We start from the raw sequence: 71969 nt of genomic DNA, 5'->3' as shown, positions 1-71969 counted from the left end.
CAGGAGCCATGCACATGGTCAGCTGGGCCCAGTACTGAGGCTTATTCTTGGCCAGAGGTGTAGCATCAATTCCTCTCAACGGAATAGGACACCGCAAAGGCTCCAAGAAAAATCCACAACGTTTAGCATAATCCAAATCCATCAGATTCAGGGCAGCGCCTGAATCCACAAACGCCATGACAGAATATGATGACAAAGAGCACATTAAGGTAATGGACAAAAGGAATTTGGACTGTACAGTACCAATAACGGCAGAGCTATCGAACCGCCTAGTGCGTTTAGGACAATTAGAAATAGCATGAGTAGAATCACCACAATAGAAACACAGTCTGTTCAGACGTCTGTGTTCGTGCCGTTCTACTTTAGTCATAGTCCTGTCGCACTGCATAGGCTCAGGCTTACTCTCAGACAATACCGCCAGATGGTGCACAGATTTACGCTCGCGCAAGCGACGACCGATCTGAATGGCCAAGGACATAGACTCATTCAAACCAGCAGGCATAGGAAATCCCACCATTACATCCTTAAGAGCTTCAGAGAGACCCTTTCTGAACAAAGCCGCTAGTGCAGATTCATTCCACAGAGTGAGTACTGACCATTTTCTAAATTTCTGACAATATACTTCTACATCATCCTGACCCTGGCATAAAGCCAGCAGATTTTTCTCAGCTTGATCCACTGAATTAGGCTCATCGTAAAGCAATCCCAGCGCCTGGAAAAATGCATCAACATTACTCAATGCAGAATCTCCTGGTGCAAGAGAAAACGCCCAGTCCTGTGGGTCGCCGCGCAAAAAAGAAATAATAATCAAAACCTGTTGAATAGGATTACCAGAAGAATGAGGTTTCAAGGCCAAAAATAGCTTACAATTATTTCTGAAGCTCAGGAACTTAGTTCTGTCACCAAAAAACAAATCAGGAATCGGAATTCTTGGTTCTAGCATCGATTTCTGATCAATAGTATCTTGAATCTTTTGTACATTTACAACGAGATTATCCATTGAGGAGCACAGAGCCTGAATATCCATGTCCACAGCTGTGTCCTGAAGCACTCTAATGTCTAGGGGAAAAAAAAGACTGAAGACAGAGCTAAGAAAAAAAAATGATGTCAGGATTTCTTTTTTCCCTCTATTGGAAATCATTGAAAGGCTCCTTGTACTGTTATGGCTGGCAATCAGGCAACACAGCGTGCAGTAATCAGCGCACATACAGAGATCTGGCAATAACCCAAAACAATAGGACGAGCTCTGAGACGTGGAATCTCTGTAGACTGCAGTACCTGATCTATCCTCACACAACTGGAAGCAGCAGTGGATTGCGCCTATCAACTACCTATGCAACTCGGCACTGCCTGAGGAGCTGACTAGCCTGAAGATAGAAATACAAGCCTGACTTACCTCAGAGAAATACCCCAAAGGAATAGGCAGCCCCCACATATAATGACTGTTAGCAAGATGAAAAGACAAACGTAGGAATGAAATAGATTCAGCAAAGTGAGGCCCGATATTCTAGACAGAGCGAGGATAGCAAAGAGAACTATGCAGTCTACAAAAAACCCTAAAACGAAAACCACGCAAAGGGGCAAAAAGACCCACCGTGCCGAACTAACAGCACGGCGGTGCACCCCTTTGCTTCTCAGAGCTTCCAGCAAAAGATAATAACAAGCTGGACAGAAAAAACAGAAAACAAACTAGAAGCACTTATCTAGCAGAGCAGCAGGCCCAAGGAAAGATGCAGTAGCTCAGATCCAACACTGGAACATTGACAAGGAGCAAGGAAGACAGACTCAGGTGGAGCTAAATAGCAAGGCAGCCAACGAGCTCACCAAAACACCTGAGGGAGGAAGCCCAGAGACTGCAATACCACTTGTGACCACAGAAGTGAACTCAGCCACAGAATTCACAACACTACTCCACCTAGGCCAGGTAAGAGAGGCCTTCCTAGGTGATTCAAATTCCTCTCTACCCCTAACTATTTCAGCTTTGATTTCTGTAGGTCTTGAGCGTAGGTCTGTGGAGGCGTATGTGGACTCGGGTGCCGCTGGTAATTTCATTCGGCAGGAGGAGGTGAACAAATTTCGGATACCTGTGGTTACTCTTGAGACTCCGCGTTTTATTTCTGCAGTGGATGGCAGACCCCTACCTGTTTCCATCAAGATGGTCACTCTCGAGTTGGACATGCAGATTGGAGCTCTACACCAGGAGAAGATAGCATTTTATGTTCTGCCTAATCTTTCTCACGCTCTGCTCTTGGGTCTACCCTGGCTCAGGTCGCATGAGCCAGTTCTTGATTGGCGCTCTGGAGAGATACTCCGCTGGGGTCATGGTTGTCATGAACGTTGTCTGCTGTCCGTCTCCCGTCCAGGTCTTCCCCAAGCACCCGTCAATCTTCCTAGTCTTCCCTCTGCCTATCTCTCGTTTGCCGATGTCTTTGATAAAAAGGAGGCAGAGTCTCTTCCTCCACACCGAGCCTACGACTGCCCTATCAAGTTAATTCCTGGATCTACCCTTCCCAAGGGAAGAACCTATCCGTTATCTCCGGCAGAGACCTTAGCCATGTCAGAATACATGCGAGAGAATTTAGCCAAGGGTTTCATCCGGAAGTCCTCTTCTCCAGCTGGAGCCGGTTTTTTCTTCGTTAGGAAGAAAGATGGATCCCTTCGGCCATGTATAGACTACCGAGGTCTGAATGCCATCACAGTCAAGAATAGGTATCCCCTACCGCTGATTCCTGAACTCTTCGACCGACTGAGAGGAGCCCGAATTTTCTCCAAACTAGATTTACGTGGAGCCTATAATTTGATCCGAATTCGCGCTGGAGACGAGTGGAAGACTGCCTTTAACACCCGGGATGGCCACTATGAATACCTGGTCATGCCCTTTGGTCTTTGTAACGCTCCAGCGGTCTTCCAGGAATTTGTCAATGAGATCTTCCGTGATCTATTGTATTCTTGTGTGGTGGTGTATCTTGACGACATCCTTATTTTTTCACCCGACTTGTCCTCTCACAGAAGAAGTGTTCCTCTGGTTCTACAGCGTCTTCGGGAGAATCGCCTCTACACAAAGATCGAGAAGTGTTTGTTTGAACAGACTTCTTTGCCTTTCTTGGGATATATTATTTCTGACATGGGGTTGAAGATGGATCCTGAGAAACTATCTGCTGTACTTAAGTGGCCTCGTCCTATTGGAGTGAAGGCCATCCAACGATTTTTGGGCTTCGCTAACTACTATAGACAATTCATTCCGCATTTCTCTTCTGTGACCAAGCCTCTCGCCGCTCTTACCCGGAAAGGAGCGGTTCACAATGTTTGGCCTCCGGAGGCAGAAGACGCCTTTCTCTCCCTAAAAAGGGCCTTCACATCTGCTCCTGTTCTTCATCGGCCTGTGGCCAGCAGGCCTTTCATCCTTGAAGTGGATGCCTCCTCTTCGGGTGCTGGGGCAACTCTCTCCCAAAGATCTCTCTCCGGTCGTCTGGTTCCTTGTGGGTTCTTCTCGAAGTCATTTTCGCCCGCGGAATGCAATTATTCAATTGGAGATCGAGAATTACTAGCTATAAAGATGGCTCTACAGGAGTGGCGTTATCTCTTGGAAGGGGCCATTCATCCCTTTAAAATTTTCACAGACCACAAAAACTTGGCTTACATTCAATCCGCCCAAAGACTTAATTCCAGACAGGCCAGATGGTCTTTGTTCTTTTCTCGTTTTGATTTTAAGCTTCATTTTCGACCCGGAGATAAGAATTCTAAAGCGGATGCACTTTCCCGATCCTTGCAATCTCCCGAGACAGAAGAAGGTCCTTCACATATTATTGATCCTGCCAAAATCATCATGGTGGCTCCCTCTAACCTCCTCTCTGTTCCCCCTGGCAGAACTTTTGTCCCGTGTGACAAGAGAACAGAGGTATTGCATTGGGGACATTCTTCCAAAGTTGCTGGACATGTCGGCACCAAGAAGACTCTCGCTCTTCTCTCCCGGTACTATTGGTGGCCGTCTCTCCGACAAGATACTTCGGATTTTGTGGCCTCCTGCACGACTTGTGCTAAAAACAAAGTACATAGAGAGCTACCTTCTGGTCTCCTGCATCCGTTACCTGTTCCCGAGGCCCCTTGGCAACAAATAGCTATGGATTTCGTTACAGATTTGCCTCGTTCCTCTGGATGCACAACCATCCTGGTGGTGGTGGATCGGTTCTCCAAGATGGCCCATTTCGTTCCATTGCCTGGATTACCCTCGGCTCCAGAATTGGCAAGAATTTTCATCCATCAGATCTTCAGATTACATGGACTTCCTCAGCGAATTGTGTCGGATCGAGGGGTCCAATTTACCTCCAAGTTCTGGAGAGCACTTTGTAAGCTCTTGGGCATTTCGCTGGATTTCTCCTCCGCCTATCATCCTCAGACCAATGGGCAAGTGGAACGGATAAATCAAATCTTGACCTCCTACCTCCGCAATTTTACCAACGCTCATCATGATGACTGGGTCACTCTTCTTCCTTGGGCTGAGTTTGCCCATAATAATCATCCTAGTGGGGCAACTTCTAAATCTCCATTCTTTGTGGTTTCTGGTCTGAACCCGGGAATACCTCCTCCTATGTCTTCCCCTTCTGGAGTGCCTGCAGCAGACGCTTTTTCTTCTGAATTTTCCCAAATTTGGAGAGAGACCAAGGAGGCTCTCGTTCGGACTGCAGCCCAGATGAAGAGACACGCCGACAAAAGGAGGAGGGATCTTCCACCGTATCATCCTGGTGACAAGGTCTGGCTTTCGACTAAACACATTCGCTTGAAGATCCCTTCCTACAAGTTGGGTCCTCGATACATCGGTCCCTTCGAGATTTTGGGACGTATTAACAACGTGGCCTATAGATTGAGATTGCCGGCTTCTCTCCGAGTCCCTAACGTCTTCCATGTCTCGCTCTTGAAACCTCTCATTCTTAATCGATTCTCTCCTACACCCATGGACTCCCCTCAGCCCTTTAGCATTGACAATGATTTTGAAGTAAAGGATATTCTGGCCATGAAGAGGGTTAGAGGAAGGGTCTTCTATCTTATTGATTGGAAGGGGTTTGGTCCTGAGGAGAGGTCGTGGGAGCCTCGGGAGAACGTTAATGCTCCACGGATTCTGGGAAGATTCACAGCCAGTCTCGGAGGGGGGAGTCTTAGGAGGGGGAGTACTGTCATACCGGCCTCCTCTGACGCTGCGGCCGCTTCTCCTATCAGTCCCACTCTCTCCATTTCTCCTCGCCGCTCTCAGTGTCGCGCCGGTTCCCCGCGTCCTCTTCCTGCTGCTCAGGGATTTCGGCGTGGGGTGCGCGCTCCTCTTCCCTTCCGTCCTGTACCTGCTACACACATGCGCCTTAGGACGCGGGCGTGCACTTCTTCCTCCAGTTAACCATTTCGGACCCTCCCTGCTCCTGTCTCCTCCAATCAGGTACTTATTTGGGCTATATCAGGCCTCGCCTCCATAATGGAGGTGCCTGATTGTTGTGTGCAGTTTGTACCTTCGTTTGGCCCTGTCTGGTTCAGATCCTTTTCTGCTCCGGTCTGGTCCGTTTTCTCAGGCTCATTCTCCTCCTGTCTTCCCTCCGTTTTCCCAGCCTGTCTCCCTTGGTTCGTCCCTTCCTCCCCTCTCCCTTTTACTTTCATTCCAAGGATTTCTCCTCCACTTCCGTCCTTCCCTTCTGTCCTTTCCAGAGCCATCCCTCTTGGTGCCAGCTGTTGCGGTATTGTTCCCCTCGGGCCTGCTCCCCAACTATCCCTGTATAGGGGTTGTCATCTCGGGTTCGCTCGCCCTTGGGTGTATCAGTACCGTGACCCAGAGGGTCCACTCTCTGTCCGGTTCTTCCGTCCTCACGGTCACTATTGGACTGCGCTCAGATTTCTTCAGAGTGCAGTCAGATTGTCACAAACGGTTTGCGACGGCCCCGTACCGACGGAAGTGTGAAAGTAGCCTTAGATCATATAGACATCGTGGACAGAAGTGAGAGCAGCCTCTTCTTACCTCAACCTCAACACCCTGGTATGTACAGAACTAGATCCAAAAGAGAAGAAGGAGGGCCCATTGATTGTACCCTGGCTGATCTGACCCTCACTTATCACAGCAAAATCCACACACCATGTTTGTAATGTGGCCTAAATATATGAACACAGTCTTATCGTATATATATTAAATATGCTAAATGGAAAATGTCTTTTTAAATAGTAAGAACACTTATATTTTATTATTTATAAAACAACAATTCAAGTGAAGATAAGGAATTTTTTATCTTATTAGAGAAATCTGCTTCTATCCCCACTTCTCAGTCGTCTATTGTCTTTTTCACTGATCATTCACTAAAATTGCTCAATTCTGTCTACAGATCTGTCTTCACTGAGGGATCAAATTACTGCTGCCTCTGGAAGCATATGGAGCATGGATAATGGATAAATAGGCAGAGCATACAAGAAGACACTACTGAAGCTTCTGGTGACTATGACCTGTGGAAGGAACACTGTTACATAATGTAGAGCACAAAATATATAAGGCATGAAATAGTGATGCACGCGCTAATTCTGAAAAGTGAACTGAAAGGACCATAACAAAACAATTGTTTTTTTTTTTCAAATATATAAATGTCTATCCTTAAAATGTCATTTTGCTTCTTATTATAACTAAGCTGAAAAGTTTTCAGTAGTCTACCAACAATCACTGATTGATCAGTACAAGGCAGAAAACAGTGACACCTGCAGGTAGAAATGTAAACTGCTCCGCACACAAAAAGCCTAATTAATATAGTAAAAGTGCCAGTTATGTAGTAATGTTTCTGCCAATACAATTTGCAGTATGTACTTAGAAGACCCTACATTGGTGCCAAAGGAAGCTTTCAAAATTCACGCATGGATTTGCACACTTGGTTGTGCTGGGTGTATTTCCTACATTATAGGAAATCTGTCAACACTTGTTTTTTGGATATATACCCTCAAATCTCCCAATGAAAATGATATTTTTTTTTGCTGATACTTCATGTACCACTCATAATAAATCCAGCATATGATCCATGTGCAAGCCAGGAAAACAGTGCATTGGAAGAGGATCAATGCCTTTTTGACTGTATCTTCCCAATGTGTTGACATGCCCCACCAAAAACTCTGTGGACAGAATTTGCCTGTAAATTAAAAGGAAAATATTAAATGCACTATATCTAGTGCTCATAGTGGCATTCTTGCTCCATTCATGTTATATGTTTTGGGGGTCATTAGTGTTTTGTTTTGTTTTTTTTTCAAATTTAGCATGCAATTTTTTAAAATAAAATTTCCCAAATGCTCCTCCATAGAATGAAAAAAACTTTCCAGTATTAATAGCAATGTCAGTGGGAAGGAAGGGGGAGCGGAAAGGTTGGAGCTTGACATGCTGGTGATTTCAGCCGAAGTGAGGAAGAAGGAGGGGTGTTTCCAGCACATCCATCCAGTTTAAATAAAATTTCTTTTTATTAGAACAATTAAAAAAACAATGGTAAAATTGAGAGAGAGACTCTCAGCCTGACGAGTTTTTGGTGCACCTCGGCGCCCTTAGTCATGTAGGTGTGCCAGAAAGGCATCAGGCTGATCATACCATGTGTTATGTATGCTAATGACAGGTGTTATGAAGGCAATCCAGAAACACAGTGTGCTTAGCGATCAGAGCGCACACAGTGATCTGACAAATACCCAAAAATACAAGAACGAGCTCTGAGACGTGGAAACTCTGTAGACTGCACACCTGATCCTATCCTAAACACAACTAAAAGCGGCTGTGGATTGCGCCTAACAACTACCTAGGCAACTCGGCACAGCCTAAGAAACTAGCTAGCCTGAAGATAGAAAAATAGGCCTGACTTGCCCCAGAGAAATTCCCCAAAGGAAAAGGCAGCCCCCCACATATAATGACTGTGAGTAAGATGAAAAGACAAAACGTAGGGATGAAATAGATTCAGCAAAGTGGGGCCCGATATTCTAGGACAGAGCGAGGATAGTAAAGCGAACTTTGCAGTCTACAAAAAACCCTAAAGCAAAACCACGCAAAGGGGGCAAAAAAAAAACCCACCGTGCCGAACTAACGGCACGGCGGTACACCCTTTGCGTCTCAGAGCTTCCAGCAAAACAAAAGACAAGCTGGACAGAAAAAAAGCAACAAAAAAACAAAAAGCACTTAGCTATACAGAGCAGCAGGTCACAGGAACAATCAGGAGAAGCTCAGATCCAACACTGAAACATTGACAAGGAGCAAGGATAGCAGCATCAGGCGGAGTTAAGTAATGAAGCAGTTAACGAGCTCACCAGAACACCTGAGGGAGGAAGCTCAGAAGCTGCAGTACCACTTGTGACCACAGGAGTGAATTCAGCCACAGAATTCACAACAACCATGCCCATCATTCTTCCTCAGCCGGTGTAAAGAGACCGGGAAACAAGAATTAAATGACTTCAATATTGTCGATCACGCTCGTTTAACGTCCTGAACTCAGCGCATTTAAATACAACTGAAATGTTTCTGTGTGATGGTGCAAAATGTTAGCATTTGGGACCCCACTTTATACTTTTGCCCAGGGCCCAACTTCGTCTAAAGCTAGCCAAAATATGATGTTTCTACCACCATGCTTCACAGATGGGACGGTGTTCTTGTGGTTGTACTCATCCTTCTTCTTCCCCCAAACACAATGAGTGGAGTTGATGCCAAAATGTACTATTTTGGTCTCATTTGAACACATGACCTTCTCCCATGCCTCATGTGGAAAATCCAGATGGTCACTGGCGAACTTCAAATGGATCTGGGCATGTGATGGCGTGAGCAGGGGGACCTTGCGTGTCCTTCAGGATTTTAATCCATGACAGTGTAGTGTGTCTTGCGTCTCCGCAAGATAAACAGATATGCTGCAATCTGGAAAGACGCGCCACATGTCCATCTCCGCAGGGAAGCCGAAGGCGTCGTTGAATAGTGGAGATAGGATGTAGGCAGCGTCCAACCCGCAGTGTTTACTGACCGTGGGAATGTACCCCAAGATCTCTGGAGATGGACTTATAACCTTGAGATTGTTGATATTGCTAAACAATTTTGGTTCTCAAGTTCTCAGACAGTTATCTTCTCTCTCTATCTGTTCTCCCCATAGTCCTCCATACAGTATAATTCACACCCCATAGTCCTCTATAAAGTATATTGTGCCCCATAGTACTACATACAGTATAATACACATCCAGTAGTCCTCTATATAGTAAAATGCACCCCATAGTTCTCCATACGGTATATTACCCTTCTGATAATCATCCACATAGTATAATGCAATCCCCATAGCCCTTCTAATATTATAATAGCCTCCACATAGACCTCCAAATATTATAATTGCCTTCCAAATATTATAATGGCCTCCACATAGCCATCTAAATACTATAATAGTCCCAACATTGCCTTCCATACAGTACAACGGTCCTCACAGTCCTCCATATATAGTATAATGCCCTCACCATAGTCCTCCATATGGTATAATTCATTCCCCATAGTCCTCCATATAGTATAATGCATCCCCTATATAGTAGAATGTACACCCATAGTACTCCATATAGTATAATGCACCTTAGATTCCTCCATATAGTATGATGTGCTCCATAGTCTTACATAGTATAATGCTATAGTTCTCCACGTAGTATAATTGACCTCATAGTCATCCATACAGAATACAGTAGTATAATGCACCCCTTAGTCCTCAATGTAGTATAATGCATCCCAAATGCCTCCATATAGTATCATTCATTCCCCATAGTCCTCCATATAGTATAATGTACTACGCATAGTCCTGCATATACCATAATATAATGCACCCCTTAGTCCTCAATGTAGTATAATGCATCCCAAATGCCTTCATATAGTATAATGCGCTCCATAGTCATCCATATAGTATAGTGCATGCCCCATTGTCCTCCATACAGTATAATGCGCACCCAATAGTCCTCCATATAGTATAATGCACCCTATCATTCTTCATATAGTATAATGCAACCCAAAGTCCTTCTTATAGTATAGTGCACTTCATACTCTTCCTTGTAGTATAATTCACCCCTTAGTCCTTCATACAGTATAATGCACAGCCCATAGTCCTCCATACAGTATGTTGCACACCCTATAGTTCTCCAAACAGTATAATCTGCTCCCCATAGTCATCCATAGAGAAAAATGCACATGCAGTACATACTCCATAGGCCTCCATACAGTATTATGGTCAACACATTATACTCAATGATTTAAAAAAATAAATACAAAACTCACTTCTCCCCATTTCCCAGCTGCTCCGGTCTCCACTGTGCGACTCTTCAGCAGCTCCACTGCCCAGCACAGCGTGGCACGATGAAGTGACATCCTCGCACCCGCTGGCTGAGACATCAGATGCCGAGGGAGAATGATGGGGGGAGGGAGTGGACGGTATGCCTCCTCCTTCATTGCTTTAAACTGTGTCTGAATCCTGAATGTGCGATTCTGGGCTGAGGGTGCCCAGAGGCGGCGCTGAATCCTGGCGTCCCCCAAATCAAGGGCCCCATAGTAGCCACATGGTCTGCCACTAATAGTGGCACATCACAGGATTGGGGCCCCTGGGGTAGTGGGGGCCCTTGGCAACTGCCCAGTTTTCACATTCCCTATAATACCGACCCTGTTCCCCCCTCCTTCCCATGGATAATAGTTGTGTGAGTTGTTCTATATCAGTATGATGAACCAATGCCCTTTAATGTGTTGTTTTCTAGATGTAATATCCTTTTCAGTGAATTGTTCTTTAGTTGCCCAATACTCTATACATATTTATATTTTATATTTTATCCAAATTTACTGTACATTGTAGACTTCATACAACCGATTATTGTGACCTGGATACATTCCTATATAAACCATAACTTATTCCACCTGATATTGCACAGCTCCTAATCTTGCCAACAAATAAATGTTATTTTGTGAAAACACATTATAGAACTGACACCACAAAGGTCTATTGGTATATTATACCTCTATATCTAATAATTTTTACTATATTTGCAGGTGATGTGGAGAATGACATTTCACAGATTAGTAGATTCAGCGGGATTATACTCATCAATAACTATAATGGGGTCCATTGAGGTTGCAACCAGGATTCCACTATTTTGCACTATCCTTCCTATTTTGACCTCTTCTTTGACCGTTGCTGTTGGGTGACGCCTATTGATGGTCTGCAGTTGTGCTGAAATCAGGAATTAGGTGACTTGCATATAATAAATATGGGAACTTTTAAACATTGCAGTTCACCTGTGTGAAACTTTAAATTCATAATTCTGAGATTAGTTTCGCAATTTTTACAGGTGGAGAGTGAAATATAATTAAGGTGTGTCATTAATTCATATGGATAAAGTCAGCAATTATATACAAACTCCACCTTTAACGGATAATTATTGGTGATGAATAGTGTATTCATTACTAGAATTTGTATCACTGTTACACCCAGTAAATATTTACGTACTAGTATAATATTTGCTCTTCACCCTATAGACATAATTCCTATATAAGTACCCCATCCATCCCTGTATTACATTCTGCCTACAACAAGCTGCCGGGACGAACAGAAAAGATAATATCACATCCAAACATGTCTGAGCTGGCGACTGCAATAGATACGTTAACTAATGTCTACAACAAATACTCCAATACTGAGGACAAAAAGAACACGTTAACCAAAGGGGGAATGAAGACTATGCTGGAGAAGGACGTGCCTGTGCTCATGGCGGTAAGATTTTAATCCACATACACATACAAAATACTTAGGTATCAGCTGTGTAGCTTTTTTGTGGTTGTGTCACAAAAATATATGGAAAATTAAGTACGGTAAATAGCAATTTACTAAAATTAGAACATCTCCCTAAAACTGCTAGAAAACAACTAGATAGTAATTCCTGATTTACTCTAAATAAGGAACACTTCAGCAGGGCATTGATAGATAAATGGGTGCTAGGTTGTCTATATACTGTGATTGACATACAGCTGGTGAATAGAGAACATATGGAGCTTGAACACCTGGCTGTAAAATATATGGATTTGGACAGGGAAAATTCACATGTCTGATTTATCATAAAATACAAAATTTTACTAAAGTCACATAAACAAAACAGGTTACAGTACAAACTTATACAGGTAGAAATAACTTATAAAAACAGGAGACAACCATACAACCATGGGGCGAGAGTACAGGCAGTAATGTGATAAATGAGGGGGAGATGCTAGTAGACGAATGTCACAAAAATGTAAATTGGAATCAAAATAGCTCAAACCCCTTATGAAGAAAAAGGAGAAGAGGAGAGTAAATGTGCCATCAATCAAACAGACATGGAGCGCAAGTACGTAAAAAAAAATGCAGAAATAGAGGGATGCATTGTGAATGAGATGCACTATGAATATAAATCGCAGACCCTCTACAATTCATGTAAACGTGATCCCGGACTACCCCGGTAGGCTCTGTTACTGCCTAATGATATAACCATGAGAGGCAGGGGCAATGGATGCAAGCATAAAAGACACTATGGCCAGTATGGATGGTTGCAAGTCAAATAGACACTAACAAATCCTCTTACCCATCTGTAATAAAGTGCCTGTGTGCCATGCCAAGGCCCCGACGCGCGTTTCGCTTTAGCTTTCTCGGGGAGGGGGGGAAGCAGTGTGTTACATGCATCTTGTGAAGTTTATAACCCCCTGGGTCCTCTCGCAACCAATGAGAGGAACGGAACACGCCCAACTGCATTCATCGAGCATATGGAGGCCAGACATCTGCTGACAGATCCGTCCCTTCCAGTGTCGTGCCGTGGTGCATGTCAGACATTAATATATTCCAATGACGTTAGAAGGCATGCACCACCCCGTGAGGACACCTTCCCGTAAAAGAGGCAGACGTCACATCCTTCCAGTGGTGGTTGGACTAAGTGAGTGTCATGTGGTGTGTTGTATATGTGTCGGCCATGTGGGCAATGCAATAACAGGTGACTATTGCAAAAACAATATCGATAAAGCAGCAATAAACAGAGTTCGTAATGCTGTATTTCAAAACACATTGTAACTAGTAATGAGTGAATATACTCGTTATTCGAGATTTCCCAAGCACTCTCGGGTGTCCTCTGAGTATTTTTTAGTGCACAGAGATTTAGTTTTTTTCGCAGCAGCTGGATGATTTACAGCTATTAGCCTGCTTGATTACATGTGGGGATTCCCTAACAACCAGGCAACCCCCACATGTACTTAGCCTGGCTAATAGCTGTAAATCAATCAGCTGAGGCAATGAAAACTAAATCTCCGAACACTAAAAAATACTCGGAGGACACCCGAGCATGCTCGGTAAATCTCGAGTAACGAGTATATTCGCTCATCACTAATTGTAATTCATTATTAATAATACAGAATGACGAGGATACAATTTAAAATGTGCTATAATTCCTTATTGCATTGAATTCCAGTAAAGCCCCACAATATAAATGGTAGAATTCTGGAACACCAATGCAGGCACCATAACAATAAAGCAATAATCAGACCACTAATCCTGCCCCTTCAGCAATAAAATGGCCAATTATTTGAAAACTCACACTAGGAAACAAAAGAGTATATGTACAGTAAAAAATTAAAGCGAACGTGTCAGCAGTTTTGGCCGATACGAGTTACGGCCACCCCCTTTCAGGGCTTATATACAGCATTCTATAATGCTGAAGATAAGCCCCCGGTCCGACCTGCAAGAGAAGAAAAATATGTTTTATTATACTCACCTGCGGGGGCGGTCTGGTCCAATTGGTGTCGCTGGTCCTGGTCCGGCACCTCCCATCTTCTTGCGATGTCGCTCTCCTGCTTGCTATGTGGATGGCACGTCCCTGCGTCATCCACAGAGGTTCCACGGCATCGCGCTCCTGCGCAGGCGTATTTATCTGCCCAATTGAGGCAGGTTAACAAGACAATATGAGAAGGACTTACATAGGTGAACTCGGAATGATGGAGGTACTCCCGCCGCCCCAGCGCACGTTTCATGTGATCAGTTCCTCAGGATAACATGGCCAATGACTAGAGATATGCAAATATATTCGAAAACCAATCGGCAAACATAAATTCGGCATAAATATGCCACATTCGGATTCGTGATCGGAAACACAAGCAAATCGGTAACATATTTGCAATGCCACTAAAGTATTTTGAACACTTTGGCTACAATAATGGTGGTGTATGATGAGTGTGGGGCACATGTTTGATGAGGATATGGGGTGGGAAGGTCTCAGAGGAGAAGTGTGCTTGTAAACTTTTTTTTTTCCTAACTGTATGTGTGCACATTGAGGCTAGCCAATCAGGACGAGGAAACATCCACAATGTCCTGACACAATGGCTTGTGTCATGGGCTGCTGACATCACATGTCCCTCTCTGTATATAGAGCGGCCATCTTGTTTTAGCACCATTTTGTCAATATAACAGCACAGAGAGGCTGCTCCTGACTCTTTGCATTGGATGCTGATAGATTTTTAGCTAGTTAGTTGGGCAATTGTTTCTAAGTCAGATAGTTTAGATAGCAAGTGTCCTGTGTGGCTGTGAAATGGAGCTTCCAGCATTTTTGTTTTTGCCATTACTGAGGTCTACAGACAAAGACAGCATTGTGCACATTTCATAGAAGTGTGTTGTGCACTGCTTCTATTATGCTTCATGCACGAGAAGACCATTCTAAATCTTAATATTTCACTTGCTAAATGTGATACAGCACACCATATCCCACCTTGTCATTTAATGATGGTGACATTGTTCTGTGATTTGAGCTGTACCATGATACAGCAGGCTAGATCCAAGTTTAAAATTGTTTAGAGCATATATTCTAGGTTATACAGGCCTCATCCACACTAAAAACAAATTTCTTCTGTTACTAACGTGATACAGTAGGGGAGATCTCAGTTTGAAATTGTTTGGAACACATCTTTTTTGTCATACAGGCCTTATCTACATTCAAGCAGTTCTTTCTTCTGTGACTAACGCGATTCCCCACGCCATAGTTCAACTTGTCATTTAGTGATGCTGAAATTGAGCTGTGTGCGGAGCTGCTGTTAAGTAAAAAATCACATTTTAGTTGCTAATACTGTGCTCCTACCACACTATCTAAGCAACATGACTGGGAAAAAGCAAGGTTGTGGTAGAAGGTGAATTAGGCTTGGTGTTCAAGGTGTATGTGAGGTAGGTGGTAATGTTTCTGAAAAAACTAGTGAACCAACAATGTCACATCCTATACAAAGACAGCTTACAACTCCTGTTACTGGACCGGCTACTCCACTACCTTTCTTTGGCAGACGCACAGCGGTACGCCTTATTGATGAGGCCTATAAAGAGCATGTGCTTGAGTGGATGTCAAGTCCAGCTTCAAGTGGCTTCTGCTCCTCTTCATCCTCCTCAACATCATGCTCAGTACAGTCCACAGAGGTGGCATCCCAATTGCCCTTGCTTTCCCCCGTGGCACAACTCTCCAACCGCCCAACTTGCTGTAGGGAACCACAGATGGGTGAGTCTGCAGAGACTCAGATATCTGAGGCTCACGCAGACTGTATTGTGCTGTCAGGGCAGGAAGAGGAGGAGGGTGACTCTCTGGGCGAGGAATGTGATAACACAGAGGATGATGATGAGGTGGTAGATCCCAGTTGGCATGAACACAGAGGCACACAGCTGAGTAGATCATCTGAGGAGATGGAGGAAGAGGAAGATGAGGAGGTTATGGTGCACTGTACTTCGCAGACATGTAGTGATGTAGCATTTGAGGGTCTGCAGTTCAGAGGGGTGGCAAGGGTTGATTAGCCTGGGCCTTTCTTGTCACCGCAAATGACGAGCAATCTTACATTATAATAGTGCAATAATTTAACTATTACATGCATGGCCCTTTTTATGGGTAATCAACATTCGTTGCTCTGGGAATCCCATTGCGCTAAAATGCAGACCAGCTGAACTCAACAACCATCAGCCGCCCCATCAATCACATCTGCTGCTTCTTCCTCCTCCTCAGTCAGGCTAACTGAGAGCCTGCCATCAACTGTAATGCAAGCTGACATGCCTGTTGTTTTTGACTGATCTCAGAGAATGAGCACACCACACCACTCAGCCCTATCTCAGCACTGCAGCTGGCCCATGGTCCTGCAGTTGTGGTCATGTAAAAGATTGTTTCCTCCTATGCATGACAAAGCTAAGAGGTTGAACTTTACCATCTCCAATGTGTTGGCTAAGGAAATTCTGCCTTTCCACCTGGTAGATATAAACGGTTTCAGGAAGCTGAATGCCAGTACCAGTTGCCCAGTCATCATTGCATCTCTAAGAAAGCTGTGCCTGCGCTTCACCAGCATGTCGCAGGCAACAACACCAGTTTCTTGACTAAATCTCTGTCTGCCAGGGTGCATTTCACTACAGACACTTGGATGACTAAGCATGGCCAAGGGTATTGGATCTCGCTGACTGGGCACTGGGTGACTCTAGTGGCTGTGGGGGCAAGCGGGGAAGGTGCTGCTCCACAAGTCTTGAAATCCCCAAAGCTTGCAGGATAAACCTCTTTATTTCATACTTCATCCACTGCTTCTGCCTCCTCCACCTCCTCTATTGCCTTCATCTGCACCCTCAACCTCTGCCTTAATGAGAAACACATTCCAAAAGTGCAGAGTGAATTCCCACCACCTCTGTACTGCGCAGCTGGCTCACCGCAATCAGGCAGTGTTTAAATTGACATTGAAGTATGTAATCACCGCGCTACAATAGAAAAAGTTACTGGTAGTGTACTCCTGTGTGGAATAATATGCCAGGTGCCCAGAGTGGATTAGTCAAGCAGATGGCAGCAAGCAATAATAAGACTTACTTCTAGTATACGGGCGTACCGCGATTGTTCCGTGCTAGCATGGCTGATGTACAGAGAGTCCGGGTTATGGGGAATATCCTCCCGTGATGGCGACTCACACAGATGCACAGAGACTCAAGTTGTGAAGGTGCACCGAGATGGAAGCTAACGGCGTGCTCTGGCTGGAAGCATTTCTGAAGCAGGGACAAGGTTGCCGGAAAGCGTGATGGCTCAAAACGACGGATGTGTGGTGAGACCAAAAAATCAACCAACACTTTACGAATAACGTGGTCCTTTTTCATCAGGGTTACCAGTTTTACCAAATTATTTGCGATTAACACGTATCCATACTTTCATGTTTTCATATTTTCATATTTTATATTCTCATATTCCTTGAATTTTGATGGTATTAATTAAACAGCGTTTTGCACTTTCACAACCTGTGTCTCCGGCAACCTGTTCGAGTCGCCATCACGGGAGGATGCTCCCCATACCCCAGCCTCTCTGCACATCAGCCATCCTAGCATGGAACCATAGCGGTACGCCCTGATATCAGAAGTAAGTCCTATTATTGGTTTCTGCAATCTGCTTGACTAATCCACTCTGGGCACCTGGCATATTGTGACCACGCATTATTTCACACAGGAGTACACTACCAGTAACTTTTTCTATTGTAGTGCGGTGATTACAAACCTCACTATTACTTTTACCCTACTTTGACAGGACTTGCACAGAGCCTGCCATTTCACCTGCAGCAACAAGTTTTGCTTTATCTCTTAGGAGCACCAGTGTGTCTTTTCTATTCCTCCTTCTCAGTGTTAAAGTTGATATGCCTTGGAGATCACAGTCATACAGCTGAAAAGTTCTGGACAGCAATGGCTGTCTCCGCTGAACCTGGATCCAGGGAAGGTCGTGTCCGATAACGGTGCGAATCTGGTGGCGGCCCTACACCGAGATAAGCTCCCACACGTGCCTTGCATGGCTTACGTCCTCAACCTAGGGGTACAGCGATATCTCTGCCACTATTGTGACACCCCACATTGTGTCACAGTGGCATTGCTTTCCTCACGGGGAGAGTTTATGTCAAGCTTGGAAGCGATGAAGGATTCCTCTTATCAGGTATTCACAAGCTTGCAACATGTTCATACTCCAGGCCAGAAGGGGGAGCTCTGACCCAGCTTGTGGGTGGCTCCCCTATATATATATTCTGGTCTGGAGGGAAAGTCAGTCTTTCTTTCAGAGGGACAGAGAAGAGAGCAGTCAGACAGTGAGAGTCAGAAGGACTGAAGGGGCCGTGCAGCCACAAGGGTGCTGCAGTTCCTGGAAAAGAGATAGATAAAGACGAACATATTGTAGAGACCGTGTAGGAGAAGTAAAGCACAGGAGAGTGAGAACTGGGGACAATAGCTGCGACTGAGCTACCTCCCTGCAGAGCGCAGGCACAGGTAGCCGGAAGACCGATGTTGTGAGGGACTCCAAGACTCACAGCAGAAACCGGCAGGACAGCTGGACTACACATCACCTGTCTGCCCTAACACCTGGAGACACAGTGGCGCATAGCACCTAGGTCTTGATAGAGACCCTGTAAAAAGGCTCGAGCCACCTCTCATATGGGTTAGTGTCCTACCTTCAAGGAGGACAGAGAGAACACATGAGACCTAAGGCAGCAAGGGACTACATCACAGCGCTAGTAGGAAGGTTTCTAACTCCACCTGGTAAAGGGGACTCCAAACTCGCTTCCAAGCCGGCCGGACCCTGCCTGTACCTGTGATCTGGTGCCCTGGACTTTGGCTGCCTGAAATCTTCAGTAAACCAGGTAAAGAGACTGCAGACCTGTGTCCTCCGTTTCTTTCTACACTACCCATCATCTCCATCTACACACCGGGAGCCCTGGGGACCCAACTTCATATGTGGGAAGTTATACCATCTTAGCTGCCATAACATCACCCCAGAGGACCCCTTTAAGCAGCGTCGGTCCCCTCTGACCGAATACTGCAGGTGGCATCACGAACAAACTTTACTCACAAAACCCCTTTAAAGACCATCCCTTTTACATGGGCTTCCAAGGCCACGGAGCGGGTTGCCACTGCCGTGACACATCCCTTTAAGTACCGGACCTGGTACTGAGTACCCCTAGGCCCTGGCGGGCGTTCCACTATCAAGTTGGATCGCCCCCATAGGGGCGTGGGATACTCGTACTGGGTCCTGCGGTTCACAGGGGATGTCACGATGGCTGACCTGGTCCGCGTAAAAGGGAAAGGTCTTTAAAGGGATAAAGTTTGTGTTCGTGACGCTACCTGTGGTATTCAGTCAGGGTGACCGACGCTGCTTTAAGGGGTCCACTGGGGTGATGTTATGGCAGCTACATGGTATACCTTCCCACAGGTGAAGTATGTCCCCAGGGCTTCCCGGTGTGTGGATGGTGAGAGGCACATAGAAGAACGAGGACACAAGGTTGCAGTCTCTTTACCTTTACTGAAGACTTCAGTATCCACAGTCCAGGGCACCAGATCACAGGGCAGGCAGAGTCCGGCCGGTTTGGAGGCAAGTCCAGAGTCCCCTTGTCCAGGTGGAAATAAAAGCCTTCCTCTAGCGCCGTGGTGTTGTAGTCCCTTACTGCTAAGCTTCTCATAAGGTCCTCACAACTGTTGTAGATGTTATGTCTCTCTCTGTCCCTCAGATAGGATAGGACAAACCCATATGATTGGTGGCTTGAGGCGGTTTATAGGGATTCTATCATGCCCCAGCCTCTAAGGGGTGCCACTGTGCCTCCTGGGTGTAGGGGCAGACAGGTAACATGAAATTAGCTGTCCTGCCGGTTTCTGAAGTAAAGCATAAAGGTCCTTACTCCCTTGGTGTTCCGGCTACCGGGATCCTGCGTCTCAGAAGGAGGCAGCCTATGCAGGGCTGGTCCCCTTCTGGTGTCCTCTCCTTTGCTTCCTCTCCTTACACGCTCGCTGCAATACAATTCTGCTTTCAATGTCTCTTTCTGGGAGCTGCAGCTCTGAGGGCATGCACAGCTCCTTCGGACCCTATTTCCACCTCAGACTACTGTCTGGAACATTCTAACTTTCCCTACAGACTACCAGTTATATATATGTGGAGTAACCTAATAAATAGGAGCAGAAACTCCCCCTGGTGGCCTGGAGTGTAAACTGTGTTGCATGTTTGTGGTACCCGGATGCAGTTATCCTTCTTTGCCTCCAAACAAAGTATCACTCTCCCCGAGAGGAAAGCAATACCACTGCAATGACCAGAACCCGCACTCTCCCCCTGTTAAATCCAGTACTCGCAGACTGGGAAAAGAAAACAACTGTTACAGGTTAGCAAAAAGACATGCAAATTTAGAATGCAATAAACAAGTTAATATAAACTGGTGCTTCCCTTTATGGGAGGTGAGGACTCTTGAACGTTGTGTAACAAAACATATTTACATAGTAGGCCTACTTTTAGAAATAAAACAATTTAACAAAACAGTACACTGACTAACTATGAAATGCGATGACCCTCACGGGTATACTATCTTAGAACTTTAAGTGCAAACAATCTTTTTCCTTATTCAGGTGCAGAACAGTCTATCAACTCCCAGAGGCTCACTGCATTTTCTTTCAATTTATTCAAAAGTGCTCCATAATATCAGCTACATACTATCGGCTATGTAAAACACAATTCTATCTATATTTAAGTCTAACTGGCAAAGTGCAATAATTCAACAGTCCCTTTAAGGGTTCAAACAATACTCAAGTCTTTCAATGAGGTAGTGCAAGTAACACTCAAGTCAATTATTAACTCTAAAACAGCAGGAACTTTCACAATTATATCAGGAACAGTCTCTTCAAAAAGCTCCTTTTGTAAAACCAGTAGGAAGCACCCTTAAAAAGGTGCAAACTATATATAGCAAAGTTTGTGAATCATTCACCGTCCATGATTCCAATGTTCTTTAAGGCAAAAAAGGCAATTGTGCAAAACACAGGATCCCTTTAACACGGGACCCCTTTAAGAAATAACCCTGGTAGGGTTTAGTGAGCTGTAGCAGCAAAAGGATGAAGAATTAACTATTAGCTTTCAAGTTGCTAGATTACTTGAACAGCTCTGGAGGTAGTACTGGTGGCGGCAGTCCCTTCGGGTATGAGCGGCTACCAGGCATCACATACAGTGCGTCTGCACTCTGAATGGGAATCTGTGTGCTTACAGTCCTCTGTTCCACTAGTGCGCGTGCGCATCTGGAGCACAGAACAACGGGTGTTCTGTTGTGGGCAGATGTGTCTCTCACCTGACCAGGTGGGGGCAGTGTTGGGCGATATGGAACCTCCGGTGGCAATGGCTCCGAATCTCTAGATGGCGATCTTCCCTCGTTCAGCTCACGCTTGTGCACGTGGAGAGCGTACCACCCTTTGTCTTCCCAATGTCTGGTGTAGGTGACGCGGTCACCTGGGTAGAGGTCACGGCCCGGGTGTCCCTCCATCAGATGGGCCTCCACGTCACGTTGGTTCACGAAGACCTCCAGATACAGGTCCGGTTCTTGATGAAACCCCATCTTGCATCAAGGCGAAACACCACAATGGTCCCGCACCTCCGCCTCCAAACGAAGTATCACTCTCCCCGAGAGGAAAGCAATATCACTGCGATGACCAGGACCCTGAGGCGCCGCACTGGCTTGGGTGAGCTGCTGCAGAAAGCACGGAAGCTATGTGCTCACTTTCACTGTTTGTACCCCTCAGGTCATCGACTTGCAGCGATACAGAGTTGTTTGCCCATGCCAGTTAACAGGTTGATATGCGAGGTGCCAACATGGTGGAATTCCACTCTGCACATGTTGCAGTGACTGTGGCAGCAGCAATGAGTCCTGATGCAGTATGTCATGTCGTATAGCCTGGGCCAATGCAGTATGGAGGTGGCACAAATTTAGGACATCTGCACCCTTTTTAACAGTTTTGAAATGGCTACTAAGATGGTTAGTGCTGACGATGCCATCATCAGCATCATTATTCCGGACATCTACATGCTGGAGCAGACTTTGAATAGCCTGCGGGAGGAGGTGGTGGAAGAGGAGAAAGCAGAGGAGGATATAGAAGTGATAAGAATGTCTCAAAGTTCCAGACTGTTATTGTCAAACAGGCAGGTGCCAAGGGAGGGTGGATTACTCTGATCGAGGGTAGCTGATGATAGGATAGATGGTGCAGGAGTATCTAGAATTCAATATCAATACCATCAGGGAGGGTTTGGACCCCTTCACATTTTGGCTTTCAAAAATAGATGAGTGGCCTGAGCTTGCCTCTCACGGCTTGGAGCTTTTATCATCTCTCAGAATATGTCTACAGCGCTGCTGCTGGTGTTATCACAGATAAGTGCAGCCAGCTGTTGAAGTTTTTAGTGTACTGCATTGATCTAGCGTAATTGCAATCTGTGATATCTTTAGTGTGGCTTCTGTACCTGCTGTTGCTGCAGATGTTAGCACCAATTTGTGGAAATGTGAACAGTCCTGGTTGTTTTCTATCTGCTTGGTTGGCTGTAGTGGAAGACGTGTTGGTCCCTATTATACTATTTCTACTCTCATGAAATTGATGCTACTTTGTTGGTGTCTGCCACTGATTGTTGGAATGTGGTTACCTGCAGTAACCACCGATTGACCAAACCGCTGCACGGCCAGCTCTACCCTCACCTACTGTATCCTCACCCATCCCTTGTAGATTGTGAGCCCTCGCGGGCAGGGTCATCTCTCCTCCTGTACCAGTTGTGACTTGTATTGTTCAAGATTATTGTACTTGTTTTATTATGTATACCCCTCCTCACATGTAAAGCGCCATGGAATAAATGGCGCTATAATAATAAATAATAATAATAATAATAATACTCCTGATTGGGTGTCCATCTACTGGGTTGGCTGTAGTCGAAGATGTATCGGTCCCTATTTCTACTGTGGTGAAACTGATGCCACTTTGGTGGTGTGTGCCACTATTTTTTGGAAATGTGTACACTCCTGGTTGGGTGTCCATCTACTGTGTTGGCTGTAGTTGAAGATGTATCGGTCCCTATTATACTATTTCTACTGTGGTGAAATTGATGCCACTTTGGTGGTGTGTGCCACTAATTTTTGGAAATGTGTACATTCCTGGTTAGCTGTCCATCTGCTTGGTTGGGTGTAGTGGAAGACCTGACAGTCCCTATTATACTATTTCTATTGTGGTGAAATTTATGTCACTTTGGTAGTATCTGCCAATAATTGCCAAAAATGAGCTGAAAGAGAGACTCAGATACACCCTTTATTAGGCATAAAAGAGGGCTTCATACACATTCTGTTCAAATTGTCATGTAGTGTTATTCTTAGCCTCATGAAGGCTATACACTAAGTGCAAAGCCTTCCAAAAATTACTAGCAGGGTCATCCATACACCCTTGAAGGCACCAACTGTAGTGCCTCATTCAAATATTGAGTAAAGTATATGTCATGGTCAGCTGCAGCCGCTGATGCGGCCATCCCACAAACGCCAACAGACCACGACGGTGCGGGGCGCGCATCCCCCAAGGACGCAATATGGACCCTTTATACCGCAGAGGGAGACCCGGGCCTACCCGAACTAGGGGAAGGCAGAGACCAGGGTTCTGTGGCAGCTGAGCATGTGGACAAGGAAAGAGACATGTAGGACTTGATTACACCGCACAACTTCAGGTACAGAGAAAGTAAAGTTTACTAAAGTAAAGTCACACAGTACATAAACCAAACATGACTATGCCAGGCTCCCAATTCCACACCTCCCAGAAGGGTACCACCCAGTGGACCCCAACGGATCACCGAGGCACACATAGGCGGGACATCAGGACTCAGGCAGGACATCAGGGTATACAAGGTCATCAGGACGCAGGCAAGACATCAGGACACAGACAAGATGTCAGGGTACATCAGGTCATCAGGATGCAGGCAGGACATCAGGACACAGGGTCACCAACAGACATCAGAAAGGAGTCGTTCGGTTCCGGACATCTGACACGACCTACAGGCACCACCACAGTCATCAGGCTCCAAACTCCAGGCAGCTGTCATCAGGTTCCAGACTGCGGTCGTCTTGCTCCAGGCATCGGACCTAGGGTGGAACTCAAGCGGGATGGTGCTAGAACCGCAGGATTGCTGGGCCTGCCAGGAGCTAGCACCGCATGGTAGCCAGAGCACAGAGTAGCAGATGCGCAGCAGAAACACCAGTTACACAAGGCTCAAAGTCACTGGGTGTGAGGCTCCGGACGCAGAGGGATTCCAGGAGCATAAAGCAGCAGACACAGTTCAGACAGGGTCAGGTACAAAACATGTACAGGATCAAGGATTCTGGCCTGGATATACCGCCTCCAGGACAGGCACCAGAACAGTACATAACAGGAATCAAGGCAAGGACTTTGGTACCAAAACATACACAGGAGAGGTGCAGGAACACAAAACACACATAGAAAAGTTAAGGAGCTTTGTGAGTAGCCCAGCCCAACGCATAGGGCAGGGGAATTTTATATAGGAGCTGCCCCTCAGCAATTGGCTGGGGACAGCATTTCAAGTACACACACTAACCCTGATAAAAGCAGGGGAGGTATGGCCACACACACCCTTAGCACAAACAGAAACTATTACAGCACAATCAGTGCAGGAACTGAGGCTCAGGGCACCTGGCAGTGACTGAACGCCCAGAACCATGTGGAAAGTCATGCACCAGCTGCAAATGACCTCGCAACCCACGAACAGCTTCCACAGCGGCAACCAGGGATCGCACATGCGGATGGTCATGCAGCAGAGCAAAGACCTAACCACCCATGTACAGCTACGCAGCAGAGCAGGGAACTGAGAAAGCTCCATACAGGTAACAGCCAACAGTATCCCAGCTCAATTAGGGGGAAAGGAGCAAAGGGTTAAAGCAAAGACATGCATTGTCATGCCGAAAACCAGATACAGACAGAACGGCGTGACAGTATAGTTGTGGTACTCACACACTCAATAAAGTTCTGCACAGTGCAAAACCTGACAAAAATTACAAGCAGTCATTAATAAAACCTTGAAGGCACCAATTGTAGCATGTCATTTAAATATTGTAAACAAAGTATAGTTGTGGTACTCCTACATGTAAACGTTCTACACAGTGCAAAGACTTCCAAAAATTATAAGCTGGGTCACCATTACAACATTGAAGACAACAAGTGGTCTGTCTCATTAAAATATTAAGAAAGTGTAGACCTACAGCAGACCAATTTTGGTTTTTATTTCAAACCAACAAAATTTCTACGGTACATATGACACAAGTCAATTTTTTGACCAAAAATGTTTTGTGAACTGTACCAGGCCAATCAGTTTTAAAAAAATTTAACCCACCGTAGTTTTAAATAAAGCATGTTAAACTGCATGTATGAATAATTGAATTCAAAACCTTCTTTGCAAGCTTTTTTTTTAAAGTTTAATATACCAGCAAAATGTAACAAGAACCACATTACAGTGTATAACATAGTAACATAGTAACATAGTTAGCAAGGCCGAAAAAAGACATTTGTCCATCCTGTTCAGCCTATATTCTGTCAGAATAAATCCCCACATCTACGTCCTTCTAAAGAACCTAATATCTGTAAAATACAATATTGTTACGCTCCAGGAAGACATGTAGGCCTCTCTTGAACCCCTCAACTGAGTTTGCTATCACCACCTCCTCAGGCAAGGAATTCCAGATTACCACTGCCCTAACAGTAAAGAATCCTTGTTACGATTGGATCGGCGCGTAAACTGGGACCAGGGGCACCTTTCCTGGACCTAGCACTAGAGGTTCGCTCTGTTCTCCATGATACCTCAGATGACGAGGATGCTGGGGCCTCCGCCCTAGCCCTGTCTTCTAACTGCAGCCCTGCATCTGTCCCCTTCCCCACCCGGGGAAGAGAGGCGCAACCATGTACTGAAGTACACCAACCCGACAAACAGGGGAACCAAGACAAGGGTAAAATAAAACTCCACTCACATAAAATATACTCTCACAAATAACAGAGGTATTCTCCAGGGTGTGAAGGACGGGGGAAGAAAATAAGGCAAGCAAGGATGAGGAATTTCCAAGCGTACCAACCAAACAACTGTCGCACAATAAACTCCTCCAGCTCTCCAGACACCAGCTCCTCACTACTCCAGGTCTATCTAGCAAGTGCTATCTCAGACAAGGATCTGGCCAGAAGGTCTAGCTTTTTTTAGGAAGGAGGAGTGGCTAACCTAACACAGCTGAAAGCAGGGATATCCACATGGCCTATTAACCCCTGTCCTGCTGAAAGAAAAATCACATTTAATACACCGGAGAAGTGCTTCTTCTCAGCGGCGAAGCAGGAGCCATCAGTCTTCTGGTACTGCACTGTCGCAGTAACTCCGTGACAATCCTCTTCTATGTTGGTGGTAAAACCTTCTTTCCTCCAGACGCAGAGAATGCCCCCATGTGACCGTCACCTTCCTTAGCATAAAGAGATCCTCGGCGAGATATTTGTATTGTCCCCTTATATACTTATAGATGGTTACTAGATTGCCCATCAGTCGTCTTTTTTCTAGACTAAATAATCCTACTTTTGCTAACCTCTCTGGGTATTGTAGTTCCCCATCCCCTTTATTAATTTTGTTGCCCTCCTTTGTACTCGCTCTAGTTCTATTATATCCTTCCTGAGCACAGGTGTCCAAAACTGTATACAGTACTCCATGTGCGGTCTAACCAGGGATTTGTACAGAGGCAGTATAGTGCTCTCATCATGTATCCAGACCTCTTTTAATGCACCCCATGATCCTGTTTGCTTTGGCAGCCGCTGCCTGGCACTGGCTGCTGCAGGTAAGTTTATCTGTAACTAGGATCCCCAAGTATAGAGGAATCATTGAATCCATAAAAAGTTTTGGAAGGTTTTTTTAAAAAAAAGTTTAATATACCAGTGAAATGTAACAAGAATCACATTACAGTGTAAGGATTAATCTTTGAATCTATGAAAAGTTTTGGAAGGTTTTTTAGATTTTAACCCCTTAATGACCACCAATACACATTAAAATGGCCACCTTTAAGGGGCCTTAGTCCCTCATTTCCAAGTGTATCTGAAAGCCTGGAAAACATGATCAGGGTTGTATTTTTCCGGTCCCCGATCACATGATCGCCGGTATTCATTGAATAACAACGATCACTTAAAAAAATGAGTGCCGCTATTAAAAACATTTCTTTCTCTTCTGATATGATATACATGTCAGAGGAGAGAGAAATAAGGTCCCCAGGCTTCACCGAGACCTTCACCATTGCACAGTCCTTCAAGTTCCATCTACGTTCCCCCACCAAATGTTCATGGAAAAAAATGATGGGCGCATGCGCAGTGTGCCAGCCGAGATCTGCCTGCCAGCATCCAACAGCAGCGGGGATTTTTCTTGTTGGTTCATTTTGATCACTATGATAGACTCTATCAAAATACAATAATTAGTATGTCAACCCCCTCTTTGTCAGATTACATTTTATTTATTGCATCACTTTTATTTCATTCTTTGCCATTAGGGTTAGTGTTGAGTTAGATTTGGGTTAGGGTTGGAGTTAAGCTAGGGTTAGGGTTGAGGCTAGGCTAGGGTTTAGGTTGGGTTGGGGTTAGGCTAGGGTTTGGGTTAGGATTTGACTAAGGTTAGGTTTGGGGTTAGCATTGGGGTTTGGGTATTTTCAAAAGTTAAAAAAACATAATGATGATATGACAACCAAAGGTACTACACATTATTTGATAACATTAGGTCATCATATTGAATATGTTGTCATTGGTGTTGAGCGTATGTGCTCACTACTTAAGTTTGCATAGGGGTCGCTCAAACACCCTCGATACTTGATGCATACCCAAGTTTCCTATGCAAACTCGAGTAATGAGCACTTGCGCTCAACACCCATGATGACATAATCAATATGACAACTAATGTTATCAAATTCTGTGTAAAACCTTTGGGTAAAATCCTCACTATACCCATGGATAAAATACTTGAGGGGTGTAGGTTCCAAAATGTCATTTCTGTTTAGGCACATCAGGGGCTCTCCAAACGTGACTTGGCGTCTGCTCTTGATTCCAGTTATTTTTGGGTTCAAGAAGTCAAACGGTGCTACTTCCTTTCTGAGCCCTGCCATTTGTCCAAACATATGGGGTATTGGCGTACTCGGGAGAAATTGCAAAACAAAGTTTGGGGTTCATTTTCCTTGTTACTGTTGTTAAAGTAAAAACTTTGAGGCTAAAAGGTTCATTTTTTTATCTTCCACAATCCATTAATTCCTGTGCAGAACCTAAAGGGTTAATAATCTTCTTGAATGTGGTTTTGAGGACTTTTAGGGGTGTAGTTTTAGAATGGTGTCACTTTGGGGTACTTTCTGTCAAATAGTTCCCTCAAAGTCATTTCAAATGTGATGTTGTCGGGGTCGTCACGACAATATCCTTCCTTCACCAGTCATTCCAAATCAGAATAAGAGCATTGGTACTGGATAAGAATGAGTCAGACAAAGGCTGGTTCAAACTCAGTGCATGCTCGTGTCTCTACAAGGTGTAGCAACGTCACAGCAACTGAACTCTTTATTTCCTATACACAACATTATATGGTCCATTGGGGGAAGGTGTGCAGAGGGCGGGGTTAGGCGGGGTTTAAGCAATATATCTAGTATTCAGTGTTTCTGGTTGGTCCTGACGTCATCTGATGGATCCTCCTGTCTCCACGTCACTTTAAGTTTCGACTTCAACAGAAATGATACTTAACTTCTGGAATATGAAACTTGCTTCTTTAGCAGAAGCAAATCTAGGGCAAAGGTGAATACTGGCAGCCATGTTAAATACAGTTACAATTGCATTAGCAAGCAAAGGGAAAAAACTTATTGTTTCACAGCATAAGAATATAAAAGTACAAAAGTGTATAAAGAAAATATATTTTCACCTTGACAATGTGGTCCCTAAAAAATGGTTTTGTAGTTTTTTTGGGAAAATTGAGAAATTCCTGATCATCTTTTAACTCTTCTAACTTCCTAACAAAAAAATTCTGTTTTAAAATTGCACTGATGTAAAGTAGACATGGGGTAAATGCCATGTATTAATTATTTTGTGCTACCACAGTGTGATACAACTGAAATCTACCCAAGAACATGTAAAACTGTATGGATTAGCAATATAATAGTGATACATTTTTGAACAATTTCTCCAAAATGCACCCAAGAAAATGTAATACTCTATGGAAGAGTAATATAATACTGATACATTTTTGATAAAAAATTTTGAGGGTTGGATACTATGAAAATGCACCCAAGAAGACATAGTACTCAATGGATGAGCAATATAATACCAATACATTTTTGAACAATTTTTTTAGCAATTTTTAAATGCTTTTTTGGAGTGTTATATATCACAAACATGGACCACATACGACAAAATACTGTATGGCTTTCAAATGTAATCCAGCAAAATTTTTGAACGCTTTTTTTGGAGTGATAGATATCACAGTAATGTACTCCACACCACGAAATACTGTATGGCTGAATAATTTAATTCAGCAAAAAAAAATTGCACTTTTTTTGAGTGTTATGCATCACAAAAATGTACCCAAGACCACGGATTACTGTATCGGTGAGAAATTTAACCCAACAAAATTTTAAATGCTTTTTTTGGGGGAGTGATATCACAGTAATGTATCCCAGACCACGGAATACTGTATGGTTGAGAAAGTAAACCCATTTAAATTTTAAATGCTTTTTTGGAGTGGTAGATATTACAGTAATGTACCACAGGTCACAGAATGCTGTATGGGTGAGTAATTTAATTCAGAAATTGCTTTTTTTGGTGTGTTATATTTCACAAAAATGAACCCTAAATCACAGAATATTGTATGGCTGACAAATTTAACCCAGCAACATTTTTAAACATTTTTTTTGGAGTGATAGATATTACAGTAATGTACTCCAGACCATGGAAAACTGTATGAGTGAGAAATTTTACTCAACAAAAAAAAATTCCGCTTTTTTTGGAGCGATAGACATAGTGAAAATGTACCCCAGATTATGGAATACTGTATGGATGAGTAATTTAATCCAGAAAAAAAATGCAACTTTTTGGGGAGTATTATATAATACCAAAATGTACCACAAAGCATGTAATACTCGATCTTTCACACAATATAATCAATTTTTTCACAGAAAAAAATTTGCAGCATCTATCATATACATTTTTCAAGAGACTCAACAGGACTAGTCCCTGTCTACAGACTGTATTCTGCCACTGTCCCTGCAACTCTCTCTCCCTCCCTAGACTAAATGCAGAATGTATGTGATACAAACAGCAAGGCAAATGATTAAACTTGACAAGTGCTATTAGTATGATGGTTCAGCTTCAGCACCGGTATCAACATTACAAGACTGATTTGTTATACTGTGAACACACAAGCTCAGACATGCACTCTCTCCCTCTAGAGCCGGCTGGCGCCAGTTTTCTTTGTATTATGATGATGTCACATGGCCAGCCAATCACAGTAATGCCACTACCAATTACAGTAAGAAAGATGGTAAACTCTGGCACTACAAATTTTATTGATGCAGAAAAATCAATAATTTCAGATGACACACCCAAAAGAATACAGACGTGTACAATTCAACGTTTCGGCGTAATATTGCCATTCTCAAGATACATCTATTCTGCAAGAATAAAACAGTATTCACACAAAATAATATAAAGATAAACAAAGTAAAGGGTCAAATGATACATAGAAAACTCTATTTGTCTCACTTAATAGATTCATAGAAACGAAAAAATTACTGTAGCTAGTTAGCCTCACCGAAATAGGGAGGTTACACCCATCCTGTCTAGGAGCTACTGAAAGACAGTGCAAACCTCAAATGCTTTGGGCAAATGCATACTTTCCTGGTATGTATATAAATAATAATATTGTTCATAATAATCATCATAGGTCACTTACAGGCATAATATTAAATAGGCATAATATTAAATGTCTTGGAAGCAGGTGACAAAAACAAAAATGCCACAAGCAGAATGCAGGAACAAAGATGCTGTAGGAGAGTGCAGGAAGAGTCGTTTACCTGTCAGGCTCAGGGTCCCCGAGTGGCGGTATGTAGTATCCACATGTGCTGCGGTGTTGTTTGGTGCTTGCTTGCATTTTTATAGTCTGCGAAAGTGATTAGCAGTGCTTCCGGTGTGTTGACCGCTGGTGTGAGGAAAATGAACTGCACATGCGCGTTCTGAGGACAGCCGTAGAAAGCCGAAACTTTGTTTGTGAAAACTCCAGTTTTTCAATGCCTTTTTTAAAATGTGGTGCTCAGAACTGGACACAGAATTCCAGCTGAGGTTTGACCAAGGAGGAGTAGAAGGAGATAATTACTTCACATGATCTAGACTCTATGCTTCTCTTCATATATCCTAGAACTGTGTTTGCCTTTTTTTACTGCTGCATCACACTGTTGACTCATGTCCAGTCTGTGATCTATTAGTATACCCAAGTATTTTTCACACATGCTGTTGCTTAGTTCTATTCTGCCCATTTCCAGCTCAGATGTAGAATCTTACTTTTCTCCCTGTTTAATACCATTCTATTAGATGCTGCCCATTACTCAAGCTTATCTAGATCCTTCTGAATGCATTCTTTGTCTTCTCTAGTGCAGAATTCTGCAGACAAAATTGACCTCGTGTTTCTATATAGCTCTTAGAATGATTCAGCTAGTTAGCTTTTAGTCACCTGAAGTCAAAGACTTAATTGAAAACAGTCTAGACAGCACTAAAGAAATGCTTTGTAGACAGTAGTAGGATACGCTTATGGTTTCTCCTCCATGAACAGCCATCATGCGATCACTATGTGGAGAGGTATAGCAGGTGCTGCTGGTTCAGAGGAGACCCAGACAGCCCTGCTATGAAGACAAGTCTTTTTCACACGTGCTGTTGCTTAAATCTGTTCCTCCCATTCTATACCTGTAATTTTCACTTTTTTTGCCCAGATGTAGAATCTTGTATTTCTCCCTGTTAAATACCATTCAATTAGTCGCTGCCCATTGTTCAAGCTTATGTAGATCCTTCTGAATCATTTCTCTGTCTTCTCTAGTGTTAGCTATCGCTCCTAGCTTTGCATCGTCTGCAAATTTGATTAGTTTACCTTCAGTTCCCTTATCTTGAGCAACACTGGGACAGGACAGAGCCTTGTGGTACCTCACTTGAAATACTTGTCCAATTGGATGTGCAACCATTTATTACCACTCTTTGAGTACGATCACTGAGACAGTTATGAATCCACCTAACCGTAGCCTTGTCAATCTCATACATGGTAATTTTTTCCAAGAAGGATAGTATGAGATACTAAGTCAAATTCTTTGCTGAAGTCAAGATATACTGTACTACATTTCTGAGATCCACCCAGTCATTGATTTCATCAAAGAAGGAAATTACAAACAGAGTGTTCTATTTCAAGTGTTTATTTCTGTTAATGTTGATGATTATGGCTTACAGCCAATGAAAGCCCAAAAGTCATTATCTCAGTAAATTAGAATAATTAACAAAAAACATCTGCAAAGGTTTTCTAAGTATTTAAATAGGTCCCTTATTCTGTTTCAGTAGCTCCACAATCATGGGGAAGATTGCTGACTTGACAGATGTTCAGAAGGCAGTCATTGACACACTCCACAAGGAGGGTAAGCCCTAAAAGGTTATTGCTGGCTGTTCACAGAGTGCTGTATCCAAGCATATTAATGGAAAGTTGAGTGGAAGTCAAAAGTGTGGTAGAAAAAGGTGCGAAAACATTGTTAAGAAAAGGCCATTCAAAAATGTGGGGGAGATTGACAAGGAGTGGAATGCTGCAGGGGTCATTGATTCAAGAGTCACCACACACAGACATATCCAGGACATGGGCTACAAGTGTCGCATTCTTTGCGTTAAGCCAGTCATGACCAATAGACAATGCCAGAAGCATCTTACCTGGGCCAATGAGAAAAAAAGAACTGGACTATTGCTCAGTACTCCCAAGGTGATGTTTTCAGATGAAAGTACATTTTGCATTTCATTTGGAAATCAGGGTCCCAGAGTCTGGAGGAAGAGTGGAGAAGCCACAATCCAAGCTGCTGGAGGTCTAGTGTAAAGTTTCCACAATCAGTGATAGTTTGTGGAGCCATGTCATCTGCTGGTGTAGGTCCACTGTGTTTTATCAAGGCCAAAGTCAGCACAGCCATCGACCATGCTTCCCTCTTCCGACAAGCTATTTGGAAATTTAATTTTCCAGCAGGACTTGGCACCTGTCCACGCTGCCAAAAGTATCAATACCTGATTTAAAAACCACCATATCACTGTGCTTGATTGGACAACAAACTCGCCTGCCCTTAACCCCATAGAGAATCTGTCAAGAAGAAGATGAGAGACACCAGACCCAACATTGCAGATGAGCTGAAGGCTGCTATCAAAGCAACTTGGGCTTCCATAACACCTCAGCAGTGCCACAGGCTGATCACCTCCATGCCACACCACATTGATGCAGTAATTGATGCAAAAGGAGCCACGACCAAGTATTGACTGCATTTACTGAACACACATTTCAGTAGGACAACATTTCAGATGTTAAAATAATTTGTTTAACCTAGTGTTATAAAGTATTCTAAATTACTGAGATAATGACTTTTGGGTTTTCATTGGCTTTAAGCCATAATCATCAAGATTAACAGAAATAAACACTTGAAATAGATCACTATGTTTGTAATAACTCTATATATTTTATGAGATTCACTTTTTGTGTTGAAGAACTGAAATGAATTAACTTTTAGATGATATTCTAATTTATTGAGAAGCCCTTGTAGATTAGTCTGGCTTGACTTGTTTGCTACAAACCCATGCTGGTTCTGGTAAATTACTGTATTATTATCCAAGTACTTACATACATGCTGTTTAATAATTTGTTAAAATATATTTCCTGGTATAGAAGTAAGGCTCCCTGTCCCGTAATTTCCTGGCTCCATCTTCTTTCCTTTTTTGAAGATAGGGACAACATTTGCCCTGCTCCAATCTTCAGGGACTTCTTCTGTTTTCCAGGATTTTGCAAAGATTCTGGCCAGTGGTTCTCTAAATTCCTCTGCTAACTCTTTCGGTACCCTACGATGTAATTCATCTGGACCAGGAGATTTAAATTCATTTAAATGGAATATCCAAATGAGAAAACAAATTTTCAGGGTTTTAAACTGAAAACTGAAAATGCACCTGGTCAGGAATCCTGGTAAATGGCCTGGTATTGAATTGGTTAAAGTACATTGGAACCATACAAATATTGCAAAGGTAGCCACATCCTTCATGAAGTAGTTAAGGCAGAGCTCCTATGTGTTTGGGTGTCTAGGGTTTTCGATGGTTACACCGAAGGGTCTTGTATAAATATTCAGAATCTTACAGATCATTGCTTGTAGCATCTAGTGTATGGAGGATTCATTTTTTATTTTTGGGGTATTTTACATTCAAATTTGGAAATTCTATTTTTCATGTTCTGTTTCTCCTTGGCTAATTCAGTTGTACATACAATGATAAATAACAGATGTGCTTCTTTGATTGTAACAATTTAAAATCATTTCTTTTTTAGAAGGCCAAAGAGAAGGACAATTCTGGCAAACTCCTAAAGGATCTGTTTAGAAATGAAGACGCTACAGTGGGTTTCAAGGAATTTGTGAACATTCTTTCTCATATCCTCATTTCATCAAGCGAATGAGAACTTGCCTGCAAATTAATTATTAATATCAATTTAGCATTGGCTAATAAACTTCTGTATTTAATATGTTCTGCTTCTTTCTTTTGTTGAAGGTAATGGACTGGTTAATATCAACATACATTATACATAGTAGAATATGAATTGAATGTGTTATAATATTCCAGGAGGTCAAGGGTAATTTATTGATTAGCACTTATTACATAATTATATATATTATATAATTTATATTGTTAAATTATACCTACAATTAAATTTTTCTAACACAGTTAGGTCCAAAATGTTTATTGTTGATAATGTGTTCCGAATACAGATCTTCAAAGGGGAAAATTATTAACTGATAATTGGCATAAGAAAAGTTGCAGATGATGTGGTGTAACATATTTGCACCAAAACTTGGAACTTTTTTTGGCAGTCATAATCTCTGTCTTTCTGACATTCCTATCAAGTTTGACCCCTTTGCGACCTATGATATATAGGTCTGATAGGAACTGATCAGCTGTCATGTGCCCCAAACAGCCGCGAGAGGAATCGCTATCCACACCCGGCTGTGAACATGTTAAATGCCGCTACCAATCTCTGACAGTGTCTTCTAAAATGCACACGTGCATCACTAACTCCATGACAGGAGACCCTCGTGCTTGTCATTGCCAATCTGCTATGAGTGCTGCTCCGTGGCTGGCGTTCACAGCAGATGATGATTTATTATTATTATTATTATTATTATACATTTATTATTATTATACATTTTTATAGCGCCATTTATTCCATGGTGCTTTCCATGTGAAAAAGGGGGCAAATATAGGCGAGTACAATAAACATGAGCAAAAAAACAAGGCACACAGGTATATAAGGAGGGAGGACCCTGCCCGCGAGGGCTCACAGTCTACAGGATATGGGTGAGGATACAATAGGAGAGGGTGGAGCTGGTTGTACGGCGGCTCAGTAGGTTGAGGATCACTGCAGGCTGTAGGCTTGTCAGAAGAGGTGAGTCTGAAGCCCTGTTATGTGTAGCACAAATTATCAAAAGATCGCAGCTTCAAGTAGACTGTAGAAGAAAGTGAAAATTAAATGAAATGTTTTTAAAAATATTTAAAAATTAAAAAAAATAAAAGTTCAAATCACCCCCCATTCGCCCCATTCAAAATAAAACAATAACAAAAATAAAAAATACATATATTTGGCATCAAAATGTTAAAAATGTCCAATCTAGCAAAACATAAAAATTATTAATCTGATTGGTAAATGGCGTAAAAAGAAAAAAAAATCAAAACTCCACTAATATGTTTATTTGGTTCACCGCAACATTGAAATAAAATGCAAAAATAGACCATATCTACCCGAAAATGGCAGGTCAGGTTTAGCATTTAGTGACCATGGTAAAAAAAAAAAAAAAACTATTGTGGAACTTTTTTTTGCAATTTTTCCACACTTGGAATTTGTTTATCATTTTCTAGTACACTACATGGTAAAACCAATGGAGTCTTTCAAATGTAAAACTCGTCCTGAAAAAAACAAGCCCTCTCTTGGCCATATTGATGAAAAATAAAAAAAAAGTTATGGCTCTGGGAAAAAAGGGAGCAAAAAGCAAAAAAAAAAAAAAAAAAGGAAAATCCCAAGTAGGTGAAGGGGTTAAGTTATTATTATTATTATTATTATTATTATTATTCAGATAGTGATACCAATCTGCATTGACTCGTTTGCAACCATAATTTTATTTTATGACTTTAAGGGCTCGTGCAGCAGTCACTACAGTTATATAATTGGGGGTAATAGTTACTGTTAGGCAAGATGATATCATTCACGTGTATTGGCAGGCTCGTATGGCCGTAAGAAATCTTGGGCCAGTAACATCCGCAAATCGCTGACATGACTGCCTCTGTGTGCAGCTGGCTCAGTTTTATGCAATGGAAGAGGCGGCATTGAAGGCATTCTAGATTATTATCTGAGGACAGCCTGGTATATTTTCAAAAATCTAATAATCACAATCAGTAGTACATGACAAGACCCCATATATTCTAGCATAAATCCATTGTTTTATTCTAGTTGGCAGTGATGGCAGGTCCTTTATGTTCAAGATTCTGGATCCATATGACTTCTATTTTGAATATGGAAATCATGTAAAATTGCTGAAAACAAATTCCCAGATCTTTAGTACCACAAGTATATTAGACTAAAGTCTGCTAAATTGGCCGATAGCATTGGCATTATACGACACTAATGTATATGGGGGCTTTCCAACCTTCCACAGACAAACCATGTCAGGAATTGTAGGGCTGGGACGTTGGATTTCCAGCAACTACTCCTTTTGTTCTCCAAGACACGACTCACTATGTTCAGTTTGTCAGTGACCTTCTCGTAGACTCTGTTAGGGTAGGATTACGAGACAAATGTCTCCACATCTGAGAAAAACGATCTGATTATTTTGATCAGTGTGACGTCAGTTTTACTCGGATGTGGAGAGAAAAAAAAAGTTTCTCCACCTTCTCCATTCTGTCAGTCCGTGAAAATCAAACCACATTCAAATGTCATCCAAGTGCAGTCTGACATTTTTCATGCAGCCATAGATTTACATGCCTGATTTTGATCTGACACTCAGATCAAAATCGAACATGTCTCCGATTTTTTCCATGGACCACTCTGTACGAGGAAAAAAATCGGACACGTGTCCCATTGAATACCATAGGTACGAGTGCTATCCGTGGAAACCACAGATAGCACTTGTCCGAGAAAATTGGTTGTGTGCTCAGGCCTATAGACAAAGAAATGGAGTTAAGGTCTTCAGGCCTGACAAATCTTGCAGGAGAACAGACTGGAACAAAATACTGTATAGGGGAGTAAGTAAGCCAGACACACGGAGTGTCTTTTGCTTACTATGCAGCAGGGAATTTTGCCATCACCTAAACCCAGAATGTCTTTTCACGTAGGATATAATATATACAAAAACTCCGGCAAGCCCCTGGAGAATGTTGGATCAGCAACATCCACTGTAGCAACGAATATCCTATTCTTTATTAATACATCACATAATACAGGGAGACAGCATCATAATGTGATGGGATAACAGAAAAGAAGATACTCTTTGCTACCATGGATGTTTTTGTTGCACTTTTCATTTTTGGAGCTTATGGACAATTGTGATCATCTTATTTTTGGCATATTTGCAACCACTACCTACTTATCAATTTACACATGCCATTTTTCTAGTCATTATTATTATTATTATTTATTGTTATAGCGCCATTTATTCCATGGCGCTTTACATGTGAGGAGGGGTATACATAATAAAAACAAGTACAATAATCTTAAACAATACAAGTCATAACTGGTACAGGAGGAGTGAGGACCCTGCCCGCGAAGGCTCACAATCTACAAGGGATGGGATAATCACAGACCTTTGACTAAATGGCCCTCCAGACTCGAATTTGCAATGGAGGTGCACTATAGATATTTATATAATGTTCCAGCATCATGTATTACAAGGATAGATGACTTCTGATTGGCTGATTCAGTTTCCAATTTGCTACCATTACAAAGTGAAACTCTCATTCAATTTGTTATTATTTTTTATTGCTTTATTTAATAAATGTGTTAAAGTCGTTTTGTGGCATTACTAATAAATAAGTATTACAAGCAACATGCAGTTCTTTCTGCACATGGCGCTCCAACTCCATTCTGAATAAATAGAGATTAACATCTCTATCCATAATTATATGACTTTACCTTCTTGGTTTCACAATTTCAATTTTGGGGAGAGCATAAAAGTATTGCAATAAAGTCATGTCCACATGATATAAGGTGACCAACCCCTTTAAATTCATTGCTAAGTCATAATGCCTCTCTCAAGAATCAGTCGTTACATTACTATTGCCACTATAGGTCAAATATTAGACCAGGCTTTATTCCATTCTTGCGTTGACTTCTATAACTCCTGGTATTCCTACTTTGGTAGCCAAACTGGTTCCAATCCAGTTCTCAGCTTGGGTCTTCTGATGGGTGTCACAGTTTCTTGTTTCTATCTGAGACCTTGGTAACACCACATTAAGGCTGGTTTCACATTGGCGTTTTTTCGGGTGCGTTTTTGCGGTAAAAAACGCAAAAAAACGCATGGTGAAAAAACGCATGTAAACGCGTGTAAACGCTGCGTTTTTTTGACGCATGCGTTTTTGCATGTGGTGAAAAAAACGCGGAGTTTTACCGCGTTTACATGCGTTTTTTCATGCGTTTGCGTTTTTTAAACGCATGCAGAAAAATGTGTGACAACTGCCAATCATCAAAATAAAGTAAAAAACCCACTATAAACAGAAATAGTTAGGGTTAGGGTTAGGGTTAGGGGTAGGGTTAGGGGTAGGGATCATAACCCTAACCCTAAAGGGATCCTACCCCTAACCCTACCCCTAACCCTAACCCTACCCCTAACCCTAACCCTAAGGTATCCTAACCCTAACCCTACCCCTAACCCTACCCCTAACCCTACCCCTAACCCTAACCATAAGGGATCCTAACCCTAACCCTACCCCTAACCCTAACCCTACCCCTAACCCTAACCATAAAGGGATTAGGGTTAGGGTTAGGATCCCTTAGGGTTAGGGGTAGGGTTAGGGTTAGGGGTAGGGTTAGGGGTAGGGTTAGGGGTAGGGTTAGGGGTAGGGTTAGGGGTAGGGTTAGGGTTAGGATCCCTTAGGGTTAGGGCTAGGGTTAGGGGTAGGGTTAGGTTCCCTTTATCACCTTTATGCTGGGGGGTGGCATATCAGTGTGTTTTCTGGTTTTTTAATAAAAAAACGCATGCGTTTTTTACCGCAAAAAACGCATGCACCAAAAAACGCATGCGTCCCCATTGACTCCAATGTATTTTTTGACCCAAAAAAAACGCATGAAAACGCATGCGTTTTTTTTTGGTCCAAAAAACGCTTCTAAAAATACTACAAGTAGCATTTCAGAAAATGAACGCATGCAGTAAAAAAACGCATGCGTCCAAAAACGCGACCAAACGCGTACACAAAAAAACGCATGCGTTTTCAATGTTAAAGATAGGGAAAAAAAACGCATGCGTTTTTTTGAAAAAAAACGCTGCAGACAAAAACGCAAGTGTGAAACCACCCTTAGAGCCACAACCTTTACATGGTCTCAGGTCACAGCAGAGATGATCACCTCCAGGTGCAGCTCTACCGACTGTCTCAGGTCACAACTAAACTTTGTATATACTATCGTGGCCTTAAGTGTTGGCACCATTTAAATTTTTCACAAAAATGAAGTATTTTTCCTAGAAAATGATTGCTGTTACACATGTTTAGTTATACATATGTTTAATACATTTGTGTGTATTGGAACAATACAAAAAAAACTGAGAAAAAAAAAGGAAAATTAGACATAATTTCACACAAAATCCCAAAAATTGAACCGACAAAATTGTTGTCACCTTTCCAAAATTGTGGGTAAACAACTTTATTTCAAACATATGATGCTCGTTCAAACTCACCTGTGGCAAGTAACAGGTGTGTGAAATATGAAAATCACACCTGAAACCAGATTAAAAGTTGGGAAGTTGACTCAGTCTTTGCATGGTTTATCTGTGTTACATTAAGCATGGTGAACAGAAAAAGAAAAAAAGAACTGACTGAGGACTTGAAAGCCAAAATTGTTGAACAATATCAACAATCTTAAGGTTACAATCCATCTCTAGAGATCTTGATGTTCCTTTATCCACGGTGTGCCAACATAATCAAGAAGTTTACAACCCATGGCACTGTAGATAATCTCCCTGGATGTGGATGGCAGAGAAAAATTGATGAAAGGTTGCAATGCAGGATAGTCCGAATGGTGGATAAGCAGTCCCAATCAAGTTCCAAAGAAATTCAAGTTGTCCTGCAGTCATAGGGTTCATCAGTTTCAGCATGAACGATCTGTCGACATTTGAATTTAATGAAACGTTCTGCCAGGAGACCAAGTAGGACCCCACTGCTGAGACAGAGGCATAAAAAAGCTAGACTGCAGTTTACCAAAATGTACGTGAGTAAGCCAAAATCCTTCTGGGAAAGCATCTCGTGGACATAAGAGAATAAGATAGAGCTTTTTGGTAAAGCACATCATTCTACTGTTTACAGTCATATATATTGGAGATTCAAAGATGATTTGAGGTTACTTTGCTGCCTCTGGAACTAGGTGCCTAGACTGTTTGCAAGGCATCATTAAATCTGAAGATTACTAAAGGATTACTTACAGTATAGTGTCCAGTGTCATAAAGCTGGGTTTGCGTCTCAAGTCATGGGTCTTCTGTAACACCCCAGGTAACCGGTTGTTACAGTGATGTTGCCTTCCTTTCAGAGAGGGTGATATTATGCCTGGAGGCAAGGAGGATTCCCTTTACCAGGTAATACACCTACATGCAACACATTCTGAGTCCAGGCCAGAAGGGGGAGCTCTGAACCCAGATTCAGGGGAGCTTCCCCAGCTTTAACTACTCTGGTCTGGAGGAGGAGTTAGACAGTTGGTCCAGGGAGACCAGAGGAGAAGGAAGTCTGGAACAGACTGTGAGAGCAGGGAATGGAGCTGTGCAGCCACAAGTGGTGCTGCAGCTCCAGGAGCAGAAGAGAACCTGAAGGGTTGCAGTGATAGCACGTATTTGAGGGGAGAAGTAAAGGAGAACCAGGGAGCTGGAGGGGAACTGTGACCGGGCACCCTCCAAGCTCAAGCACAGAAACCAGCCACCGGGAGCCCGAAGGCTGTGTCGCACTTCAAGTCCCACAGCAGAACCGGAAGGACAGAGGATTGTACATCATCTGTCCACTTCCACACCCAAAGGTGCAGCAGTACATAGAGCCTGGGTCGTGATAGAGACCCTGTAAAAAGGCTCGCATTGCCCAGCATATGGGTTACTGTCCCAGGACAGGAGAGAGAGGACTTTGTACGGGAGCCATAGGCAGCAACGACCTCGCAAAAGAACGTGAGTAGAAAGGCTTGCAAACCTCACCTGGGAGAGGGATCCACCATTGCCTCCATGCTGGCCGGACCACATCAACACCTGTTGCTGGTTCCCTGGATGGTGGCTACTACCAGGGCTGCCATCAGGGCATTACTGCCCTGACTGGCGCATGGGGCCCGGTCAGCAGAGGTCCCGCATCGGGCCCCAGCGGCAGGATTTACTGAACCCTGCATTCAAGATGCAGGGTTCAGTTACACTCCATTGCCGTGCGAGCCCGGGCCCGCATGGAAATAGTTAAAGCAGCCAGCCAATAGGAGGCTGGCAGCTGATGTCAGCGCGCACGTTGCTGGCGTCTGACATCATCGTCATTTGCCAGCGAGTGCACACTTTCAGCCTGGAGGGAAAATTGCTTGCCGCAGGAGCGTGGCAAGGTAAGAGGAAGGGTTTTTTTTATTTTATTTATTTATTTATTTATTGATAGCGGCAGGATTGAGATAAGTGTCTATTCTGCCGGGGGCAGAATGGAGATACAGGGGCAGAATGGAGACATGAGGCAAGAATGGATACACGGGGCAAGAATGGAGACACAGGGGCAGAATGGAGACACGGGACAGGATTGGAGATACAGGGGCAGAATGGAGACACGGGGCAAGAATGGAGATACAGGGACAGAATGGAGACACGCGGCATGATTGGGATACAGGAGCAGGATTGGAGACACAAGGCAAGAATGGAGATAGAGGGGGCAGAATGGAGATACAGGGGCAGAATGCAGACAAGGGGCAAGAATGGCGACACAGAGCAGAATGGAGACAAGGGGCAGAATGGAGACACAGGGGGCAGAATGGAGACACGGGGCAAGAATGGAGACATAGGGCAAGAATGGAGACAAAGGGCAGGATTGGAGACACAGGGCATGATTGGAGACACGGGGCAGAATGGAGACATGGGGCAGAATGGAGACCCAGGGCAGAATGGAGACATGGGGCAAAAATGGAGACAAGGGGCAGAATGGAGACACGGGGCAGGATTGGAGACACAGGGGGAAGAATGGAGACACGGGGCAGGATTGGAGACACAGGGGGAAGAATGGAGACAAGGGGCAGGATTTGAGACACAGGGGGCAGAATGGAGAGAAAAGGGGGAGAATGGAGACACAGGGGGCAGTATGGAGACACAGGGGGCAGGATTGGAGACACAGGACTGGATTGGAGACACGGGGCAGGAATGGAGACACACGGCAGGAATGGAGACAAGGGGCAAGAATGGAGACACGGGGCAAGATTGGAGACATGGATGAAAGACAAGGGGGCAGGATTGGAAACACAGTGGCAGGATGAAAGATATGGGGCAGGATAGGAGACACAGGGGGCAGGATTGGAGATGCAGGGGGCATGATTGGTGCCATGGTGCGGGATGGAGACAGATCGGGCAGGATGGAGACAGATGGGGCAGGATCATGGGCAGGATGGAGACAGATGGTGCAGGTTCATGGGGCAGGATAATGGGACAGATGGGGCAGGATAATGGGACAGTTGTGGCAGGATCATGGGACAGATGGGGCATTATGGTGACATGACATGGGGCAGAATGGATACTCATGAGGGCAGGATGGGAGAACATATGGCTGGAGCCAGGAATGAGACACACGATGGCCAGGATGGGGGATATTATTACCATAGGGCTAATTAAGGGATATTATTACTGCAGTGATGTATTTATTCTATTTTTTGAGTATAGTGTTTTAAATGGGGAGTCGATCCTTTTACTGTGCAGAGTGATACTGTGTTGCCTTTTTTCTTTATTTGGTGTAGTGTAGAAGTTGGGAAAAAATAAGTAATGTGTTCTGCAAGCAGAGCTCTAGCTAACTGTGTTATTTCCTGCAGAGACGAGCCCTGGCTGGAAGAAGTGACGTTGATCTGTGCTGGATGAAGATGAAAGACTTCACCTAGAGGTGTCACTGGAGAGCCAGTGTGTTACCTATACACTAATACTATACTCTGTATAGTATATACAACGGTCCTGTGTACAATGTCACCAGTGATCATTGTATTACCTTCACACTGACACTGCATACTAAGTACAGATCTCCTGTGTATAAAGGCACATATGGTGATATTAGTATTGTGGTTTTTTTTTTATAACTGATCAATATTGTAGTATTCAGTCACAAAGTGGTGGTAATATGTTGTCTGGCCATTGTGTGGTAGTATTTGTTCCTTTTATGTGGTATTATTGGTCACCATGTGGTGGTAATATGTAGTCTGGACATGGTGTGGCGGTATTTGTTCTTTGTATGTGGTATTATAGGTCACTATGTGGTGGTAATATGTGGTTTGGTCATGGTACGGTGGTATTGGTAACTTGTGTGTGAAATTATTGGTCATTTTAAAATTTAAAAAATACACCTAAATTGTATTGCATATTTTACAAAATGTTTAATAGGTTAAAGTAGAGAAGGGCCCGGCCAAAAGAGTCTATCCTGTCGTGGTGGCGGCTTAAAAATCTTTTGGCCAAAACAAAGGCTGCTGGTTATATGTGTGATCTGGTGATGGGAACTGTTAATGTGTGATTGGTGAGAAGTGGAGTTTTTCCAAGAGAGAGCAGTGGGGCTGTGGACAGTACAAGGGGTGGAGGCGGCGTTGGGGTGGAGCCTGGGTGGAGTCTCAAGGGGGCCCCGAAAATGTTGCTAGTATAGGGCCCCAAAATTCCTAGTGGCAGCCCTGGCTACTACAACCAGTAAACCCTGTGTCCTCCATTTATTTGCCAGCATTACACCATCTTTACCCACTACACCGGGATCCCTGGGGACCCAGCTTCACCTGTGGGAAGCTACACCATCCCAGCTGCAGTACCATCATCTCCAGAGGACCCCTTTAAGCAGAGTCAGTCACCCCTGACCGAGTACCACAGGTGGCGTCACAAACTTTTATTATTTTCACAACCTCTTTAAAGACTATCCCTTTTACTTGGGCGCCCAGGGCCACGGACCCGGTCGCCGCCACTGTGACCACCCCTTTCCACCCATTGTCCAGCTGAACAATGACCCCAAGCATACTTCATGAAGCACCATTACGTCAACAACTAGGGTGCCACCTTTGCTGGTAGGAAGGGTCAGTCTAGGGTCAGTCTAGGGAGAGATTAGCCCTAGTTACATTTTTTTCTCCCCTCCTACTCAAATTTGTTAATTTTGCACTCTTTTGACAACTGCTATTATGTGATATACCTTTTTCAATCTATATCAATAAAGGTTAAATTTTAGAGGTCTAAGGTTTTTTCGTTTGTAATAATAGTAAGACCTCAATTAATTTCTTATGAAGGTTTTTGTACTTCATGCAGCACCCAGAAATGGATGGAAACAAAGTGCTGGATAGTTCTGAAGTGGCCAGCACTGTAAACCCCTTCACCCCAAAGCCTGTTTTCACCTAAGTGACAGGGCCAATTTTTACAATTCTGACCACTGTCACTTTATGAGGTCATAACTCTGAAACGCTTCAACGGATCTTGGTGATTCTGACATTGTTTTCTCGTGACATATTGTACTTCATGAAAGTGGTAAAACTTCTTCGATATGACTTGCATTTATTTGTGAAAAAAACAAAAATGTGTCAGAAATTATGAAATATTAGCAATTTTGAAAATTTTAGTTTTTATGACCTTAAATTAGAGAGTTATATCACACAATATAGTTAATAAACAACATTTCCCACATGTCTACTTTACATCAGCACAATTTTGGAAACATAATTTTTTTTTTGTTAGGGAGTTATAAGGGTTAAAAGTTGACCAGCGATTTCTCATTTTTGCAACAAAATTTGCACAACCATTTTTTTTACGGACCACCTCACACTTGAAGTGACTTTGAGGGGTCTATATGACAGAAAATGCCCAAAAGTGACACCATTCTAAAAACTTCACCCCTCAAGGTACTCAAAACCACATTCAAAAAGTTTATTAACCCTTCAGGTGCTTCACAGGATTTTTTTGAATGTTAAAAAAAAATTTTACATTTAACTTTTTTTTCACAAAATTTTTACTTCAGGTCCAATTTGTTTCATTTTACCAAGGGTAACAGGAGAAATTGGACCACAAAAGTCGTTGTACAATTTGTCCTGAGTACGCCGATACCCCATATGTGGGGGTAAACCACTGTTTGGGCACATGGCAGAGCTCGGAAGGGAAGGAGCGCCATTTGACTTTCCACTGCAAGATTTGCTGGAATTGAGATTGGAGCCCATGTCACGATTGGAGAGCCCCTGACGTGCCTAAACAGTGGAACAAGTGACACCATTTTGGAAAGTAGACCCTCTAAGGAACTAATCTAGATGTGTGGTGAGCACTTTGAACCTCCAAGTGCTTCACAGAAGTTTATAATGTAGAGCCGTAAAAAAAAATTCATATTAATTTTCACAAAAACTGATCTTTTTGTCCCAAATTTTTTATTTTCCCAAGGGTAACAGGATAAATTGGACCCCAAAATTTGTTGTGCAATTTGTCCTGAGTACGCTGATACTTCATATATGGGGATAAACCACTGTTTGAGCGCATGGCAGAGCTCGGAAGGGAAGGAGCGCCATTTGACTTTTCAATGCAAAATTGGCTGGAATTGAGATCGGAACCCATGTCGCATTTGGAGAGCCCCTGACGTGCCTTAACAGTGGAAACCCCCCACAAGTGACCCCATTTTGGAAAGAAGACCCCCTAAGGAACTTATCTAGATGTGTGGTGAGCACTTTTAACCCCCAATTGTTTCACTAAAGTTTAGAATGTAGCGGTGTGAAAATTAAAAAATCATTTTTTCTTTCCACAAAATGATGTTTTAGCCCGCAATTTTTTTTTTCGCCAAGGGTAACAGGAGAAATTGGACCACAAAAGTTATTGTCCAATTTGTCCTGAGTATGCTGATACCCCATATGTTGGGGGGAACCACCGTTTGAGTGCATGGCAGAGCTCGGAAGGGAAGGAGCGCCGTTTGAAATGCAGACTTAGATGGATTGGTCTGCAGGTGTCATGTTGCATTTGCAGAGTCCCTGATGTACCTAAACAGTAGAAACCCCCCACAAGTGACCCCATATTGGAAACTGGACCCCCCAAGGAACTTATCTAGATGTGTTGTGAGAGCTTTGAACCAACAAGTGCTTCACTACAGTTTATAACGCAGAGCTGTGAAAATAAAAAATATATTTTTTTTCCACGAAAATGATATTTTAGCCCCCAGGTTTTTTTTTTCCCAAAGGTAACAGGACAAATTGGACCCCAAAAGTTGTTGTCCAACTTGTCCTGAGAACGCTGATACCCCATATGTTGGGGGGAACCACTGTTTGGGCGCACAGGAGAACTCGGAAGGGAAGGAGCACTGTTTTAGTTTTTCAAAGCAGAATTGGCTGGAATTGAGATCGGACGCCATGTCGCGTTTGGAGAGCCCCTGATGTGCCTAAACAGTGGAAACCCCCCAATTCTAACTGAAACCCTAATCCAACAACACCCCTAACCCTAGTCCCAATGGTAACCCTAACCCTAGCCCCAACCCCAACCCTAACCCTAGCCCTAACCCTAACCCTAGCCCTAACCCTAGTCCTAACCCTAGCCCTAACCCTAATGGGAAAATGGAAATAAATACATTTTTTTTACATTTTATTATTTTTCCCTAACTAAGGGGGTGATGAAGGGGGGTTTGATTTACTTTTATAGCGGTTTTTTTGGCGGATTTTTAGGGTTGGCAGCCGTCACACACTAAAAGACGCTTTTTATTGCAAAAAATAGTTTTTTCATCACCACATTTTGAGAGCTATAATTTATCCATATTTTAGCCCACAGAGTCATGTGAGATCCTGTTTTTTGCGGGACGAGTTGACGTTTTTATTGGTAACATTTTCGGGCAGATGACATTTTTTGATCGCTTTTTATTCCGATTTTTATGAGGCGGAATGAACAAAAACCAGCAATTCCTGAAATTCTTTTAGGGGGGGGGCGTTTATACCGTTCCACGTGTGGTAAAATTGATAAAGAAGCTTTATTCTTCAGGTCAGTACGATTACAGCGATACCTCATTTATATCATTTTTTTATGTTTTGGCGCTTTTACACAATAAAAACTATTTTATATAAAAAAATAATTGTTTTTGCATCGCTTTATTCTGAGAGCTATAACTTTTTTATTTTTCTGCTGATGATGCTGTATGGTAGCTTTTTTTTTGCGGGACAAGATGACGTTTTCAGCGGTACCATGGTTATTTATATCCGTCGTTTTGATCGCGTGTTATTCCACTTTTTGTTCGCCTGTATGATAATAAAGCAATGTTTTTTGCCTTGGGTTTTTTTTTTTTTTTGCGGTGTTCACTGAAGGGGTTAACTAGTGGGATAGTTTTATAGAGCGGGTCGTTACGGACGCGGCGATACCAAATATGTGTACTTTTATTGTTTTTTTTTAATTTACATAAATAAATGGATTTACTGGGAAATTTTTTTTTTCTTTATTTGGCAATTTTTTTTAAATTTTTTTTATACATTCTATTTTTTTTTTTTTTACTTTGTACCATTGTCCCAGGGTGGGACATCACTGTATTAGATCAGATCGTTGATCTGACAGTGTGCATAGCACTCTGTCAGATCAACGATCTGACAGGCAGCTTAGCTGGCTTTCCGGCGCCTGCTCTCAGCAAGTGCCGGCTAGCCAGGTCATTTCATGACCCGGAAGGAGTCCGGCGGCCATCTTGGATCCGGGGACTCCTTCCGGGTCACCGGAGCAACGCGATCTCATCGCGTTTCTCCGGTGGGAGAGCGCAGGGAGCCCCCGTCCCTGCGCGATCCCCCTCTATGCCGCTGTCACTACTGACAGCGGCATCAGAGGGGTTAAATGCCCGCGATCGGCGCTACCGCCGATCGTGGGCATTGCTGTGGGGTGTCAGCTGTCATATACAGCTGACACCCGCACCCGATCACCGCGGCGCTCAGCGCGAGACCGCGGTGATCGGTGCGCCGTACTAGTACTGCTGCTGGCACAAATGCAGTGCCGGCAGCGCAGTACTAGTACGGCGCATGTCGCGAAGGGGTTAAAATCGCTGTTGGGAGAAGGTGCCTTCAAATATGAGAAACCTGGAGCATTTTGCAAAAGAAGAGTGGTCAAGTTGATGGTTATAGTAAGCGATTGATATCAGTTATTTATTCCAAAGACTGTACAAGCAAATATTAAGTTAACAACTTAAATATTAGTTAACAATTTTGCTTGGCCCATTTTGAGGATTTTGTTTGAAATTATGTCCAATTTGAATTTTTTTCCTTTGTTTTTTTGAGTTGTTCCAAAACACACAAAGGAAATAAACATATGAATAACAAAACATGTGTAATTGCAATAACTTTCTGAGAGAAATACTTAATTTTGTGGAACAATTTCAAGGGTGCCAGCACTTTCAGCCATGAATGTAGTTCACAGTCTCAGTTTAAGAGTTTGCTCACATCACGTATAAATATGCCCAGCGCGATATGATAAAATATCACATTGCACTTGCACCAATGTCATTCAATGAGGCAGTGTTCACAAAAAATATTTTATTTAAAAAATCACTCTCTGACTCTTTGTTTTAAAAAACATGCAGATCTAGTCCAGGGAATCTGACGTAGTCCACAAATGAAAACCTGAAAGACGTAAAAAGAGAGAAAGAAAAGCAAGAGACTGTGCCTCGTTCTCCAATTTTATTAGAAAGCAAAGTTTCCACGCAGATCCGACATAGTCCAGCACTTCTTATTACGTTCTTTGATTTTGACAATCAAAGGCTATGGAGCCTCGTTCCGAGGTTTTAAAGGCATTGAGCACTAGCCACTTCCGTCTCCTACTGTGCAGTGAAGCCCGACGACTGTAATGAGCGATGTCAGTAACATTACTTACTCACCGCTCATCACAGTTGCCAGGTCTCACTGCACTCTGCATGACTCGACAATTCTGATGTGAGATTGCCCTGGTACATTAACAAACGGTAAGAACTGAGTCGAAGCACCAGAATTGACGCATCTAGTGTGATGCATCACTTCTGGGGCAGCTGTGGACTGGTATTTTTAGGCTGGGAAGGGCCCAATAACCATGAACTTTCCCAGCCTGATAATGTCAGCTCACAGCTGTCTGTTTTACCTTTGCTGGTTATTAAAAATTAAGGGGGACGCAATGTCATTTTTTTTAAATTATTTATTTGGGTAAACAAGGCTAAACACCCTTTAGTGATGCTTGAAAGGCACTAAAAGATGCAAGTTTATTATATGTAAGGGGCTTGTGAAATTATATATCTGCAGGATAGCTATCTATTCTATCTAACTATTGTCTATGTATCTATCTATTCTAGCTATTGTCTAAGTATGTATCTATCTATCTATCAAATACGTATCATTTATCTATCTATATGTTTATATAAGATTGCTTTATTATTTATGACAACTAGGTTTAATTTACATAGAGTATTATTAAAGTATGTAAAAGATGATGCTACAGTAAAAACGCATTGCATACGCATGTCATAATCATAATAATAATATAGATCCTAGGCAAAAATAAAAGCTCATACATGTGACATACAGAAATAAATACGCATGCAGGGCTGGTTTTTGACAAAGTGAGACCTTAGGCAGAAGTTTAAAAGTGGGGCCCCAAATGCTCACATATTGCACCAACACACAGTAACACTTACATTGCATTTACTTGGGCAGAGTTCAAGCCGTTAAATGAGCTTGATCGGCAGTATTAAAGTACTTTAGTGCTTGTTTCCCTGCTCTTTACACCAGCTGAGGAAGGATGATGGGGACAGAACAATCACTAACAGATCAATCTGTCCCCATACAGTAACAAGTTGTCAACAGCACATATGCAGTTTGCAAAGGGCGGTGTGCTGCGGAGAATGACTTTTATTCTGGCATAAAAAATAGGCAGCATTTTGCTCGTACATTGGCCGATTTCTGATGTTTACACCTTTGGACTTCCTGTCTGTGCAATTGGTGTTTATAAATATGGACGCTAAATACTCGCAATATTTGACACAAACGTTTACACAAACTGCACGTTACACACATTTATATACACATAGCACACACACATACATTGAGCACATACATACAGATACATGAATACATGTTCAGGGAAATGTAGCTTGTGAACGCTTTAATAGGACATTGATCCAGATGCTCCGAACATTGGAGGAAGACTGGAAGATACGGTGGCCTGAGTTCGTAGCTGAATTAGTGTGGGTGTACAACAATCGAGTACACAGTATGATGGGATACACTCCGTATACCTTGCTGTTCGGGAGAAAGGGACGAGAGATCACTGAGCTGGAGTTAGACCCAGAAGAGGACTACCCGCAGACGGGGGTGTCTTCATGGGTTCAGGAACACCGACATCGACTACAGACTCTTCGCCAGCTGGTGCAGACAAAGTTTTGAGAACTCCAGCACAATGAAACGACGCCTACTCGAGAGACAGGTCTGGGAGCAGGAGATTGGGTGTTGATCCGGAACAAGCGGCCCCTGGGAAAACTGGAACACTGATGGGAGAGTACCCCACATTGAGTGACACACTGAGTCGGTTCTGATGGGCCGTATATGAAGTCCAGCCTGAATGAGTAGAAGGAGCGCCTACCTGGGTAGTTCACCATAGCATGTTGCGGCTCTGCCTGTCCAAAGGGCCAGAGGAAGGGAAAGAATTGCTTAATGTCATCAATGCGCCCACTTCAACAGTTCTCGACTTTGATGAAAAAGAGATGCCAACCTTGACCCCAGATTTCAACAAGTCACTGTCTACCGCCCCCAGAGAAGCGAGCACCGAGGTGCCCATGCTCAAAGCCACAGGAACGGTAGACTTACCGGATCAAAATATCCCCTCGCCTCCCATCAGTCAACCTGGATTACACCAATCTGATCGAATAACAGCTGGGGTGCCCCATGCCTTATGAACAAGATCAGTTTATTTGGCAACAAATCATTCCAGGAGTAGAAGAATGTGAATGTCTGGTGAAAGAGCTCTCGCCCGTGGAACGGAGATTTAAAGGAGAGCGGGGGTGTAAGGAAGAAGACCGGGCTGTGGGTGCTGACATAACACCGGATCCGGTGTAGGGAGGAAAGCCAGGCTTGCGGTCCCTCTTGTGTGTCTGGGCTGGAACTATCAGGGCTGTCACCATTATTCCAGAGGGAAGAGAGTCTGACTGAAGGGGGCGGGTCCAACTTAAACAGCAGTGTGCGGGGGAAAATGGGGCTTTTGGCAGGGAATCAGCATGAGAGCACAGAGACGGTTGACTTCCTCTCGACTTACCCATGCCAGCCATTGGTGCCTTCTGACTCGGTTAGCAGTGCCATCCCGACCGACGACACCAAGCCTAGAGAGATCCCTGTACTGTACAGTGACCAGTACAGACTTCGCAGCATCGCTCCGCTCACTACCACAGAGGCACTGCCCAATCCTATCCCTGCAGTGTCTATTGAGTGCCGGCCTGTTCCTGTGGCCGTGACCGCTGAATTGTGTACTACTTCTGAACTGCTTGCTAAGTCTGCTGTTCTGCGGACCCACACCTCTACAACACGTGCCCGTGTAAGAGGGTGGTGCTGTTATGGACAATAAGAAACACGCTGTCACTTTAAGAGGCTGCACCCCCTTGTCTGGTGGGATGGTATGTTCTGCTTTCCCCCCTGCTCTTATCGTTGTTATGAACTGGTCGGTGCTGTGTGCAGTGGTGGAGCTGACACAGCGTGTAGGAGAAGAAGCTTCTAGAGAGAACAAAGAGAACTGTGTGCTGTTTTGGCTGCAAGAAAGATTACACAGCTTGAGACGAACTGCGTTGGTGAAATAGACTTTCCCGGTTACAGCAAAGGTGGCTGTTCTGTGCTAGTTTGTGAAGCCACGAAGATACTGAGAAGGGGACTTACAGTTTCCAGGAGCATCCCTAGGATCCAGGAGCAAGGGGAAGACCACGCTTTGCAGAGCTGACAGGAATCCGTGCGCACCACCGTGTTGGACTTCGGGGGGCCCCCTGGGACTGGACCTGTGTCCCCAACATCACCGTGAGTTTGTTCCTGTTTGGTGCACCTGTGTTATGATCTGGTGGCTTTGGAGCAGCATGTGACGTACTCTGGAGAAGGTGGTACCTGTACTGACCGCAAACCCTGAACTTAGCAGCGCAACTAGAAATTGCCGTGGGATGTACCTAACACTCCCTAGACACCTCGACACAGCCTAAGGACTAACTTCCCCTAAAGATAGAAACGGGAAAACTATCTTGCCTCAGAGAAAATCCCCAAAGGATAGACAGCCCCCCACAAATATTGACCGTGAGAGGAGAGGGAAATGACAAATGCAGACTGAAATCAGGATTAGCAAAGGGGGCCTTACTAGCTAAAAAGAAAGAATAGGACAGAGAACTATGCGGTCAGTATTAAAACACTAGAAAATATCCACCACAGAAAATACAAAACTCCACATCTGACTAAAGACATGGAGGGTATATCTGCATCTCCAGAGATACTGCTTGGCTGCAAAAAATCCTTACACAGACAAGCTGGACAAGACAAAACATGAAAATGCACTGAACTATATGGCCCACAGCATGTGGACAGCAAAAACAAAGCCAGGACTTATCTTTGTTGAAAAGCAAAGCAAACAGGAGAGACCAGAAAGGGATGTGAATCCCCCAAAAACAATGGACAACTGCCACTGACTAAAGGATCAAGCAGGACTAAATAGCTGAGTCAAAATTGCAAAAAGTGAACACACCTAATAAATGCTGCGATCCAGAGACAGCAGCACTACCACTCATAACCACCAGAGGGGCCCAAGAGCAGAATTCACATCAGTACCCCCCCTTGAGGAGGGGTCACCGAACCCTCACCAGAGCCCCCAGGCCGATCAGGACGAGCCAAATGAAAGGCACGAACCAAATCGTCAGCATGAACATCGGAGGCAACAACCCAAGAATTATCCTCCTGGCCATAACCCTTCCATTTGACTAGATACTGAAGCTTCCGCCTCGAAAAACGAGAATCCAAAATCTTCTCAACCACATACTCCAACTCCCCATCAATCAACACCGGGGCCGGAGGATCAACAGAGGGAACAACGGGCACCACATACTTCCGCAACAAAGATCTATGGAAAACATTATGGATGGAAAAAGAGTCTGGAAGGGCCAAACGAAAAGACACTGGATTGATAATCTCAGAAATCCTATAAGGACCAATAAACTGAGGCTTGAACTTAGGGGAAGAAACCTTCATAGGAACATGACGGGAAGACAACCAGACCAAATCCCCAACCCGAAGCCGGGAAACAACACACCGACGACAGTTAGCAAAACGCTGAGCCTCCTCCTGAGACAACACCAAATTGTCCACCACATGAGCCCAAATCTGCTGCAGCCTGCCAACCACAGAATCCACACCAGGACAATGAGAAGGCTCAACCTGCCCAGAAGAAAAACGAGGATGAAAACCAAAATTACAAAAAAAAGGCGAAACCAAGGTAGCAGAACTAGCCCGATTATTAAGGGCAAACTCGGCCAATGGCAAGAAAGCCACCCAATCATCCTGATCAGCAGACACAAAGCATCTCAAATAAGTTTCCAAAGTCTGATTAGTTCGCTCGGTTTGGCCATTTGTCTGAGGATGAAATGCGGAAGAAAAAGACAAATCAATGCCCAGCCTAGCACAAAAGGCCCGCCAAAACCTAGAAACAAACTGGGAACCTCTATCGGACACAATATTCTCCAGAATGCCATGCAAACGAACCACATGCTGAAAAAACAACGGAACCAAATTAGAAGAGGAAGGCAATTTAGGCAAAGGTACCAAATGAACCATCTTAGAAAACCGGTCACAATCCACCCAGATAACAGACATCCTCTGGGAAACCGGAAGCTCTGAAATAAAATCCATAGAAATATGCGTCCAAGGTCTCTCAGGGACCGGCAAAGGCAGAAGTAACCCACTAGCGCGGGAACAGCAAGGCTTAGCCCGTGCACAAATCCCACAGGACTGCACAAAAGAAAGCACATTCCACGACAAAGAAGGCCACCAAAAGGACCTACCAACCAAATCTCTAGTACCAAAAATCCCAGGATGGCCAGCCATCACAGAACAATGAACCTCAGAAATCACTTTACTAGTCCATCTATCAGGAACAAACAGTTTCCCCACTGGACAGCGGTCAGGTTTATTAGCCTGAAATTCCTGAAGAACCCGTCGTAAATCAGGGGAGATGGCAGAAAGAATCACCCCTTCCTTCAGAATGCCGACCGGCTCAAGAACCCCAGGGGAATCAGGAAAAAAACTCCTAGAGAGGGCATCCGCCTTAACATTCTTAGTACCGGGAATGTACGAGACCACAAAATCAAAACGGGAGAAAAACAGGGACCATCGAGCCTGTCTAGGATTCAGCCGTTTGGCAGACTCGAGGTAAATCAGATTCTTATGATCGGTCAGGACCACAATACGGTGCTTGGCCCCCTCAAGCCAATGTCGCCACTCCTCAAATGCCCACATCATAACCAACAACTCCCGATTGCCGACATCATAATTGCGTTCCGCAGGCGAAAACTTCCGAGAAAAGAAGGCACACGGTTTCATCAAGGAACCATCAGAATTCCTCTGAGACAAAACGGCCCCTGCCCCAATCTCAGACGCGTCAACCTCAACCTGAAATGGAAGAGAAACATCCGGCTGACGCAACACAGGGGCAGAAGTAAATCGGCGTTTAAGCTCCTGAAAGGCAGAAACAGCCACGGAGGACCAATTCGTCACATCAGCGCCTTTCTTCGTCAAATCGGTCAGAGGTTTAACCTCACTGGAGAAGTTGGCAATGAAACGACGATAAAAATTAGCAAAGCCCAAGAATTTCTGAAGGCTCTTCACAGATGTGGGCTGAATCCAATCATGAATGGCCTGAACCTTAACCGGATCCATTTCTATAGATGAGGGAGAAAAAATGAAGCCCAAAAAAGAAACCTTCTGCACTCCAAAGAGGCACTTCGACCCCTTCATAAATAAAGCATTATTACGGAGGATCTGAAATACCATCCTGATCTGTTTCACATGAGACTCCCAATCATCGGAAAAAATCAAAATATCATCCAAATATACAACCATGAATTTATCAAGATAACTCCGAAAGATATCATGCATGAAGGATTGGAACACAGATGGGGCATTAGAGAGTCCGAATGGCATCACAAGGTGTTCAAAATGGCCTTCGGGCGTATTAAATGCAGTTTTCCATTCGTCACCCTGCTTAATACGAATAAGATTATATGCCCCTCGAAGGTCAATCTTAGTAAACCAGCTAGCCCCCTTAATCCTAGCAAACAAATCAGTAAGCAAAGGCAAGGGGTATTGAAATTTGACCGTGATCTTATTCAAGAGGCGATAATCAATACAGGGTCTCAAGGAGCCATCCTTCTTGGCAACAAAAAAAAAACCTGCTCCCAATGGTGAAGAAGATGGCCGAATATGCCCTTTCTCCAAAGACTCCTTAATATAGCTCCACATGGCGGCATGTTCTGGCACAGACAGTTTGAAAAGTCGGCCCTTAGGGAACTTGCAACCTGGAATCAAGTCAATAGCACAATCACAGTCCCTATGCGGTGGAAGGGAACTGGATTTGGGCTCATCGAATACATCCTGGAAATCTGACAAAAACTCAGGAATTTCAGAAGAGGGGGAAGAGGAAATTGACATCAAAGGAACGTGACCATGAACCCCCTGACAACCCCAACTAGTCACAGACATAGATCGCCAATCTAACACCGGATTATGTATCTGTAACCATGGAAAACCCAGCACAATATCATCATGCAAATTATGCAACACCAGAAAACGACAATCTTCCTGATGGGCTGGCGCCATGCGCATGGTCAGCTGTGTCCAAAACTGAGGTTTATTTATAGCCAACGGTGTAGCATCAATGCCCCTCAAAGGAATAGGGTTCTGCAAAGGCTGCAAGGGGAAACCACAACGTCTGGCAAATTCTAAGTCCATCAAGTTCAGAGCGGCGCCTGAATCCACAAATGCCATGACAGAAAATGATGATAATGAGCAGATCAAGGTCACAGATAACAGAAATTTAGGTTGTACAGTACTGATGGTAACAGAACTAGCGATTCTCTTTGTACGCTTAGGGCAATCAGAAATAACATGAGCAGAATCGCCGCAGTAAAAACACAACCTATTCTGACGCCTGAATCTTTGACGTTCAGCTCTAGACAAAATCCTATCACACTGCATAGGCTCAGGGCTCCGCTCAGAGGACAACGCCACAGTGTGCACAACTCTGCGCTCACGCAAGCGCCGATCAATCTGAATGGCCAGAGACATAGAATCACTCAGACCAGCAGGCGTGGGGAACCCCACCATAACATCTTTAACGGATTCAGAAAGACCCTTTCTGAAAATTGCCGCCAAGGCATCCTCAATCCATTTAGTCAGTACAGACCATTTTCTAAATTTCTGGCAATACGATTCTGCCGCTTCTTGACCCTGACACAGGGCCAACAAGATCTTCTCAGCTTGATCCACAGAATTAGGCTCATCATACAATAACCCCAATGCTTGAAAGAAAGAATCAACATTAAGCAAAGCAGGATTGCCAGTTTTCAGGGAAAATGCCCAATCCTGTGGGTCACCACGCAACAGGGATATGATGATTTTAACCTGCTGAATGGGATCACCAGAGAATCGGGGTCTCAATGCAAAAAACAGTTTACAGTTATTTTTGAAACTCAAAAATTTGGATCTGTCACCAAAGAATAAATCAGGAGTGGGAATCTTAGGTTCTAAGGCAGGAGTCTGAACAATATAATCTGAAATACCCTGTACCCTAGCAGCAAGCTGATCCACACGAGAAACTAACTCTTGAACATTCATGTTATTACTAGGTTCCGCAGCCACCCAGAGATTAAGAGGGAGGAAAAGACAAAACAGGCTAAGGAAAAAAAAATGGCTCAAAACCTTTCCTCCCTTCTTCTGAGATGCAATTAACTCATTGTGGGCCAGTTGTACTGTTATGATCTGGTGGCTTTGGAGCAGCATGTGACGAACTCTGGAGAAGGTGGTACCTGTACTGACCGCAAACCCTGAACTTAGCAGCGCAACTAGAAATAGCCGTGGGATGTACCTAACACTCCCTAGACACCTCGACACAGCCTAAGGACTAACTTCCCCTAAAGATAGAAATGGGAAAACTATCTTGCCTCAGAGAAAATCCCCAAAGGATAGACAGCCCCCCACAAATATTGACCGTGAGAGGAGAGGGAAATGACAAACGCAGACTGAAATCAGGATTAGCAAAGGAGGCCTTACTAGCTAAAAAGAAAGAATAGGACAGAGAACTATGCGGTCAGTATTAAAACACTAGAAAATATCCACCACAGAAAATACAAAACTCCACATCTGACTAAAGACATGGAGGGTATATCTGCATCTCCAGAGATACCGCTTGGCTGCAAAAAATCCTTACACAGACAAGCTGGACAAGACAAAACATGAAAATGCAGTGAACTATAAGGCCCACAGCATGTGGACAGCAAAAACAAAGCCAGGACTTATCTTTGTTGAAAAGCAAAGCAAACAGGAGAGACCAGAAAGGGATGTGAATCCCCCAAAAACAATGGACAACTGGCACTGACTAAAGGATCAAGCAGGACTAAATAGCTGAGTCCAAATTGCAAAAAGTGAACACACCTGATAAATGCTGCGATCCAGAGACAGCAGCACTACCACTCATAACCACCGGAGGGAGCCCAAGAGCAGAATTCACAACAACCTGTTAGGGCCTAATGCAGGCTTCAGTAGTTAGAGCACGGTAGCCGTGTGGCCTGCGTAGTAAAGGCCAGGGAGGTTATACACAGAGTAGCATCGATATTTGTTTTATTGTTTCACCCCTTCACCCCAAAGCCTGTTTTTACCTAAGTCACAGGGCCAATTTTTACAATTCTGACCACTGTCACTTTATGAGGTCATAACTCTGAAAAGCTTCAACGGATCCTGGTGATTCTGACATTGTTTTCTCGTGACATATTGTACTTCATGATAGTGGTAAAACTTCTTCGATATGACATGCATTTATTTGTGAAAAAACAAAAATTTGTCGGAAATTATGAAAATTTAGCAATTTTCAAACTTTTAGTTTTTATGCCCTTAAATTAGAGAGTTATATCACATAACATAGTTAATAAACAACATTTCCCACATGTCTGCTTTACATCAGCACAATTTTGGAAACATAATTTTTTTTTGGTAGGGAGTTATAAGGGTTAAAAGTTGACCAGCGATTTCTCATTTTTGCAACAAAATTTTTTTTACGGACCACCTCACACTTGAAGTGACTTTAAGGGGTCTATATGACAGAAAATGCCCAAAAGTGACACCATTCTAAAAACTGCACCCCTCAAGGTACTCAAAACCACATTCAAAAAGTTTATTAACCCTTGAGGTGCTTCACAGGATTTTTTTGAATGTTTAAAAAAAATTGAACATTTAACTTTTTTTTCACAAAATTTTTACTTCAGGTCCAATTTGTCATTTTACCAAGGGTAACAGGAGAAATTGGACCACAAAAGTCGTTGTACAATTTGTCCTGAGTACGCCGATACCTCATATGTGGGGGTAAACCACTGTTTGGGCACATGGCAGAGCTCGGAAGGGAAGGAGCGCCATTTGACTTTTCAATGCAAGATTTGCTGGAATTGAGATCGGAGCCCATGTCACGATTGGAGAGCCCCTGACGTGCCTAAACAGTGGAACAAGTGACACCATTTTGGAAAGAAGACCCTCTAAGGAACTAATCTAGATGTGTGGTGAGCACTTTGAACCTCCAAGTGCTTCACAGAAGTTTATAATGTAGAGCCGTAAAAAAAAATTCATATTAATTTTCACAAAAAATGATCTTTTTGTCCCAAATTTTTTATTTTCCCAAGGTAACAGGATAAATTGGACCCCAAAATTTGTTGTGCAATTTGTCCTGAGTACGCTGATACTTCATATATGGGGATAAACCACTGTTTGAGCGCATGGCAGAGCTCGGAAGGGAAGGAGCGCCATTTGACTTTTCAATGCAAAATTGGCTGGATTTGAGATCGGAACCCATGTCCCATTTGGAGAGCCCCTGACGTGCCTTAACAGTGGAAACCCCCCACAAGTGACCCCATTTTGAAAAGAAGACCCCCTAAGGAACTTATCTAGATGTGTGTTGAGCACTTTTAACCCCCAATTGTTTCACTAAAGTTTAGAATGTAGCGGTGTGAAAATTAAAAAATCATTTTTTCTTTCCACAAAATGATGTTTTAGCCCGCAATTCTTTTTTTCCCAAGGGTAACAGGAGAAATTGGACCACAGATCTTGTTTTTTGCGGGAAGAGTTGACGTTTTTATTGGTACCATTTTCGGGCAGATGACATTTTTTGATCGCTTTTTATTCTTATTTTTGGGAGGCAGAATGAACAAAAACCAGCAATTCCTGAAATTCTTTTAGGGGGGGCGTTACGTGTGGTAAAATTGATAAAGCAGTTTTATTCTTCAGGTCAGTACAATTACAGCGATACCTCATTTATGTAATTTTATGTTTTGGCGCTTTTACACAATAAAAATTATTTTATATAAAAAAAATAATTGTTTTTGCATCGCTTTATTCTGAGAGCTATAACTTTTTTATTTTTTTGATGATGATGCTGTATGGTGGCTTTTCTTTTGCGGGACAAGATGACGTTTTCAGCGGTACCATGGTTATTTATATCCGTCATTTTGATCGCGTGTTATTCTACTTTTTGTTCGCCTGTATGATAACAAAGCAATGTTTTTTGCCTTGTTTTTTATTTTTATTTTTTGCGGTGTTCACTGAAGGGGTTAACTAGTGGGATAGTTTTATAGAGCGGGTCGATACGGATGCGGCGATACCAAATATGTGTACTTTTATTGTTTTTTTTAATTTACATAAATAAATGGATTTACTGGGAAATGTTTTTTTTTTTCTTTATTTGGGGATTTTTTTAATTCTATTTTTTTTTTTTACTTTCTACCATTGTCCCAGGGTGGGACATCACTGTATTAGATCAGATCATTGATCTGACAGTGTGCATAGCACTCTGTCAGATCAAGGATCTGACAGGCAAGTTTAGGAGGCTTTCCGGCACCTGCTCTCAGCAACTCTCAGCAGGCGCCGGCTAGCCAGGTCATTTCATGACCCGGAAGGAGTCCCGTGGCCATCTTGTATCCGGGGACTCCTTTCGGGTCACCGGAGCAACGCGATCTCATCGCGTTGCTCCGGTGGGAGAGTGCAGGGAGCCCCCGTCCCTGCGCGATCCCCCTCTATGCTGCTGTCTATGCGGCATCAGAGGGGTTAAATGCCCGCGATCGGCGCTAGCGCCGATCGTGGGCATTGCTGCGGGGTGTCAGCTGTCATATACAGCTGACACCCGCACCCGATCACCGCGGCGCTCAGCGCGAGACCGCGGTAATTGGTGCGCCGTACTAGTACTGCTGCTGGCACAAATGCAGTGCCGGCAGCGCAGTACTAGTACGGCGCATGTCGCGAAGGGGTTAAAGTTGCTTGTGAGACAAATCCTTTGTAATTGTTGAAGCACTGTGCTATTTTACAGACAAGATAACTCATGTGCATGATCTTTTGTTATTGTAAACCCCTGTTTGCATCTTCCTTTTTCCTTCCATTCCCTGTCTCCCAATAAAACTACCCTTTATTGTTTGCACCTCATCTTGTGTACAGTAGTCTTCCTGCACCGCGGTGGTCCCCCGGCCATCGCTTCACCCGAACCAGGAGACCACGTGCCGAAGGACCCAGACAGAGGCGTAGCTAGGGTTTCAACTTAGGGGGGGGCGAAACATCTGAGTGGGCCCCTAACCAGCTAACCCTGATTACAGCTATGGTTGCGCACTCTAATTGTGACTATAGTGGAACCTGAGAATATGACCGCGCTGTTATTGAAAATAAATCTATATACAAAAACGAACATTGACTTTACCGCCATATTGTGACCATATGCAACTTTAATGGTCTCAATACTCTGAGTGCCCCTATAACAATGATGCTTAAGTGCCCACTTAACATTTAATAATGTCCCCTAAGTTCCCTCATGTACTGCTCCATTATACACAGTATGGTGAGCTCAAAGCTTCCCTATAAACAGTATAAGGCCCCCACAGCTCCCCTATACACAGTATGATGATTCTATAACTCCCCAATACACCGTATGATGTTCTCACTGCTCCCCTTTACACAGTATGATCCCACTGCTCCCCTATAGATAGTATGAGCCCAATGCTCCTCTATACACAGTATAATGCTGACAGAACTCCACTATAGAAAGTATAATGCCCCCCAGAGCTCCCCTATATACAGTGTAATGGGCCAACAGCTCCCATATGCACAATATGCCTTCACAGTTCCCTATACACAGTATGATGAGCCTGCAGCTCCTGTCAAACAGTTTGATGTCCCCCACAGTTCCCTATACACAGTATAATGGGCCCACAGCTCCTTTATACACAGTATGATGGACCCGCAGCTTCCTTATACACAGTTTGATGAGCCCACATCACCTTTACACACAGTATGATGGACCCACAGCTCCCGTATACACAGTATGATGGACCCGCAGCTCCCGTATACACAGTATGATGGACCCGCAGCTCCCGTATACACAGTATGATGGACCCGCAGCTCCCTTATACACAGTATGATGGGCTTGCAGCTCCCTTATACACAGTATGATGGGCTTGCAGCTCCCTTATACACAGTATGATGGGCCCACAGCTCCTTTATACACAGTATGATGGACCCGCAGCTCCCGTATACACAGTATGATGGACCCGCAGCTCCCGTATACACAGTATGATGGACCCGCAGCTCCCGTATACACAGTATGATGGACCCGCAGCTCCCTTATACACAGTATGATGGGCTTGCAGCTCCCTTATACACAGTATGATGGGCTTGCAGCTCCCTTATACACAGTATGATGGGCCCACAGCTCCTTTATTGACAGTATGATGGGCTTGCAGCTCCCTTATACACAGTATGATGGGCCCACAGCTCCCGTATACACAGTATGATGGACCCGCAGCTCCCTTATACACAGTATGATGGGCTTGCAGCTCCCTTATACACAGTATGATGGGCTTGCAGCTCCCTTAGGCCAGTTTCACACGTCAGTGGCTCTGGTACGTGAGGTGACAGTTTCCTCACGTACCGGAGACACTGACTCACGTAGACACATTGAAATCAATGTGTCTCTGCACATGTCAGCGTGTTTTCACGGACCGTGTGTCCATGTGCAAAACACGGAGACATGTCAGTGTTTGTGGGAGCGCACGGATTACACGGACCCATTAAAGTCAATGGGACCGTGTAAAACACGTACCGCACACGGACGTTGTCCGTGTGCAGTCCGTGTGCCGTGCAGGACTCGTAGTGTCCTGTCCTGGCCGCAGCTTCTCCTGTATGCGGTCACGTGGGGCTGCCAATTAGAGTCATGAATATGCGGCTCCACCTCCCATAGGGGAGGAGCCGCATATTCATTACTGTAATAGGTGGCCCCACGTGACCGCATACAGGAGAAGCTGCGACCAGGACAGGACGCTACGAGGGAGCCGGGCGAGTATTTTAATAACAGCGGGCGGGCGCACAGGGGGTGGGAGGGGGGTGGGGACAGGGATCTTGATTTTAAACACGAGAAACAAAAAAAAAAAGGATTTATCATATCTTCTCCACAGCAAACGCTGCTGCAGAGAAGATATACTGATAGGGATTCTAGATTGTGAGCCCCATTGGGGACAGTGATGATATTGTGTGCAAAACTGTAAAGCGCTGCGGAATATGTTAGCGCTATATAAAAAAAAAAAAGATTATTATTATTATTATTATATGAATGTCAGCTTCAGCACCAGATGCAGGGGACATCGCTTATCTCGAGCGCTGTCTCCTGTACGCTCCGTGTGGTACCCAGTCGGCACACGGGCGGCACACGTGTGACGCACGTGTGCCACACTGATGTGCCACAGAAACGCACGGGCACACGGACACGGATAATTCCGGTACCGATTTTTCCGGTACCGGAATTATCTGGACGTGTGGGACTGCCCTTATACACAGTATTATGGGCTTGCAGCTCCCTTATACACAGTGTGATGGGCCCGCAGCTCCTTTATACACAGTATGATGGGCCAACAGCTCCCTTATCACAATATGATGAGCCCGCAGCTCCCTTATACACAGTATGATGGACCCGAAGCTCCCGTATTCATAGTATGATGGACCCGCAGCTCCCGTATTCACAGTATGACGGACCCGCAACTCCCATATACACAGTGTGATGGGCCCGCAGCTCCCTTATACACAGTATGATGAGCCCGCAGCTTCCTTATACACAGTGTAATGGACTCACAGCTCCCTGTCATGATTTGGATGTCCCGGTTATTTACTCATCCTCCGGCGTATTCAGTATTTTGTGGCACTGCTGCATAGCTGCTGCACCAACTTGTGAGCGCAGCTTCTGACTGGCCAGAAGTTAGAAGCTATCTCACAAGCGCTCAATGTAAGATTATAAGGCTATGTGCACTTGTTGCGGATTCATGTGCGGAAATACTGTGGATTTCCTGTGTTTTTTGTGAAGATTTCACCTGCATTTTACCACCTGTGGATTCCTATACAGTTGCAGGTGTAAAACGCTGCGGAATCTACACAAAGAATTGACATGCTACGGAAAATACAACGCAGCATTTCTGCGCGGTATTTTCTGCACCATGTGCACTGCGGATTTGGTTTCCCATAGGTTTACATGGCACTGTAAACCAGACGGAAAACTGCTGCGAATCCACAGTGGCCAATCCGCAATGTGTGCACATAGCCTGAGAGTGAGAAAAAGGCCAGAACGAGGCTCCCACAGACTCACATTGATTAGTGACCTCTGCGCTGCTCCATGAAACACTGGGGCACGGACAGGTCACAAACTGCAAGTGACAGAGCCAAGTGGAGACAAAAAGAGATGAAAACGCCAGAAGGTGAGTATCAGACAGAGGGCAGAGGACGTGGATTTTCAGCACCGCTCCAGCAATGAAATTAAAAATAATGCTGGAGTGGTGCTGTAAATGTGCTGCAGCTCTTGGTAGCTCCTTATACTAATACTCATAAAAGACCCAGGTGGTACGTATCAAAAGCCCCCTACCCCCCCTTCTCCAATCTCCAGCCTCCCCAGACAGCAAATATTACATGTGATGGAGTACATATAATATCATAACTAAACATTATAATATTCAGCCCCCAGTGACCTGTCCCCCCTCCCCCACTTCAGCCACAATACCCCCATAATCTCACATCCACCCCTCAGTGCCCTGTCCCACCTCACCCACCTTCTGCCCTCACAACCCCCCATGGTCTCACATTTACCCCCCAGTGCCCTGTCCGCCCTCACCCACTTTCAGCCCCCACAATACCCCAACGGTCTCACAGTGACATACCTGAATTTAATAAATCTAATAAGTTCCATCCCCACTTACTGATAAAGTTTGCACTGCAGGCAGGACCAGGAAGTAGAGTAAGTGAAATGCAGGTGGGCACTAGGACCTAGCGTGCCTGAGCCAATCCCAGCGTGCACAGAGTGAAGAAACCTGCAGCCAGGAAAAGCTTCATGATCAGGTCAGACAGGCGAAACCATTCACTGCGGGGGGAGACTGCAGCCGCCACTGTGCTAGCAGCGTGGAAACATCAGACGGGAGCAGACATTATACTGCTCTGCTCCTATGCTGTGTTCTGCCTCCTCACAGAAGTGGCCCTGCCCTGGCTCCCAGTGGGCCCCTTCATGTGACCGGGCCCGGGGCGATGGCCCCCTCTGCCCCCCCAGTAGCTACGCTACTGGACCCAGAGGATTCTTCACCGCAAGGAGCCAGTACATCACCTTTCTGCGGGACAGGATTGGAGACTTCTCAAGCCGCCTGCGGCGCCATCGAGTGATCTTCCAGCCACCTCCTTCCAAGGCCCAGAGACTCATAAGTTGAACTGTTGTTACTCATATAATAATACCCCCCTGCTTGATTTATTTTTGTGTTACATAAAATCCCTGTTAACCCTTGCTCTGCCTCCTGTGTGTCACTGCATCCTGCACACCTGCTAGCATGCTACACCGGAACTGCTTGGTCCATGCCTCTTGTTGCAGGGGGGAAGGAAATTAGAGACAGAGAGGACCGATGACCTGCTGAGAGGGGGTGTGGTAAGCGAGAGGAAGACCCCCTGTCTTGTGTTTTGTGTTTTGCACAGGAAGGAGAGCGAAGAGGGACCTGCTGCACGCCGTGGGTAGAGCTAGTCCGCGCGCTAGCGAGAGGGAACAAGGGCAGAGCAAGCCGAGAGGGAGAGTATTGTGCAGGACTCCCGATTGCAGAGCACGCTGAGCTGGAGATTGTTGTGCAGGACTCCCGATTGCAGAGCACGCTGAGCTGGAGATTGTTGTGCAGGACTCCCAATTGCAGAGCACGCTGAGCTGGAGATTGTTGTGCAGGACTCCCGATTGCAGAGCACGCCGAGCGGGAGAGTGTTGTGCAGGACTCCCGATTACAGAGCATGCCGAGCGGGAGAGTGTTGTGCAGGACTCCCGATTGCAGAGCACGCCGAGCGGGAGAGTGTTGTGCAGGACTCCCGATTGCAGAGCAGGTCAAGCAAGAGATTGTGGTAAAAGACTCCCGGCTGCAGAGCAGCGTGATCGACTAGGGGCTCAACGGGTCAGACAGGTGACCGCCCATTGCCGCCAGAAGAGTTCACACAGATATGTTGGGCAGGGAAGTCTGAAGGTCGCATCAGCCGGTTTTCAACTTTTGTTTTTGGAGGAGTGATCAGCATCAGACTCACGATAAGTGAAACAGTTAAATGCATAGACTGTGGCCTTAAGTTATTTTGATCTTCAAGTTCATTAGCTTAAAATCTGTTTTATCCCTTTTGCTCCCTGCGAGTTTTCTTTCTGTGTTAATTAAACCCTATCTCTGTTAGCCCTGTGCCTCTGTGTTACTGCATCCTTTTACCTGCTTTACATCAGCAAGGGATAAAATAATAATTTCCTTTACTTTAAGCTCCTTGTAGATGCTGTCATTGGTGGGATTTGAACCCAGGAGCCCGGCACAGAAAGGGAAAGGCTGCGGTGCTAATCACTGAGCCATCATGCTGCACACAGTCCTTATTATGGAGGATGTTTGCCTTAGCTCATTGGATTGTAGATATGGCAGTAGATTGAGATGTGGGAGAAGATATAGGATGGTGCAGCACTGTGGAGAGCTATGTGGGTGAGTGCAATGACTGGTACAGGGTGGAGGCGGCACTGTAGCTGCTGGACAGAAATATGAGCCTGACTGCTGCATTCAGGACAATGATAAATACTGTATATATAGTGAGAAGAGCAATTAGCAGTGAGTACAAGATGAAAAGGAATCAGAGGAACAATCAGAGCTTTTGCAGTTTCAAAAGTGTATATACAGACTGCATACATTTGGGCAGCACGGTGGCTCAGTGGTTAGCACTGTTGCCTTACAGCACTTAGGACCTGTGCTCACATCCAACCATGGACAACATCTGCCATGAGTTTGAATGCTCTCCTACATTTGTGTGTGTTTTCTCCCGTATTTCAAAAACATTCTGATATGGAATTTAGGTTGTGAGCCCCAATGGCGACACCTTCAATAATGGCTCTATATAATGAGTAAGATCAATAATGTATATGCCGCTTATATAGACATTCATATGTTTAGAAACAGAAATGTTACTTTATTATTTTTATCAATTAACAAAATGCAGAGTTAAGTTTAATCTTTAATAGTTGAAAAAAAATCTTAGTAAAAATATTTATAATTTTTTTGTTGATAATAGGATAGAAGGATAAAGGAGGGTGAAAATCGGGAACAGAATCAATAGGCAAAATCATAGTCAGGAGGACAGCCGGGGTCAGATACAAGTAAGAGCCCAGTGAGAGGAGCAGTATGAATACACACAGAGCCTGGTGACAAAGGCGATACATGTCCAGCAAGAGATGTAACAGAAGGCCACAGGTAGATGGTGAAGGTCTATCTATACAGGTCCAGCAGTGATGGTGGATCTGTTGGATTTCAGGGAGGGAGAAGATCGGGAAGAGAATCAATAGGCGAAATCATAGTCAAAAGGACAGCCGGGGTCAGATACCAGTAAGAGTCCAGTCAGACGAGCAGTATGAATATCATGGAGCCTGGTGACAGAGGCAATACATTTGCGTCAACAGATGTAACAGAAGACCACAGGTAGATGGTGAAGTGTTGTGAATTCTGTGGCAGAGCTCCCTCCTGTGGTCACAAGTGGTACTTCTGCTGATTCTCTCTGTGAGCTTCCGTTGGTGGAGGGAAGTGGTACTGCGGCTTCTGAGTTTCCTCCCTCAGGTGATGTGGTGAGGTCGTTAGGTGCTGCTCTACTTAACTCCACCTAGTGCTTTGATCCTGGCTTCCTGTCAATGTTCCAGTATTGGACTTGTTTTCCTCCTGGATCGTTCCTGTGGCCTGCTGCTCTGCATAGCTAAGTTTTCCTTTGCTATTTTGTTTGTTTTTTTTTCTGTCCAGCTTTTCTATTTGTTTGCTGGAAGCTCTGGGACGCAGAGGGTGTACCTCCGTGCCGTTAGTTCGGTTCGGAGGGTCTTTTTGCCCCCTTTGCGTGGTTTTTAGGGTTTTGTGTTGACCGCAAAGTTACCTTTCCTATCCTCGCTCTGTTCAGAAAGTCGGGCCTCACTTTGCTAAATCTATTTCATCTCTACGTTTGTCTTTTCATCTTAACTCACAGTCATAATATGTGGGGGGCTGCCTTTTCCTTTGGGGTATTTCTCTGAGGCAAGGTAGGCTTATTTTCTATCTTCAGGCTAGCTAGTTTCTCAGGCTGTGCCGAGTTGCATAGGGAGCGTTAGGCGCAATCCACGGCTGCCTCTAGTGTTTGTTTGAGAGGATCAGGGATTGCGGTCAACAGAGTTCCCACGTCTCAGAGCTCGTTCTATGTTTTTGGGTTATTGTCAGATCAGTGTATGTGCTCTGACCTCTATGTCCACTGTGGTACTGAATTACCTGTTCATAACAGTACAGGAAGCCAAAAGTACTAATGATTCTCAATAGAGGGAAAAAAGAAGTTCTGAGACCATTTTTTTTTCTCTGCACTGTGTTTTGCCTTTTTTTTCCCCCTAGACATTTGGGTGGTTCAGGACACAGGTGTAGCAATGGACATTAGAAGTCTGTCTTCATGTGTGGATCAGCTCTCGGCAAGAGTACAAAAGATTCAAGACACTATTGATCAGAAATCTATGTTAGAACCAAGAATTCCTATTCCTGATTTGTTTTTTGGAGATAGAACTAAGTTTCTGAGTTTCAAAAATAATTGTCAACTATTTCTGGCCTTGAAAGCTCGCTCCTCTGGTGATCCAGTTCAACAGGTTTTGATCATTATTTCTTTTTTGCGTGGCGACCCTCAGGACTGGGCATTTTCTCTTGCGCCAGGAGATCCTGCATTAAGTAATATCGATGCGTTTTTCCTGGCGCTCGGATTGCTGTACGACGAACCTAATTCAGTGGATCAGGCAGAAAAAAATTTGCTGGCTCTTTGTCAGGGTCAGGATGAGATAGAGTTATATTGTCAGAAATTTAGAAAGTGGTCCGTGCTCACTCTATCTAATGAATCTGCGCTGGCAGCTATTTTCAGAAAGGGTCTCTCTGAAGCCCTTAAGGATGTCATGGTGGGATTTCCTATGCCTGCTGGTTTGAATGAGTCTATGTCTTCGGCCATTCAGATTGGTCGACGCTTGCGTGAGCGTAAATCTGTGCACCATTTGGCGGTATTACCTGAGCTTAAACCTGAGCCTATGCAGTGCGATAGGACTTTGACCAGAGTTGAACGGCAAGAACACAGACTGTCATGATCCCAATGGCAGGGGATCACTAAAGGACAAGCACAGATACAAACAAGCTCTAGGGCGATGGAACCTGAGCTGACCGCGACCCTGAACCTAACACACAAATAAAAGTAGCCGGGGAACGTGCCTACGATGATCCTAGACGTCTCGCTCCAGCCGAAGATCTAACTACCCCTATTAGAAGAAACACAGACCTCTCTTGCCTCCAGAGAAATACCCCACAGAAATAGCAGCCCCCCACATATAATGACGGTGAAATGAGAGGAAAGCACATACGCAGTATGAAAACAGTTTCAGCAAAATGAGGCCCGCTAAAGCTAGATAGCAGAGGATACAAAAGTGAACTGCGCGGTCAGCGAAAAACCCTTCAAAAAACCATCCTGAAATTACTTGAACTCATGTGCCAACTCATGGTACATGAGGAGCAATTTCAGCCCACTAGAGCAACCAGCAGCAGAGAATCACATATCTGCAGGCTGGACTAAAAACCAAATAAAGCAAAACACCAAAACAGGAAAATCCAAACTTAGCTTGACCAGAAGGTTCTAGGAGCAGGGAGCAGAGGTAACAAGACACACTGGATACATTGATAACCGGCAAGGAAATGCCAGCAAAGCCAGGTTAAATAGGAAACTCCCATATCCTGATGGAACAGGTGGAACCCAGAGACCCAGGAAAGACAAGTCACCCAGTACCATCAGTAACCACCAGAGGGAGCCCAAAAACAGAACTCACAACAGTACCCCCCCTTGAGGAGGGGTCACCGAACCCTCACGAGAACCACCAGGGCGACCAGGATGAGCCCTATGAAAAGCGCGAACCAAATCATCAGCATGAACATCAGAGGCAACCACCCAAGAATTATCCTCCTGACCAAAACCCTTCCACTTGACCAAATTCTGGAGTTTCCGTCTGGAAACACGAGAATCCAAGATCTTCTCCACAACATACTCCAATTCTCCCTCCACCAGCACTGGAGCAGGAGGCTCAAGCGAAGGAACAACAGGTACCTCATACTTCCGCAACAACGACCGATGGAACACATTATGAATAGCAAACGATGCCGGGAGATCCAAACGAAACGACACAGGGTTAAGAATTTCCAAGATCCTATAGGGACTGATGAACCGAGGCTTGAACTTAGGAGAAGAGACCTTCATAGGAACAAAACGAGAAGACAACCACACCAAGTCCCCAACAAGAAGTCGAGGACCCACGCGGTGACGGCGATTAGCAAACTGCTGAGCCTTCTCCTGGGACAACTTCAAATTGTCCACCACATGACTCCAAATCCAATGCAACCTATCCACCACCATGTCCACTCCAGGACAATCAGAAGGTTCCACCTGACCAGAGGAAAAACGAGGATGAAACCCCGAATTACAAAAGAAAGGAGAAACCAAGGTAGCAGAACTAGCCCGATTATTAAGGGCAAACTCGGCCAGCGGCAAAAAGGTAACCCAGTCATCCTGATCAGCAGAAACAAAACACCTTAAATAAGTTTCCAAGGTCTGATTAGTTCGTTCAGTCTGGCCATTCGTCTGAGGATGGAATGCAGACGAAAAGGACAAATCAATGCCCATCTTAGCACAGAACGTCTGCCAAAATCTAGACACAAACTGGGATCCCCTGTCAGAAACGATGTTCTCAGGAATCCCATGCAAACGAACCACGTTCTGAAAAAACAGAGGGACCAACTCAGAGGAGGAAGGTAACTTAGGCAAGGGGACCAGATGAACCATTTTAGAAAAGCGATCACACACAACCCAGATGACGGACATTTTTTGAGAGACAGGGAGATCCGAAATAAAGTCCATGGAAATGTGCGTCCAAGGCCTCTTCGGGATAGGCAAAGGTGACAACAATCCACTGGCCCGAGAACAGCAAGGCTTAGCCCGAGCACAAACCTCACAAGACTGCACAAAAGAACGCACATCCCTCGACAAGGAAGGCCACCAAAAAGACCTGGCCACCAAGTCTCTAGTACCAAATATTCCAGGATGACCTGCCAACGCAGAAGAATGGACCTCGGAGATGACTCTACTGGTCCAATTATCCGGAACAAACAGTCTCTCAGGCGGACAACAATCAGGTTTACCCGTCTGAAACTCCTGCAAAGCACGTCGCAAGTCTGGGGAGACAGCAGACAAAATCACCCCATCCCTAAGGATACCAGTGGGCTCAGAATTTCCAGGGGAGTCAGGCACAAAACTCCTAGAAAGAGCATCCGCCTTCACATTCTTTGAACCTGGCAGGTATGAAACCACAAAATTGAAACGAGAGAAAAACAGTGACCAACGAGCCTGTCTAGGATTCAGACGCCTGGCAGACTCAAGGTAAATCAAATTTTTGTGATCAGTCAAGACCACCACACGATGTCTAGCACCCTCTAGCCAATGACGCCACTCCTCAAATGCCCACTTCATGGCCAAAAGTTCCCGATTACCAACATCATAATTCCGCTCAGCCGGCGAAAACTTTCTAGAAAAAAACGCGCATGGCTTCATCACTGAGCAATCGGAGCTTCTCTGTGACAAAACCGCCCCCGCTCCAATCTCGGAAGCATCAACCTCAACCTGAAAAGGGAGCGAAACATCTGGCT

General features: G+C 44.2%; 1 protein-coding gene across 1 annotated transcript; it reads left to right on the top strand.

Annotated features, from left to right (window-relative positions):
- The first annotated feature begins 11457 nt into the window (after window positions 1-11457).
- LOC138658349 (protein S100-P-like) lies at window positions 11458-34596 on the top strand. The gene is made up of 2 exons (XM_069745805.1): window positions 11458-11747; window positions 34405-34596. The coding sequence occupies exons 1-2, from the start codon at window positions 11610-11612 to the stop codon at window positions 34528-34530; spliced, it is 264 nt and encodes an 87-aa protein (XP_069601906.1). The 5' UTR covers window positions 11458-11609; the 3' UTR covers window positions 34531-34596.
- The last annotated feature ends 37373 nt before the right edge of the window (window positions 34597-71969 follow it).

This window comes from Ranitomeya imitator, chromosome 1 (assembly GCF_032444005.1).
Source record: "Ranitomeya imitator isolate aRanImi1 chromosome 1, aRanImi1.pri, whole genome shotgun sequence".
Taxonomy (NCBI): Eukaryota; Metazoa; Chordata; class Amphibia; order Anura; family Dendrobatidae; genus Ranitomeya; species Ranitomeya imitator.
The sequence above is the reverse complement of the archived record's forward strand: the minus strand, read 5'-3'. Positions and strand labels throughout refer to the sequence as shown.

Excerpts from the sequence above, each read along its gene's own strand:
- LOC138658349 (XM_069745805.1), top strand. The coding sequence starts at position 11,610 with ATGTCTGAGCTGGCGACTGCAATAGATACGTTAACTAATGTCTACAAC. Across the intron at positions 11,748-34,404 it reads ACGTGCCTGTGCTCATGGCG|AAGGCCAAAGAGAAGGACAA; the intron begins GTAAGATTTTAA and ends TTTCTTTTTTAG.